Below are 67,099 nucleotides of genomic sequence, written 5' to 3' on the forward strand. Positions count from 1 at the left end.
GGAGTACTACCGCGCAGCAGCACCGCAGAGCGACACGGGCAGGCACGCACACACACACGTGCGCGCAGCAACAGGAGCCATATGTAGTGAGCATGAAGGGGCAACAACGTGGATGCCTGTTCTACCCAGCAGCAGTGCGACTTTGAGAGAGACACGTTGGCACACTACTGTATTCTTTTCGCTATTATGTACACACATCTATGTACTTGCTTCGCCTTGTTCCGTGTAATCGCCGTCGACGGCGTCATGGACAACTGCGGTGTCCCGCACGCACACGCACACGCACACACGCAGCGGCTGCGTCACTTCGTTTTCCTGAGCATTTCCATCTCATCTTCGTCGCTGTCGTCCTCGTCGTCGTGGCCGCCGTTCTGGAGTGCGCTGGCAGCTGCGCTCTTCACCAGCCCCTGCGACGGCAGCGGCTTCTTGCGCAGCGCCATCATCTCGTCATCGTCATCGCTGCTGCCGCTGTCGGTTTCTTCGTTGTCGTTTGTGAGCCGGCTGGCATACGAAGTCAGCACAGAAAACCGCATGTCTTCAGCGGAGCCGTGGGCGGAGACGACGATGTCGTTCTCCGTCACCGTGATGCCTGAGCCGCCCGCAACGACCACCTCGTCCGCCGTATCGACGTCGTAGAGCAGCCAGTTCTTGCTGTGCCCAACCACCATAATCGCCGTGGACGAAGCGAAGCGGGAGGAGACTGGCGGGAGCTGCGGTCGACACTGCGCGTAGAGAGGCATGCCAGCATCTAGGGTGCGCACGCACAGTCCCGTGTCCGCATCCCAGATGCGGACGGTGTGATCCAGCGACGTCGTCACCAAGCCGATCGGCAGCACCTGGCTCAGGGCGCCACGGCCACCGGAGCTGAGGGGGTTCGCATAAAAGCTCAGCGACGTGACAGCGTCGTCGTGGCCGAGTAACTGGAACGGGGCAGCGCCGCCACCGGCGTCGTTGTGCGGCCCCAGCCCCGCCTTGCTCAGCTTACGGGCATCGTAGAGATGCACGACACCATCGCCGCCGCCCGACGCAACGCGCACGCCGCAAGGAGACCACGCCACGCACAGCGCGGCTCGCAGGTGCCCGCCAACCCGGCCGCCGGTGTGGAAGGCAAGCTGGCCGCTGCGTGTGTCCCAGGCAACAATGCGACCGCCAGCATCGCTTGTCGTGAGCAGCGAGCCGTCCGGATGAAAAGCGATGCCGAGGGTGGCCCCCGCCGTCTCGTAGCCGTCCTGCGCGTAGAGATGTGTGAGTGGAGACGTGTCCGCGACGGGGCTCGCTGCTGCGGACGACGACGTGCCCTCGAGCACAGCCCGCGCATCCCACACATGCACGATCCCGGTGGCGTGCGTTGCGGCGAGGAGGGCGCCTGTAGGGTCCAGGGCAAGCTGCTGTAGGCCCCCAACGCCGCCGCCAGAGCTGCTGTCCACCGTCTCGGCAGACGTGGTGGACGCTGTTGTCAGGGGCTGTAGCAGTGCACCAGAGTCTTTGTCCGGCGCGTCACTGTCACCGCAACTCAACGTCACCCGCCACACACGCACGACACGTTGAAACATGCTCGCCGTGAACGCAAACGACGTGGCCGAGGCCGCGCTTGCTCCGCCCTGCTGCCGCGGGTGAACTACAATCGACTTGACACGGCCCCATCCGTGCGAGTCCGCGTACGTGGACTGGCTGCGCAGCGGGGTGCAGTGCTTTGCATCCCACAGCGTAAGGAGACCATCTGCAGATCCGGTCAGCACACGCGCAGACGAAGTACTCGAAGACCCGCTGTCGCCGCTGACCACCGCCGGCACGGCGGGCAGCGCTGCACAGGAGTGGAACGGCAAGCAGAGCGCGCCGGCGACAGCGTTGCTACTGCCGCCGGCACCTAGAACTTTAATGTTGCGCACCGCCTTGACAAGGCGCAGGCGGTGGAGGGTCTCTGCCATAGCCGTCGCGTGCTCGCGCAGCAGGAGCGCGTGCGGCACCGCATAGAGTCTCTTCAGGTTCCCCACCCGCTCCTTCGCGCGCTGCGTCGTCTGCGGCAGCATGTGCTGCACCCGCATCTGGATGAGCTCACTCGACGCCGGTGTCTGCGAGTCCTTGAAGCGCGGCGACGGCGCCACGCGCACGTACGTGCTTTGGTGATAGGCCATTGAGTCTAACGGTGTGTATGGAGAGCGAACGGCAGCAGAGCGGACAGAAAGGCGCGAGAGGGGCACAAAAAAGAAGATGGGCGATGAAGAGAGCGCCGACAGGTCGTCGAAGGACTCACGAATCGGCTACATGTGCCACCGTGCGAGCGCCAACGCATCGGCGCGTACGTACTCCGGTACCTCTCCTAGCCATCGGCAGTACGGCACATGCCTGCTGCTGCTGCTGCCATCGCCGCCAGCCGGCCATGGCAAATCGTTGCTGTCCAGACATCGTCGCGTTGCTTGTAGCGACTGGCACATGCGCATTCGTGCCCATGTGTGTGTGTGCGTGGGTGTGCGCTTGGTACCGTTGACGCGTGCTACGAGCAGCGCACCCGCGTCGTTTCTTTCCCCCTTGCGCATACACACACACACACACACAGGGATGTAGTTGTGCACAGCCTTCTTCACCGCCGCCTCACCACTCGCCTGCGTATGTGCGGTTTCCAGCGGCTGAGATACGGACAGACACGTTGAAACGTTGGGTGAGGCTGAGGGATGGTTGGCTGGTTGGCGGTGACCATCATGATGGTGGGGGATGGAACACCTCTTTCGATACTCCTCCGAAGCGTCGGTAACAGAGCGACCACAAGCGGAGGCAGCCACACAACTAAAGAGCAAGCAGAAAACAAACGTGCCGCCCTACAGGGGCTCTGAAACCTTCGCCGGCTCCCGCACATGCGCGCTTTCCTCCAGGGCGAGGGTGCCAATGATCATCAAGACGACCCAAACCTGCAGGAGGCCGATGTAGCACATCAGCGCCACACGCCACACCCAACGCGCCTGCGTGAGGACGCGGCCCACCTGCATGGCGAAGCTGTCAATGGAGGAGACGACTGCGACAACTGCGCGGCCGGCGATACCGTACTGACGTGCCAGACGCACCATAGCCGGGTTGCGGCGCCGGGCGTCGCCGCTGCTCTCCGGTGTGGTGGCTGCAGTTCCAGCATAATGTGCCCAAGGAGCGCCAGCCGCCGCACTGTGCCCGCCAAGCCCGTTCCCATCGGCGCTGGAGCCTCGGTGGCCGCGCATGGAGGAAGCCGTCGGAGGCGCCGGGAAGACAGAGCTGCGACCGTTGCCGTCCCCATACATGGCAGACGCGCGGAAGCCAGCTGCCATCTCCACCTCCGCATCATTCACGTGCTTCGCGAGCTCGTTGTACCGTGCTTTCATGTCTGTTGCCTCACGCGCCGCGGCGTCGAGGGCAGCCTGTAGGTTGCTTGCCTGAAGAGTGAGAAGTTGGTGGCGTTGCTTCAGCTCATTCAGCTCTCTCTGGAGCGGTCCCACATCGACAGCGGGGCACGCATCGCCGGTGCCCTGTGCCACTGCTGCGGACGAGGAAGGGCTGCTGCCCCTTCTCACTAGCTCATCTTTCTGCGTCTGTAGACGACGTAGGGCACTTCGCGTGTCCGCGTGTGCCGCGACTTCGCCCTCGAGCGACTCGCGCGTGGCGCCCACCTCGAGCTGCAACATGTCAACGCGCATCTGTGCCTGTCGGTGCTTCTCCTGCATGTGCTGCAGTTCCGCTGTTGCCTTTGCCGCTTCCTGGCGATAGCGCTCTACCTCGGTGCTCAGCGATGCGTGATCCGCCTGAAGCAGCTCCAGCCGCTGATGCAGCTCCCGTGCGTCGTGCGACGCGTCAGTCTGCTGTTGTGGTTCTGTCGCTGACGACCGCCCCGCTGCGGCGTCGCGCGCCTGCTTCAACTCGTGCTGCGCCTCGTCCAACAGCCGCTGCGAGGTTTCCTTGTAGACCGCGAGTGCCTGCTCAGCCGCACGCTGAGCTGCGCGACTCGCGCGTGTATCCTGCTCCGCCTTCCACAAGGCGTCCCGTGCTGCCCTGCACTGAGCGCGATGGGTGGCGGCCTCTTGCTGCCAGCGCGTCTTGTCAGCTTCGAGGGCTTTGCACCGCGCCTCGAGTCGCTCCACCGCGGCTTCCGCAATGCTGGCGTTATGGATAGGTGTCTCGCCACCGCCGAGCGCAGCGGACGAGACGACGGCTGCATCACCCTGGCTTGAGACGAGAGAGTTTCCGGCAAACGGGTTCGCCGCAGCGGACGCAGTCAGGTGCTGCTTCCATCCAGCGGCAGCACCTCCTTTGCCGCCATCCATCGCCGGGTCTTGCGAGGATGGCCGGAACGAGGGTAACTTTGTGGGCAGCGACAGTGGCACGTGGCCTGCCGCGTACGCTTCGTCAGATGCAAGATGTGCCGACGAGATCATGGCCGAGGGCGGGGTCGCCGCGGTCTGGAAGTCATCACTGCTACTACCGGCGGCATTGCCACGGCCGCGCGGGAGCCCGCCGAGGCGGCTCTCATGACAAGCACCGCTGTCGTGGCCCCTTGCAGGGTGCAGCGGTGGCTGAGGATGCTGCTGCAAAGACGTGGTTCTGCTCACACCGCTACTGCTGTGCTGCCGCTGCTGCTGCTGATGCTGTTCCGCCGCCCGCGCGAGGTCCTCCTCATCGGCGGCATTGGCCAGCTCCTCCGTCTTCTTGTCGATGGCCTCCAGAAAGGCGCCGACGCGGGTGAACATGACGTCGGAGTCGGCTAGCGAGAGCGCGCGCGCTTCAAAACATTCGCAGACAGACGGAGAGTAGCGGCGCGTGCGCGGGGCGGGGGGATGCTACACGAAGAAAGAGGTATGGAGGGGGAGAAGACGACACGAGCACACGCACACAGCCCTCGAGATCAGCGAAGTGGTCGCTCTTCTGTTTTCTTTTTCGCTTGCGGTGGATGACGTCCATCACGCACGCACAGAGAGCGGAGGGAGGAGGAAGGACGAGGGAGAGAGGGAGACACGACTAAAAGGGGAGGCGTACACACATACACCCCACACATGCACACCCAAGCGAGTTGGCGGTGGTGTAGGGGAACATGAGGAGGATGGAGACGCCTTGATGAGTGCGGCACCAAGGCACACCAATGAAGTTCCCACCCGTGCGGCCGCGCTTGTGGCGGTGCATGGGCGTAACACGCTGATCCGTGTCTTCCTTGTTGTTTTCCCCTCTCGTCGCTGCCCTCTCCCTTCGGCGGGGAGCCCCCCAACGGTGGCCGTATCTTTGCCCACTTCTCTTAGAGCAATGCCAGCCGCACCTTTCCCAATCCCGCAACCCCCACTCCCTGCTTTCATGCTCTCTTTCTCACCATGCCGGACTCTGGTCACCGGCTCATCGACGGATGGACGACACTTAGCGAGGGGGCGGGCGACATACAGTGGGAGGGCGCATCGACTGGGCTTCACAGCGGGGAATAGCCGAGCTCCATGTACCGTGCGCGCAGCTCTTCTTCGCTCTCCCTATCTTCTGCTTGCTGCTGCCGCTGCTGTTCCTCCGCGTCCTCGTCACCTCCGGCCAACAAGCCAAAGCAAAGTCCAGCATCTGCGTCGGCGTCGTGAGGGGGCCGCTTACCATATCTTCTTGCGTGAATCATCGCCGTCGTCTCCGCGTGCTCATCTGCCAACATGCCTGTCTCGTGCGAGGCAAGTCGCTGAGGGGAGGCGCCATCCTGCAAGGCTGCGGCCTCGGCGACAACGCCAGAACGGTGATCGGCTACCATGTCGGCTACAAGTTGACGGGCGGCAGCGAGGCGCTTGACAGCGTCTGCTTGCGCATCGAAGCCACTTGGCTGCTGAGACTGTGGCGTGGACGTGACAGCCACATCCGCCGCTCCTGATGGCGCTCTCGCGGTGTCCGTGCTCAGCAGCTCGTGCAGGAGTTGTGCGTGCATCAGGAGACCTTCGTAAGCCTTCTGAATAGACTCGATGCAGCGGCCCAAGTCCTCCAGGTTCACACTCGCCTCGCAGTAGCGATCACGACAGCCATTTTCCATGTCACGACTATGCGACGACGCTGTGGCTTCTTCTTCCTGCGGCTGCATCTGCGCATCCCTCTGCCTCGCCTTCTGCGCAGCAGCCGCTCTGCCACCTTCCCGCCCGCCGCTGGAGCTCAGGTGCACCTCGATACCGTCAAAGTAACCAAGCCGCTCGCTCACGGCAATACGCACTGCCTCCTTAATAATCTCTTGCTCCACCATCGGGTCCCCCAAGTCTGCAAGCAGGCTCAGGTTGAGCGGAATGTCCAGCGAGCCCTTCACCTGTACATGCACGCATGCCGTGGCAGCGATACGGCCGCCTCCGTGGATGGCTTTCATCGTCTGCCACAAGTGCGCAAAGAAGAACAGCGCACACCGAGGCCTGCGCTGGGCGCGCGTGTGCGTCGCCGGTGATGCACAAGTGCGAGTGGGCTCCCGAGAAGGAGAACGTAATCAAGGAAAGGCGGTGGAGATGTGAGAGAGGGAGGGAGAGAGAGAGCAACAAAGAACTGCGCAGCACAACGAGCACGCCGATTTCTGATGTAGAGTTAGTGTAGATGGCCACGTTGCGGTTGCCAAGTGAGGAGCGGTTGTAGGCCACACGAGGGCGTGGCGCTAAACTGAAGAGAGAGAGGGTGGAGAGAGAAGGCACCGTCGGTGCTTGAGCGTGCGTGAGGGTGCCCGATCCGGAGCAGGGATGCGTGTATGCATGCACTTGTACGTGTGCGTGCGTCTACCCGTGCTCAAGTGCCTGCTCGTCGATGTTTGCTCGTGCCGGTGGTGGTGGTGATGTATGTGCTCGTGCAATCATCGCCCAGCAGGTGCTGCGGGAAAACAATAGTGGGAGGAAGGAGGGGGTGCGTCGACGGTAAAGAAGGGAAAGATGCACACCGCCACAACGACGGGGGACAAGTGGGTGGGGGCGCACATCATCGTGCCATATCCCGCTACTCCATACCCATGCGTCCGCGGTGTCATGGAAAGCGCGCCCTCCCAGTAGGCAAACGGAAGATGCCGCAGAACCGTCCGTGCCGTCCGCAGCCTCGGCAAAGACGAGCGAGGGCATCCGACTGATGACGCGGAGGAAGGCGGAAGACGAGAGGAGAACATTCCGCTGCAGCGGCTTGGTCTTTCTGCGCTGCTCTCTCTCTTTCCGTGTGAACGTGCATGCGTATCCTGAGGAGGGGGAGGAAGTCCGTCTATGGTTACGTGCGCGCATGCCGAGAGATGCATGCGGCAGTTCCCCGCCGCTTCTGTACGGAGCGGGAGAAGCGTGTGTGTATGCGGGCTCTTTCTGATGGCACATGCGGCTGAATGAGCGCGTTGTGTTGCGTGCGCGCTTGCAATGCCTGGGTGCAGCGTTGCAGTTGGAACTCCCCTTTGCCCCCTCTCCCCCCCCGCACAGGCGTGGGAGGGTCACAGCGTGTCCATCACGCGCGTGCCGTGGACGCAGAAGAGCTGCCCGTACTCTTTCTCGTGCTGCGTGATGTCGCGGCGGAGCTGCTCTGTCAGCCGCTGCAACTCCAGCTGCAGCGGCTCGAGTTGCTTGCCCTCCGCCTTGCCTCGCGTCTTGGCCGGCGGCGAAACGGCCGCCGATGTAGTAGCACTCTTCTTACCATCGGTAAGCACGCCAGTGAACGATGGTGAAGTGGCGGAGACGGAGACGTGGACGGCGTCATCGGTATCGTAATCGCTGTCCTCGGCGCTCCAGCGCTTCAGTTTAGCATCAGACTTGCTGTTAATGGAGAGTGATGCCAAGGGTCGGACATTGGCGAGGGCGCGCAACTGCCGCTGCACGTACTCGCGACGTGTCAGGGCCTCTAAGAGAGGCAGCTGCGCCTCCAACCGTCGCTGCTCCCTCAGCAGCGCGTCTTGCAACACCGCCGCTGGTGCCTCTTGCTCAAGCGAGTCTGCGTAGTTGAGAAAGGTGCGTTGGTCTTCAGAGGGAACCTCCAGCACGTCCCACAGCTGCCGAAGACGCTGCTTTGACCTTTGCACCAAATCTGCACGCGGCTCCTGCTCGTGGTTGTGGTGATGGCTGTGATGGTGATGCGCTGCCGGAAGTTCAACGGGAGCAGCTGGAGAGATGAGCAGAGGGCTTCCCTGCGCGGTCGCCGAGCACGGAGCAGCGGGAGTCGAGAGGGTCACGGTTGCAGCACGACTACTGCGCCTCCTGTCGAGAGGCGTTCGGGACTCCGGTGCCGTGACAAGAATGGGAGTGTCCGGTGCGGGGAAGGCATGTGTGGAGACGCTCGCCTTCTGCTGCGGCTGAGCCTCAGGCGGTCGACGGTGAGCGTGCTGACGCTGCAGCATCTTGGCTGCAAAGCGCCGTTCCTCCTCCTCAAGACAACGACGCGCAAGCTCTTCGCGCTCCACTTGCATATCGTGCTGCATCTGCTCCAGTAACCCGCGGTACTGCTCGTCCAGTGCGCGATAGGCCGCTGCTTGCTGCTGCTCCCACGAAACACGGAGCTCGGCCGCGTCGGCCGCGGCTGCAGTTGCGCGTTCGTCTGCGGCGCGTCGGTCGCGGCGCTCATCCTCGAGGAGTTGCTGCCAGCTTTCCTGCTGGGCCTCCCACGTGGACTGCAGAGCAGCTTCGGTGGCCTCGTGCTCTTCGCGGAGTTTGCACGCCTGCGCCTTGAGATCCACCTCATGGCGAACCTGCAGTCGCGCCAGCTCCTCCTGCTGGCGCTGCTGCTGCTCCCCAAGGGCTCGCTCGTGGGCGAGGAGCAGCTCGGCAAGTTGCTTCTGCTGCTGCTCCATGAAGCAGGCTACCCTCTCGTCCGCACCAGCTTGAATGCGGTCCGCCTCCGCTTGCACGCGCGTGTACAGGGAGGCTTGTAGCTCGGCGTAGCCCCGATTTCGCTCCTCGATAGCGTTGCGAAGGCCCGCGATGCTCTCCTCGTACTCGGCGCGCAGCGTCGCCTCCTGCTCGTCTCGAACGCGCTGCTCCAGCAGGTACGACCCCGCTTCTATGCTGCTTAGCTGTCTTGCCTGCGCGTCGCAACGCTGCTGCAGCTCTGCAATCTGCTGCTCGTACAGGCGACGCATATCCTGCATCCGCGCAGATGCGGCGTTCTCATACGCCTCGCGCGCCGCGTCCGCTTGCTGCTGGAGGCGCGTGATGCCATCCTGCGCCACCGAGCGTTCTGCTGCAAGCGCCGCTGCGTGCTGGGAGCGCTGGGCAGCCAACTGCCGCTCGAGGGCCTCCCTTACCTCTCGCACATGAGCCTCATGCTCCCGTTCGCGTGCCTCGCGGTCCTTCTCAAACTGCGCGGCCTGCTGCTGCTGAGCGGTGTGCCACTGGGCTTTCTCCACCGCCAGCACTTCCTGCAACTTGGCAGCGGCCGCCTCACTGTAGGCGTCGAGCGAAGCAGTGCGTGCGGCCGCCCAGGCTGCCTCGCGCGCGCGCATGGCCTCTGCCTCCTGAGAGAGATGGCGTTGCTGCGCATCTTGCAACGCGGCCATCTGGACTGCGTGGCGCTCGTCATGCAGACGCATCTCCTCGCTGTGGAGCTGCTGCACACACGCCAGCTCTTGCATCCGCAACTCCTGCCACGTGGTGAAGCGCTGCAGCAGCTCAGTTTCCAGCAGTCGCATCCAGTCCTTTTCGGCGGCGGCCAGCTGCTCCGCCAGCCGCATCTCCATCTCACCTCGAACGACCCTCCGTATGTCTTGCTCCATCACGGCCTGCTGCCGCGCGAGCTGGGCGTGCTTACTGCGCAAGATGGCCTCTTGTTCTTCCAACTCTGCGAGCTGCTTCGCGTGCTGAGCAGCGACGTGTGCCGTCAGTTGCTGCAGTGAGGCTTCCTTGTCCTCCGCGCGGCGACGTCGCCACTCTGCTTCGGCAATTTCGAGCTGCTTCTCGCGCACCGCCAGTGCATCCTCGCCGGCACGCACGCGCCTCTCCGCTTCTGCTTCCACCTGGCGTTGCGCCGCAGCGTGCTGCCGCTCGAGACGCTCCAGTGCACGCTGCGAGGCCTCTTTCTCCCTCATGATGACGTCTTGCAGCTCTTCTTGGTGGGCCCTGCGCTCGGCTACACAGTTTTCCTCCAGTGCTTGCTCGCGCCGCTGCACCTCCTCGAGGAGTGCCGCCCGCAGCGCACGGTGCTGCTGCTCCATCGCTTTACAGTGGGCTCGCTGTTGCTGACGGCACTCCTCGAGCCGAGCTGACCATAGCGCTGCCGCTTCCTCTACGGCCTGCTGCACTCGAGTCGCGTGCTCCGCCCGAGCCTCGTGCAGCTCCTTCTCAAGCTCCATCACTCGTTTCACCGCGGTCGTCGCGGTTGTGAAGCCGGCACCAGAACCGTCATTGCCATTGCAGACCGTCTTAAGTTTCTCCTTGTACTGTTGCAGTACCGCATCGTAGGCCGCCTCGAGGCTGTTCAGTTGCGAGGTGTAGCGTGCTTCTTCGGCCTGACGCGCGTCCTGCACCGCTGCCTCGTGCGCAAGCTCCTCGCGCCGCAGCTGATCCTTCAGCTGCTGAACTTGCACCGAGAGACCCTCCTTTTCCCTTTCCAATCTCCGCACCGTCGCCTGGGCACTCCGGAGCGCATCGTCAACGGCGGCAGTCTGTTGCTCCTGCTGGCGCGTCAGATGCTCCTCCCATGCTGCGTGTTCTCTTTCATGCTCCTCCTTTAGCTTGGCCTCCTTGGCGGCACTGGTGCTGCGCACCTTCTCTAGGGCCTCCTCGTGCAGACGCATCAGCCGCAGCACGGCGGCGCGGTGCGCCTCCTGCTCCGCCGTCCACCGAGCCTGCCACCGCGAATCCACTGATTCCTCGGCGAAGTGCAGCTGCTGCGCGACGGCTTCCGCCACTTGCAAAGTGCATTGCTCCGACTGACGCACCGCCTCCTGCTTCTCTGCTGACACGCGGCTCACCTCCTTGTGCAAGGCGTGTATGATGCTTGCGTAGTCATGCTGCAGGCGCTGCACGTACTCCGCCGTCTCTTCCGTAGACGCAACGTACTCGCTGGCCAGGCTTTCGTACGCCACAAGGTACTCCTGACCCACCTGTGCTTGCCGGCGTGTATGCTCGTGGAGCAGCTGCTCCCGCAGCGCCGTGATGTCGCGCATCGCAATGTGCAGCGTCTCCAGCTGGCGACGACTCGCTTCACGGGCAGCCACCTCGCCGGTTTCGACCATGCGGGCGTGCTCGTCCTTCAAGAAGCTGCGCCACTGCGCCTCTCGGTGTGCCGCTTGCTCATCCATCAGCCGCTGCCGCTCCGCCATGTCTTGCTCGAGTACACGGCGGTACTCCTCCTTGAAGGACTCGACTTGCTCCTGGACGGCAGCCGCGATGGCCGCATGCTGCGCACGCTCCGTCTCCACTGTGGACTTGGCCACCGACAAGAGGTGCTGCTGGAGGCGCTTTGCCAGTGCATCCTGCTGCTCTGCAAGCGTCGCGCGCAGGCGGGAAAGGAGCGCATCCTCACACGCAGCGCGAGTCTGCTCGAGACTCTCGGCACTTCGCTTCCACTCGGCCGTGACGCGCTGCAGAACGCCTTCCAGGCGCTCTCGGCTGGCGGTGTCGCGGAATTGAATGAGTGACTCGTAGTCGATCAAGAGCTGCGCCGTCCGCTCCGTGATGTCGTCGTCCGATTGCCGCCTCTGCGCTTCTTCGCGCAGCTGCCGGGTGCGCTGCTGCAGGTGCGCCCGCTTCTCAAAACTGTAGAGGCGTTGCATCTCCGCCAGCTTCTGCCGGGTGCGCTGAAGCTCGTCGGCCAGCTCGCCAGACGACGTGGGATGACGCTCGTTGTCCGCCGCAGCTTCTGGCGACGGCGAGGGTCTTTTATGGAGCACAGCATTCGCACCTGCTCGCGTGCCAGACGGCGGCAGAGCCACGGATGCGACACCCGGGTCCGGATGCCGCCCGGCTGCTGCGCGGTCGTGTGAATCCACCCGTGCTTCTGCATTTCGACGCCGTCGATCTTGCAACAGCGCCGACGGCTGCGCGGGATCGACGTCTAAGGTAGCCGTTACGGGGACCTCTGGGCATAGTGGTGGCGCAGCCGTGGCGATGCTGTCCGGCGGCGAAGCGGAGCGCATCTGAGAAGCGCTGCTTTCCCGCTCGCCTTCACTAGAGAAAGCAACAGTGCTGCGGATCTTGCCGGGGTACGGCCGCGCCGCTTGGCCTTGGCGGCTGTGTGGGCCCTTCTTGCCATCACGGTGAGTTTCGACAGGCGCCTCCGACACGCTGCGATCGCAGCTGTGCGACCGCGCCACGGAGGCAGAGAGGCGCTCCTTGGCCAGCATGATGTTTGCCAGCACGTTCGGCGGCTGTTGCTGCTGCTGGTGCTGGTGCGGTTCCAGCTGTGTGTGCGCCCTGTAAAACTCATGGAGTGTCTCCGATAGCGTTGATGGCATGCTTGTCAGCTGCTGCTGCGACGACGACTTCACGGGCACCGCTGCATTATCTACCGAGTTTTGTTGCTGCTGCAGAGGCTGCAGTGCCGTGGTGCCTTGGCGCCACATTTCGTACGCCGGCTACGGCTCCTTTTTCTTTTAAAAGCGTTTTCTATGATGGGGATGTGCGTGTGTGTGGGTGTGGGCGTAAGCGAATGTGTGTGCATCTGTGGATGCCAGACAATGATGGAAGAGCGCAGGGCAACGCGTACCCCCTCCATGCGACCTGTCATGGGCGCACAATACGATGAGGAGGGGAGGGGCGACGCTAGCGGGCAACAACGTGACCGCACAAAGAGAGGAGACAAGAAGAAAAGCGGCTCGAGTAGGCAATGCATCTACCACGCCCACATCGCACACCGAGGCACAGCGTGACGGAACCTTCTGGGCGTGAGCCGGTGCCGGTTCTCCCGTACCCCGCTGCGACTCTTTGTCCCTTTTTTTTTCTTTCGTTTTCCTCCACTGCTCCCACCCCCGCCCTTCCCCCAGTATCGCCTCCCTGCTAGCAGCACTCATCTGTGCTGATGGTGGCGGTGGCGGCAGCGAGAGCGAACAAAGGTGGTGGGGCGGGGGGTGGGGTGGGTCAAACTCCACCCGCGTCGGAGTGCACTTGTCCGCTGCTTGCTCTCATGTTATGTCGCCCCTGCTTTGGATCGCCGTCGCGAGGGGCGCCTTCTTTGCCTGTTCCTGTTGCGAGAAGGGGATAAGGGTATAAAGCCTGAACACGTACGCGCATCTGCATTGCGTGGTTGCGCTTCCAACCGTGCGTGTATGAGCTGACTGGGGGAAGGAAGAGAGATGCCCGGCCACCGGCTGTGCCGCGATGAACATGGACACGTCCCACCCCTTTATGCTTGCTCGCACGTACCTGTACACGCACAGCGCGCGCGATGGCATGCACCAACACCCACACACACAGCCACACACAAACTACCGATAAAAGAAAAAGAGCAGAGAGAGAGATGTGGTGGATGCACTTGTGCGTACACGCGCACCCGTGCACGCACAAGGCGCTCACGCACACATAAGGGGAGACGCGCCTCGAAGGGAGGGGGAGGGGCTTTGCCGAGAGTGTATCATTTTATGGAGTGGACTTCGATGAGTGGACAGCAATGTCGAAAGGGAAGGGACGCATCCGCGGGCGTGCATGCATGCGGACATGTGGATACATGCGGGATTCGTTCATGTAGAGACGCGTTGGTCACATCCACGAGAGGGAGAGAGAGTGACAGAGGAAGGGGAGTATGGGGAAGGAGGGAGGGAGGATGGTGGGTGTGACAAGAGGTCATATTACACGCCGTATGCTGTGTGCTCCCTCTGACGCGCAGACACAGACAGTGGAAAGAGGAGAGGAGGGTGCTGGTGGGGATGGCGTTGTGCGTTGTGGGGTCATCGGCAGTAGCACAGGCGCAGAGCTACGTGCAGGGAGAATGAGATGAGGGCGACTGCTAACTACTGAGGAAAGTAAGGGGAAAAAGCGTCCCCTTCCCGTCCTGCTGAGCGCATTGAATCGGCCAGGATGGCATCCATTCCTGTAGTGCAGCTCACTCTTTCTCTCTCAACCTCTCTGTTTTGCCTTACCCCTCGCCCATGCGTCTGCAGCAGCCTTACCGGCCCTTGTTACCTGAACTCTGCTCGACCAGAGCGAACAACAAAGTCACAAAACCGCGACACACACACACATGTTGCTGTTGTGCTCAACGTGATGTTTGATTCCGCTGTGGTAACGGAAAGAGCGGGCCAGTACGTTGTTGGCCCCTCCCCTCCCTCTCTGTATGTATGTGTGTGTGTGTGTGCTTGTGCTTATACACGTGGGTGACACAGCGCACTCACGCTACGGAGACTCTGCATCGAGGGACACACACACATACACACATAGATGCGCATGTGTGAGCACCGCATTCGTTTCTTTCTTTTTGGCTTGCAACGTGCCCATTCTACGACACACGAATAAGTCAACACGTATACACACGTACACAACACCACAGCCCACCTGGCCCTCCTACTGCGCCGCGGCTACATCCTCGTGGCCGTCTAGGACGAACCGTCCAGCCAGTCGAATCAGCGCCCTGCGCCTGACGGGCTCTACTGGTCTTTCCCTGTCCCTCCTTCGCATACATGCGACGCGATTGGCGCCAGACACACTCGGATGGAGTGAATGCCTTAATCTAAGTCGGGCAACCTTTAGGGCCCTCTGTTCGAGGGTGCGGGTGGTGGCGTCTAGCGTGCGGATAGTACAGGGGTGGTCCTGGCACATGCCGGATGAGCTTAGGGAAGAAGTCGGCCAGCCACAGACCAGAGCTTTCAGAGACCCTGTGCTCTGCCGGCATAGACCATGCCTTGCCCTCAGTCGCTTCAAGCCGCAGCATCCCATGATAAGGTGTGGAAACTCCTCACATGGAATTTTCACTGGCTCGATGGCACAATTCGCGGTGCTCACATCAGGCTTCCGACATCTGCACCCCGCCATCCCACACGGTCCGATCTGGGAGACGCTGCATGCTCTTCGCACGCATGCACTGTGGGGTCGATTCGTGTGGGTCTCTTCGCGTCTCTTCCGTCTCTCGCCCCTGCTCTGCTCACCTCTGCATGTCTTGCGTGGGTGTGATGCACCAAGCCAGCTGTGGTTGACAGCGCACACATTTTCTGCATCCTGTGGCCTGCGCCACGACGGCGTTCTTACCTGGTGGGCTCGCCGTCCTCGCCTTCCATCTCTGTCGACGTCATGAAGGGGGCCGTGCCTGAACGGCGTGCCCGCGTGTGCCACCGACAGGAGGAACGCTGCCAAGATACTGCGGCAGCATGGTTACTCCACCCTCTCGTGAATCCGCACGCCTCTGACAGGAGTGGGCGTGCCAAGCGGAAGGAACCCGTGAAGAAGCATGTGGCTGCGCACACAGAGAGCTCACAGTCCGCCGTCCTCAAGGGGGACTGTTCGCAGCGTTACACTCGCCACGGGGGAAGCCCGCGCAGCTCGGGTGAGACGTGCGTAACCAGGTCACTGCGTGCAGCGGAGAGCTGCTGCTGGTCGCGGTGCCGCGCACCGGCGCGTGTGCGCCTTGTGTTGGGGGATGCTCATCCAGCTGCCTGGCGTGCTCCAGTGCCCAGCGCGCCACCTTGCAGAGGACGAATCGTAGTGTGGCCTGCGTGACATCCTTGCCCGCGGAGGATGTGGGGATTGCGGTGTGATGAACACAGATGGCGCGCTGCCGTGCCGGCGTCCGGTTGCGCTGCACACTCGAGGGGTCCACTACCATCATGAGGTGAAGAGGGCCCAGGAGGGATGGTTGTGCGACTGGGCATGCACGCCTGGCCATCTTGGACTTGTTCTTGTGGGCGGCGCGAACACAGAGGGGGGGGCGGGGGCGATGGTGTGGGAGAGCCATGACGCGACGAGTGTGGTGCGGGCCGCGGTTGGGCCTCCGAGGCGCGGTGATGTAGGGAGCCCAGCGTGCCGGCGTAGGGCCGACAAATGCCGCGGCTGTCTCGGTGTACCTTGGTAGTGCGACTCTGGCTTGTTGGGGGAGCAGCCCCAGGGGGGGGGTCTACAGCGGAGCGAGGTGAAGATGGAGGCCGTACGGGTGCGGCTGGAGCCTGTCTCGCAGAACGGTCGCGCAGTCGTCGCGAGGCGATTCGCTGGAGGGGCTTTTGCGCCGGGTGCAGGTCGGCATGACAGGGTGGGGCGGAGTGAGGGCGCAGCAGAACTGCATCCATCCCTGGAGGCTGACTCTTTGATAAGCATGCCCGAGAGAGGGCGGTGCGCAGGGCAGCATCGCAAGAGCCGCGCCCAATCGCGTCAGTTTTGGCGTCCAGAACGGTCTGGAGGGGCTCTTGCCAGATGGGAACAGCGTTCCTCGTGGTCGTCGGCGAAGCGAAAAGAGTGTACACAACAACGAGAGTTTTCACAGGCGGAGAAATACAACGGAGATGAGGACAAAGAGACCGAGGTCGAGCGAGCGCGCAGACCTGTACCGCTGCTGTTGCCTGCTTGCTACACACGGGGCCACAAGACATGGGAAAACCAATACGACACAACGCAGAACGAGCGATGACCGCAGCGGTGTATAGCACCCTTCCCCACTCCACCGGCAGAAACAGCGTCAAAGGGAGGATGGGGTGAGGAAAGAACGGAGCGGTGGAGAAGCAAGCACGTGAGGAACACACACACACAAATACACACAAAGCAATCATACAGACAAGCGGGCAAAACACGTGAGCGACGATAAAACAAAACCGAAAAGGAAAAGGACGAGCAGGCGACAACTGCGATGAGACAAGAACGACAGACACGAACGCCGAGGGAGGGGAGAGTGGTGGTGGTGGTGGTGATGGTGTGTTTGGGGGGGGAGGGGGGCACACTCATGCACATCAAGAGGCGATGCACGCAATGGCCAACTGCATCATTTTTCTTTTTTTTCTTCTCGCACGCAGAAAACGCACATGCCGCTTATGCGCGTTGCAGTCTGCGTGTGTGAGTGCGGACGTGAACGGGAGGGGGGGTGGGGGAGTGGAGGATGCAGCGAGCCTCCACACACGCGTGTGGCGGAGAGCTCGGCGCCCTTTTTTTTTGTTTCATACGTTGTATTCCCCCTTCTCTCTACCTCGACAAAGAGCGGTGGGGGGTGGGGGTGGGGTGCAGGCGGCAAACTACGGGGCGCCAAGCAAGCAGACACATACGCACACATACGCACAAGAAGGAGAACAGACGATGGGGAGTGATGATACAAAACAAAAAGAAAACGGAAGCGGAAGCACAACTCTGAGAGGGAAAGATAAAGAGAGGGGGAAAGGGGTGGAGTAGGGATCAAAAATGCAAACACACGCCGTAGTTGTACTCCTGCTGGCCAATCAGAATGCGGGGCGAGGGGAAGGAAGGAGGGAAGGAAGAGAGAGAGGGAGCGAAAACCCTGAGAGGAGAGACTAGGGAGGAGGAGGAGAGAGAGACGGCAGCCGCCATACACACAGCCATAAACACACACACGCACACACACATACCCACATTCACGCACAGCCAGTCTCATATATACATAGGTATAGAATGCGTCGACAACAAAAGAGGCAATCCATGGGCGACACCAAAAGCGAAGAGGGAAGGAACACAAAGCAAAGGCGGCAGATGAGGGACAGCAACAACAATAACAACAACCTAATACAGAGGCACCATGACACAAGCGAGGGATGGGGGATGGGGGATGAGGGAGGGAGAAGAGAGCGCAGGAGGAACCCCCTCCCGAATAAAACACGGAAAACACAAACAAACGAAAGGCCATAACTTGAACACGGAGAGCACGCGGTAAGTGTCGGGGGAGGAAGAGGAGGGGTGGTAGTCGTGGTGATGGTGATGAAGGGAGGGGGGAGTGATGGCTCTCAATGAGGAGGGAAGAAGATTGCAGGGGAGCTGTAAGGACTGCTGCTTGCTCTCTTTCGTCCTCCTTTTCCTCTTCCTAGCCTTTCCCCCCTCGCACGTCTTCAGCGCTACTGCCGGTTCAACCACCACCTGCACATCCCGCTCGCATTTTTTGTTGCGCTCGAAAAGGTGTCAGATGCATGGAGAGAAAGAGATGGGAGCACTAAGCGCACTGCGCTTCACGCTGATTTCTCTCGATGTTGTCGGCTCTCAGCCTTACAAGCTGTCCGTATCGAGAGAGAGGGATCAGCACAATAACACGTATCTGTCTGTGGGCATGCCCGGTGTATGTGAGCTCACTCAGCAGCGCCGACAAACGGTGACTCTGCGCACAACAAGCGAGACACGAGAGAGGCAGACACAAACACACGCGTACGCGCAGGGGAGGGAGTACACGGACGACAAGAGGGAGGAGCAGACACGGGGTAGAGGGATGGTTGGGGCGAAAAAAAGTGCGCGAACACAAACCAATCACGACATACATATTTCGAGAGCATACATTACAACTGGTACACGCGCACCGCCACACCCGCAAGGCTCACATCAGCATAGACGTACGCGTGCCGTCACCTCAAGCGCATGTAGGTGGAGGGAACAGCGACGGAGGGTTTTGGGAGAGGGGAGAGCGGGAGAGAGGCAAGTCAAAAGGGGCACGCACACGCACACGCACACGCACACGCACACGCACAACAGGTAGGTGGCAACGAAGCGAAAAGGTGAAGAGTGAAACGAGTCGACCGACCACGGTAACAAAGAGGAGAGGAAGTAACCATTACTCATTCCATAGAAAAACGAAAACAAAGAAATAAAGGGAGAAAAATGAGGTCGCCCCCCTCCCCCCCACACACGTACATATATACATATGCATATGTGTATATATATGTACATACCCATAGACATATGTAAACATACATACATCGAAGCGTATCACTTGTGTGTACGTGTGTACTGGATAATGCGGCCGCGCCCATGGACATGATATATATATATATACATGTATACGTGTGTGCATATGAGGTCAAATGGAGTATAGAGGGAGGTGGGGGGAGGGGAGGGGAAGACAGAGGCACAAAGCAACGGAAAACGCACGCACATACGCAAGTAAGGAGAGCGCCCCCCCTCCACACCCACACACATGCACACACACAGAGAAAAAAAGCAAACACACAAGCGAACAGGGACAGCGTAAAGAGGACATCAAGCAAACACAACGCTCTGCTGTGTGACACACGTGTGGATGGTGGAGGAGGGCAAGAAAGAACTATAAGAGGAAGGAGCAAGAGGGTCGGAGTGCGACTGGAGAGAGGTGCATGTGTGTGTGTTTTTTTTTGTTTTGGGGAGGGGGTGGCGGTGGTGGACGAGGGATACGGTTGAGCAGACCGCTGATTTCTTCATATATATATATATATTTTAATTTTATATATATATTTTTTTTTTTGCTATTGGAACTGATTCTGTGTGCACACAACACTGCTGTGCTTTGTGTTTCTGTGTTTGCGCCCCACCTCCTTCGCCCCCTCAGAAAAAAATAGGTGGAGGAGGGGTGGGGTGGGGGCAGCAGGAAGCATAAATACAGCGGAGAAGGACGAAAAAAAAAGCGGTGAAGACTGTATGGTCGTTCGTACGTAAATGAGAGGTGTGCGTATATATATATATATGTATATATTTTATATGCACCTGTGCGTGTGCGGTCCCCCCCTCCCCAACTGGGGCCGTACGCGTTTCATCGTGCTGAGCAAAGCTTACCCAGACACACACCTGCTTATATGCATGTGTACACGTATACGTGTATACATGCATATACTTACAAAATAAAACATACAGCTTGAGAGAGTAGACGCACACACACACACACACACAGACACAAGCGGCGCATCCCTTCGATCTTCCTTACCTCTTCTCTCACTGCTCCTCCTGTACGCGTCTCAACGAGCCCTGTGCGTCAGAAAAAAAAAGCGAGATCACCAACCGTGAAGTCCGTGCTAACGGAGCGCGCTGCATATGGCGGCGTTCGGGCTCAGTCGGCAGCTGTTGCGGCACCCAACGACGATGACTGCTACTCCTTCCATGGAGCTGGTGCGGCGGGAACGGTGCCGCCGCTGCTGTTGTTGCATACTGCGAAGTTGTTGCTGCTGCCGCGCTGCACATAGCTCTCGCGCAGACTCGTGAGACTGGGGTTCGCCGGGCTCGCGCTGCACCCACGCTCGGAGACGGCCGTGATGGCGCGGACCAGTCGCGCGAAGTCCTCCAGGTGGCACTCGTACACACGCTGTTCGTCCTGGCCTATTGGAAGCCCGACACTGCGGAGGCCACGCTGCACCTCGCCTGCCGTCACATCGACCATGCCTAGTCGCGCAAACAGCCCTTCCGTGATGCAGCGCGAGAGAGGGACAGTGCAACTTGGCAGAGTGCCGTAGCCCGTCGTCGCCATTCCAGCACTGCTGCTGCCCATCACAGTCGTCTCTGATGGCGTGAGGGAGTCTGTTGAGACGACGCCGTGCAAACCTCGTCCGTTGGCCACAAGCGCTGCGCAGTCGACGCCAAGTCCAGCACTGCGCCCACTGCTCTCCAAGGCAGTCGCTGCCGACTCTTCATCCACCACCATACCGTAGAAGGCGATGCGAATCGCCTCGGACGGGTACCGACCCTGGATCTTGTAGGCCATGCGCGCAAGAAGGGTGTCAAAGGGGACCGTCGGCACCTCCTCACCGTCCGCGCCGTCCGAGTAGGGGTGCTGCGACACACCCTGCTGTCGCTGGAGAGTTGAGGCACCGGTGAAGGCGTCAGAGGTGCAGCGGCTGTAGGGGTTATAGCTGCCACCTTCGCTGGACGACTCAAAAGGGGCCCCGTCTGCAATACGACTGCCGATCACCAGGACCTTGCCATCCTTGGTGTCTGCGCGCCCACTGATTGTAACACAGCCCTTGCACTGCGCCTCATCGGCAAAGCGTTCGTGGCTGTGGCTCATGCCTTTCGCCGCGACACTGGTGGGTGGGTGTGCAGCGGCCACACACGACTCGGCACCTTGCACCCGCCCCGGAGGCCACGCTGGCCCAGTCGCGTTGCCGTTGTTGCCCATTGCCGCAACGGCAGAGCTGTTAGTGGCGCCAACTCCGCGCACTTTGCCGGTGGCAGCGCTTTCCGCTGCCGCTGTGGCAGCCACAGTTCCGTTGAAGAGGGAGACAGGGCTCATACTTCTGGGGCCCAGGCCTCTGTGCAGCAGCTGGGGTGAGCTGTTCCGCTTCAGAGTGGCTGACACCGCTGGCGGGGAGCGAGTGGGGTTCTGCACACCCGCGAGGTACCGGGCGCACGGCTGCAGCTCATCAAACAAGTCCAGCAGCACCTCCGCGTCGGCGCAAGGGAAGCTGTTACACTCAATGATGCAGGCGAGCTCGTCCAGCGTGATGGCGGGATGGTCGACGCTGCCGCCGTAGCGCTCTTCCTTGGCGAGGCGAAACTCCGCAATGAACTCCTGCAGATCCACCGAGTTCGTGCTGAACAGGGAGCTGAGGTCGCTCGGGGTGGCCTCGCCGCGCTCGATGCCCGACACGCTGCCAGCGAAAGAGGGTACCAAGTGCGGTGCCGCGATGCCGCTGGAGCGGAAGGCGCTGACACTACCACTGGCGTGCTGCAGCAGCGCACCGCTGCTTCCGGCCTGATGACCAGCGCTGCCGACGGCGACACCAGAGAGAAAGCCACTGTTCGCCAGGCTGTTCGTAACGAGCCCGGAACGCTGCAGGAGTTGCGGGGACCCGTGCTTGCTCGACGCGCTACCGCTGAGGATGGCGTTGCTGCTTGCATTTGTGTGCATTACAGTGCCGGCGATCGACGGCGGCATTACACGACCGCCAGCATTCACGCCACTGCTTCCACCGCGCGATTGCAGCGACGTCGTCGGTGCTGATGGCGGAGTGCGAAGAGGGCGGACAGCAGCAGCTACATCACTACGCGCTGTCAGCGAGGCTGGCCGGTTGGCAACGCCGCTGCTGACGGCGCCGCTGTCAAAGCTGTCGGTGAGGTCAACGTCACCTCCGTGAGAGGCGGCACTCTCGGGCTGCTGGGGCGTTGGCTGCAACGGCCCTGCCCATGTGTGGCCGCCATCGTTATCGCACGTGCTACCACTGTCTCGAAGCAGCTCTGACGAAACCGACGCGCTCGAGGTGCTAGCCCCCTCCGCTGTGTGTGAGTATGGTGGGTGGGCGCTGCCGTGTGCTCTGCTAGAAAGCTGCCGTGGCTGCGGCACGGTGCGGGCTTGCTGCCCTGGCGTACGCCTCGCTTCGCCTCGCTGCGTGGCCGGCGGCGCGAGGTGTGTGGATGGCACCTGCGGCACTGTGCCGGCACGGAGGTGCGCGAGGTACCGAAGTGGCTCCTCGGGCTGTGTCGTCATGACATGCTGGTACATATTGTTCACGAGCGCCCTCACCCGCGGATTATCGCGCAGGTACGCTTCCTTGCTGGTGCTGCCGTCTCCAGCAGTGGCGCGAGCCTCTGCTTCACGCTGGTGGGCCGTGCCGCGAGTGACGCTGTTGCTCGCGGACGTCGCACTCACCGTGGACGACGGACGCTGCGCTGGTGCAGGCGCCTGCGGCAGAGACCGAGGTGGCAAGGGTATCTGCACTGTTGACACGGGCGTGGTCTCAGCACTGCGGTCACTGCTATCCGCCACCAGGCAGCACCTGCGCGCTGGCGAGGTGACCGTGAGAAGGGATACGTCTGGTTGCGACGCCAGTCGGGATGATGATGTTGGCACCGTCGGCATGGTCGCTGTGGAGGCCGGCTGCTGCTGAGCCGGTGGATTGGTGGTGGACACGTTGGAGCTGGCTGTTGTGGAGGTCGAAAGCTTGCTTGGCTGCATCATCGCCGGCAGTCGGCTCGACATGGAGGGCATAGATGGCGCCGGCTCATTGGTGCGGAGGCCCAGGGCGTTGCTGCTTCTCTCATGACGACTGCTGCTGCTGCTGCCGCTGTTCATGCTGCTTCGAGCGTTGTGGTGTCCACGACGGCCGCTGCCATCACCGTTTTCGTCCACAGGGGCGGAGCCTGCCTGGGTCGGGGTGCTTGGGGGTGGCAGCGACATCTTACCGCCACCTTTGTCGCCGCTTCCGGGATGGACCCGGCGCTGATACGCCTCCCTTTGGTGAGGCGGCGGGCTGCGGCCCTGCACGGTCAACGGTGATGCGGCCGGCGAAAGGGTCGGCATACGCAGAGCGTCCGGCGCAAGTCTGCCGGCGCGGTTCACAGGGCACGACGAGGCGCCGTCGAGCCGCTGTGAAACAGGGAGGGAGCTGGAAAGCGCCTCCGGCGCGAGCGGAGCCGGCAGGTTCGACCGGCGCAGCCCATGCGAGGGCGAGTTGGAGTCGGAGGAGCCCCCGGTACGGATGGAGTCTGTCTCTGACGCAGCTGACGTGGCCGTCGGAAGCGGGCGAGTGCCACCGGAGCGAGCACGTGTCTGCATCACACAAGCTCACTAGAAAAACGCAGGAACGAAAGGAAGTCAAAGACTCAACGCAGACACATGCGCGACACACCACGGCAGGGCGAATGGAGGGCCGGTGACGGGACGCCAAGGAAAAAAAAAGGGAGAGAATGACCGGCGCTCAAACAGAAAAGGAGGCAAAAACAAGAAAAGAAGTGACAACGAGGCGGCGGGTGGCCAAATAGGAAGACGACACGCAATACTCAAAAAGGATGCGCTCACATATGCAGGCACACGTGACGGAGAAGCAGGGGTGAGGTGGGAGAGGAGGGTAGGAGGAGGAGGGAAGTGATGGTGATGAAAACACACAAACCGAAGAAGGTAACAGCAGAATGTGAGAACAAGAGGGGAGAAGAGGAGGAGGGGGAGGGGGGGTGAAGAGGAAGTACGCGGCTTTCTTGCGATGGAAGCAAGAAGAAAGCAACACACACACACAAGTAAGAAACAAAAAAGGTGGAAAATGAGAGAAGACAGGATGGGGCTCCGAAATGCTGCACAATAGGAGAGATGGAGAGGACAATGAGATAGTACGCGGGAGCGGTGGTCGATCGCACGCCTATGTCTCAACTGGCCTGAGGGATGAGGAGAAGAGAGGGGGTGGGGCTGGATTCCTTGCTTCTTTCCGTTCTACTTTGTTTTAGGTGCCTTGGGGCGTCACTCCGACAGACACAGAGGCCTGCTAGACGACTTATTTCGCAAGGCAGCAACGCAAAGGAAAGCAGCACGCGACATGCAATGCACGGTGGCAGCGCCGCTCGAACTCACGGACTTGTGGCCCCCCTCTTTCTCACTCTCACTCTCTCACTTACTCACTCTCCCTCGTCTCTTTGCTGTTTCTTGTGCGGCGTGCGCAACCACGTTTTTTTATTGTTGGCCGCGTTTTCCGTAACAAAGGAAGAGACACCGAAGGAGGGAAGGGAGGAGGGAGGAAGGTGCGTGTGTGTGCGCTTCTTCAAATTCTGTGATAGTGATGCGCTCCGCTTCAGGGGGTGGGGCGGCGGTGATGCCCCGCTCTCAAGTGTTGGAATGCGCGGGGTAGATAAATACACAAACACACACACACACACACATACGCACACGTAGACGAGAGAGAGAAAGCAATCCGACGCAAGAGAAAAAAGAAGGTACCAATCACAATCAATCAAAATCAACAGGCAAGCGACAATGACCAAAGTCCGCCTCCCCCATACCAGCGATGGCGGAAAAACAACAAAAAACGAGACACGAGCGGGTACCCACGTACGCGCTACCCCCGATCAATACATGCAGGTATGTATATGTATATATACGTATATACATACACGGAAGAACCATGCACGCGCACGTACAGACGACAGAGAAGACAGAGTGGAACCGAGGCACAGCGCGCACGCGAGTATCACTGGCGTAGGAAGAAGACACACACACACACACACACACAGAGAAGCAAACAACTCCCAGAATAGTATCGAAGATTTGCAAAAAAAAAAACGAAGGTGGCGGAGAGCGCGAGAGAGAAAGGGGAACGAGGGAAAGTTTGCCGCTGCTCCTGCTGCTTGTCGTGATGCTACCAGTTGCTAACCAGCTACAGATCGCCCACAAACTCGTGGTGAGCACAAGCACAGCGATAGTTAGTGTGTGTGCGAGCGGGACAGAGAAACAATAAAAAAAGAGAAATCGGGAAGGGCCTTTGCTTGCAGACGTTTCTTTCTTCTTTTATGCGGTTCTTGCACGCGTGCGCGTGCGTGTTTGAAGAAGGGAAGGAGGGAAAATGGGGACAAGAGAGAGGGAGGGGAAGAGCGGTGAAGTTTGGTGCGAGTTCGTGAGATGGTCGACTTGAAGACCACACACACACACACAAATGCACGCACCTACACGCGGATGGACAGTACCAAAAGGAAATGAGGGGGTGATGGTAACAAGAAAGAAACGAAGGAGTGAAGGGGGTGGGTCGGGTCGGGTTGGGAGGTTTGAGGGAGGGTGGCTCGGGGGGGGGAGGGGGACCACAGATACACCGCTGCTTGTGTTTGTGAGTATTTGTTGCGTGTGTGGCTCCCCTTTTTCTTTGGTTGACCATTACGTGGGGGGGGGGAACAGGCAAGGAGACACGGGGTGCACCGTCGAGATGTATCGTTGCGCAGGGGGCAGACCACACACGGGGTACAGCGACGACAAAGCATGGAGAGGGGAATGGGTGAGGAGAGAAAAGGGGAAGGGGGAATGAACACAGATGCATGCGTGTGTGCTTTTGTGAGAGGGATTGTACGACTTGCAGGGCCTGAGTCCGGGTCGATTGAGCGACCCGAGTGCGTTGCTTGGTGCAACGTCCGCGGCGCAGCAGAGAAGGGGGAGGAGGGAGGTGGGAGGGTGACATTGCCCCGCCTTCCGCCTTTCTCGGCTTCCTCGAAGACTGCATAATGCACATGGCGTCGTGGTACGGCGGTCATGCACACCCGAAACTGCTCACGTGTCTCTCGCCTCTCTTGCGAAGGTGTGGTCTTTGCTTTATATATATATATATATATATACATATGTACACGTGGGTTCCTCATGCCAGACGCGCATTCACAGAAGCACTCATAACCGCACGACGTACGCATACACATATCTCGGAAACATATAGATCGATGACGCGTGGCTGATGAAGTCTTCATAGAGAACGAGAAGGGCACTGCTGTGGCGATGCACACACGCACGCACACAGCAATGCACACATCGCCGGGAAGGCAACAACAACAAAAAATAAAATAATCAACGAAAAAAAAAAGTTAGTATATGAAGCGAAAAAGAGAGAGGGCAAGCGTATGGGAGAGACGCACGCGGGTGCGTCGGTGAGGGGGGGAGCAAGCGTCTATCCAAGCCGTGTAGCCTGAACACAGAATGAGAGGAGAAGAGGGTTATAGATGCTGGGAAGATCTAAACACGCAAGGGTTTGACCAAACGAGCCAGCACCGACGAGGAAAGCGAGCAACAATACGAAAAAAAAATGATAAGCAGGGGGAGGGGTATGTGTGTGGGTGTGTGTGACCCAAGGAAATGGCGCGGAGGAACGGGGGACTCATTCGTGAGGAATGGCAACAACTGCGACACCGCTAAAAGGAGGATGGGGACGAAGAGGACAACCACACACCAGCACACAGGCACGCACGCACAGACACGAAAGGGAAGGGGCACGCAAAGACACGGTGAGGGAGGACCTGAAACCGAATGAAAGCGTCTCCTCTGCCGTGCAGTGACACGCACGGAGAGAAGAGGCTGCGTATGCGTGCGTGCCTGTGTGCCGGTGTGTGGAGAAGGAAAGTGAAAGAAAAACAAGAGGAGAAGCGTTCAAGATGGCAAGCACTACGAAGCGAAAACACATACGAGAGAGAACAATGCAGGAGAGGGAGGGTCGAGCGCAAATAAAAAAGCATAACTGTAAGCGAAGAGGAACAAAGAAAAGCAGATGAGGACATACCTACCCACCCACACCCACACCCACACCAAAAAGATAGGGAGCGCAGGGAAGAGGGAGAGAAAGAACGAACACGAGCAAGGGAGTCTACGATCAACGATGTGGACACACAGATAAAAGCATAGAGAGGCGAAAACAAAAGAAAGGGGGGGGAGAGACTACCCAGATTTGTACATACAGGGAAAAGACAAAAGGCGAAGGGGTTGGGGTGGGGTGGGGGCGGTGACCGGTGAGCGTGTATGTGTGGCAGGCCGTTTGCCATGGTGAAGAGTCTTCTCCGAGCTGACCGAGCAAAAAACAAACAGAAATGCTGGAGAGGATGCAGAAGAGTACGAGGGATACGCACGTACACATGCTCTCTGAAGCACATAGGCCAATGCATACATTTACACAGCGGATGCAGAGGGAGGGGGGGGAGATTGGGAGGGAAAGAGAGAGAGGAATGAAGAGCTCATGGAGAGCGGCAGGCGTTGAACGCGGCACCTGCGCACTAATTTATACACACACACCGTGGTGAAGAGCGAGCAACGCCTCTCTGCCACCCGCTGTTACACTAAGCAACACGGAGAGGGGGGGGGAGAGAAAAAAAATGGAAACGACATAATCATAATAAATAAGAGCACACAAGTCGTTCGGGTTGTACCATATTTCGAAAAGGACGCTGGCACTAGCCGACGACGCCACTCCCGGCACATCCGCGCTTGTGTAGCGGTGCGACTACCAAACCTTTTCCCCCACCCCGTGTGTGTGCGCGCTCTCTCAACATAAGCGCAGCCTTGGGCTCGACGATTGATGGGTGTAGCCAGCTGCGAGGGCAGAGCGGTCATCGCACTGCGTGCACAACGTCGGATCGCCGCGGCAGCGTCGCTGGCAGTGGTGCAGGTCGCATGTATTCAATCAAGAGGAGGCGCCGCCGGTGCTGTGGCTCAAGGGGTCATTAGAGGCGGAAGACGCCGACGCATCCCACGAGCTGAAGGTAGCATCGCTACCGTCGACGGCCCCGTTTGGGCCCGTCGAGGAACTGCAACTGCTGGAGATCTTGTCGCTGATAGAGTCGATATTTACGTCGTTACACGCGTTCTCTATGGCACAGTTGACACTCATGACCGCCTCGTCGACTGTGACGGCGACGTAACGGCTTGTCCAGTTAAGCGGAAGGCAGCCGCAGAGAGCGTTGCCCTCCAGGTGGAGATACATAATATTCGGCAGTGTCCTCCACTCAATCGGGAGAGAGCCACTTAGCTGGTTGCCGCGGATGCTCAGCGTGTCGAGAGACTGCATCGAGCTCCACAACACCGGTAGCGTGCCGCTCAGTGTGTTCTCGGAGATGTCCAGCACTTGCATGAACTCCATGGCACTCCACGACGCAGGCAGGGTGCCGACGAGTACGTTGTCCTGCATACGTAGTTCCTCCAGGAATTCCAGGCGCGCCCATTCCGCAGGCAGAGTACCGGTGAAGCTGTTGTCGAAAAGCAGCAGGGTATTCAGGAAGGTCATCGTCGCCCAAGCCGCAGGCAACCAGCCGGTGAGGCGGTTCGAGTGCACGTCCATCCACTCCATCATTGACATCTCCGCCCATTCGTGTGGGAGGGTGCCGCTGAGGTCGTTCCTGCCTATCATCAGCGTCGAGGCAGCTCGCATAAATCGCCAATCCGCAGGCAGTGTGCCACTGAGCCGGTTGCTTTCCAACACCAAGGTCTGCATCGACCTCATGCGTCCCCACTCCGGCGGCAGCGTACCAGCCAGGGCGTTGCGATTGAGGTTCAAGATGGCGAGGCTCTTCATGCTCTCTCCCCACGACGCCGGAAGGGTGCCGGTGAGATTGTTGTTGCTTAGGTAGAGCTCCCTCAAACTGCGCAGGCCGCTCCACTCAGGCGGGAGGCTGCCGCTGAGGTTGTTACTCTCCAATCGCACCTTGCGCAGATTTCGCAGCAAGCCCCAGCTGGCTGGCAGCGTCCCTGACAAGTTCCGCCCGTTTGCGCGCACACTGATGGAGGTGACAAACACCTGCGACACATCAAAGTCGGCGCTCGACACCTCCGGCAGACGGCCGGGGGAGACAGCCAGCTGGACCCAGTTGGTGGCGCTGATGGACACCCCGTCGCGGAGACACGTCACTCCTTTCCAGGCGCAGAAGTTGTCACCGGCCCAGATGCTGTGGAGATTTGGCATCGACTGCAGAAACCCATCCAGAAACTTGCGCGTATGGAGTTGCTGCGCTTCCGTGTACGCTGACATCGATCTCATCCCCACGGGGCGCGCCCTGCTGACCGGTAGCACCAACACCAGCGCTACAGCAGCCACAAGCGCCATGCTTGCGTGGGTACACATAGGTGTATACAGGTTCAGGTGGTTGGGGTTTCCGCGTCTCGCGAGGCGTTTGCTTCGACGGGGACGCGCCTGCACCCTCTTGCGTGCTTGCGTCGTTGTAGCGCCGCCGCTGCGCTGTACAGAGCACGTACGTAAAGCAAAGCAGGAGAGGACACCGAAGGAGGCGTCAAGAGAGATCGACGATGAGGTGGGAGAGCGGGGAGAGGGGAGAGGGAGGGAAAACAGAACACGGCGCACCAAAGCGAAAGCCTCAACGAGCTGCGGTGCACGTGGCGACAGCACTTACTCTGCGTGTGCGTGTGTGTGTGTGTCAGGGAGAGAGGGGTGGAGGGCCGAGAGTGTCACAGAGCGGTAGGCTAGCCATGTCGTGAGAGGAGGAAGAGGGAAGAGAGCAACGTGGTGGATCCGAGACACATCCCATGCTGAGGCAACATCATGCATCGTTTTCGAACCCGACGGAGGACGACCGACTTCACCACCTAAAAGGGTGAGGGGAGGTGAGCGGCGGAAGGAAAGCAGAGCCGTGCAGCGACATCACAGAAGGCCACTGAAGGGAAAGCGGCAGTCTTAGGTCGTTCGTTAGTGACGTCATTACGACTCCCGAAGTCACCCACCCGAAAATAAAAAAGACGCTCGAGAAAACAACAGAGCGATCATCCAACGGACGCTCACGAACAAGCACACACACACACACACACACACACGCAACGGACATGACGTACTCCCTGGGCGTCTACACCGAGAAATACGGGCGAGGGGTGAGGGCTGATGGTGAGGGGGGCGGCCAAAGGCTGCTTAGAACGTCCTGCTTGTTCCTGGCAGCGGAGGGGTCAGCCTAGTGGCGAACAAGAGAAGTGACCGAGAGTAGGACAAAGCAGAGGTGATACCATGCCATGTGTTGCCTCTCAATTCAGTAGCCTCATCAACGCGACATCTCGTCCCCTGCCCCCTCACGCAGTGTACCGATGCGGCGCGTCCGCTGCGAAATGGGTCCGCCTTATCGACCCGCTCCCACCGGGATTGCCTTGGCGTGAGAGGGACACAAGATGGATATGTGCGGTTGAGGTGGGTGGGAGTAGGGTGGGCAGCAAGGAGGTCCAAGAGCGCATCGCAAGTAAAACTGCATCCGACTCTACGCCACCCCTTTTCCTCCGCGTACCCGCCAAAGCTGGATCCTCCCCGATCCCTGTCCTCCACGGAGCTGCCCTTGTCGCCTCCTCTCACTTGGCTATGTGCACCTCCATGAAGCGGATACGCTCTGTCCGGTTGGACACCAGCGAGAACTCCTGAATATACCTCCACACCATCGGAAACTCCTTCTTGAGTGAGACGACGAACGTCTTCGCGTTCTCGCACACTGCACCGGCCGTCATGCCGCCATGGCCGACGCGGAAGAGCAGCTGACCCTGCTTATGCAACTCCACCAGCCCTGCGGTGGTGCCTTGTGAGAGACGGAAGCCAAGCGTCTCGCGCTCGCCGAGGCCGTCTAGCGGCGTGATCATCTTGCGTGGGCAGCGCACTGCCGAGCTCGGCGCCGCATTGGCAGCCGCAGCCGATGACGGCAAACTAGCCTTCACCGCGTCCGTGATGGCGTGCGGCAGCTTCGACTGTATGCGGGCATCCACCACAAAATGGCTGAACGTGGCCGCGACGCGGAGTGCCCTCTTTGTTGCCTCGGCGTCGCCGCGCTTGCAGATTGCTTCGGCCGTCACCACCGCGTCGTAGTAGCCGTGCCGCTTGTTGATCTTGCCGCAGTCGTGCGAGATGACCTTGGGAACGATCAGGCACGTGGTCCGCCCATTGGCGGCGTACACGCGATGCGGCAAGTGGAAACGGTGTTCACACACCAGCCGCGGGCACTGCGCGGTGATGACGGGGGGCAGGATGAACTCGAGATAGATGCCTTCTTCGTCCGCGCCACCGCTGCTGCTGCTGCCACCGTTCCCGTCCTTTGCACAGATGCGCTGCAGTTTATACAGAACCGCCTTGGTGACAATCAGGCGCTTGTCCTGCGGCATGACTCAGCACACGACACTAGCACGAGGACGGAGCGGCAGAGGCAGGGGAACAGAGGACGCCGAGAGGCACTTGTAGACGAGCGCGCGCACACACACACCTCGAGTTGAGGAGGGGGGGGCGTCAAAGAAAGGGCGGAAGAAGAAAGTGCACAAAAAAGCGCTGCGCTACAGAGTCCAGTGAATATGATGTGCCGCGACGCGGAAATCACGTGCGTGCGTGTGTGTGGTGGTGGTGGTGGGTCGATGTGCACGGGGCGGGGGTGGCAGCGGAGCGTACGGAGAAGGAAATGACATACATACATACCAGTCACTATACGGGGGCGATACAGATGCGTACTCCGCTACGTGACCCGTCGCAGTTCACATGATGCGGGCGTGGGCAGCTTTGTATCGTGTCTCCGGCTCCTCACCCCTCTCCTCTCCAGCAACGTGTGCAGCCGCGTCATCCGACAGCATGCGCGCACAACCCATCACAGAGCGAGAGAGAGAGAAGGGGGGGGGCACATTCCTCTCTCATGTGCTCTCGTGTTTTTTCTTTTGGCGGATGCTTTCTTCCTTTGTCGGCGTCTGCGCATGGGCTCGAGTACGGCCGCACGCGTGTGCATGCGCTTGAGGAGACCCGCTGTGCCTTCCCTCTCTCTGCTACGGCTTGGAAAGGGCTCGTATCCATAACATGGGCAGCCTGCACGTCTCTCTTTCTATGCTAGCATCTGCATATGCGTATATGGCTAGGCATTCACTCTTGCTCCGCCACATTGCCGAGCCGCCGCTGCGGGGCGATGGCATACGCGTGTGCGTGCACCTCTCTCCGAACCCCCTCCCCCTCTCCCCACTCACAGCCACGTGTACCACGCGCTTGACGTGAGGAGAGACTACCCCTCCTCCGTTTTGGCCCGCTTCCGGGTGGCAGTAACACGGCTGCCACCACCCTCGATATCCGCCAGGCTAAAAGGCACACCGCTGCCAAAGACGCCGTCGGTGAGTAGTGACCCCTTCGCGCACGCGGTATCTCTTTCCCGCGACAGCGCCGACTCGAGAGGAGGGGAGCTGCCAGTCCTGGTTGTGACAGGCTGCGAGGACGGCGCCGACGTGACCGTGCCCAGACCGTAGAAGTCTCGCGCCTCCGCCGACACGCACGCGGCGACGACGTCCAGGTCCAGCGCTGTCAAGCTCAAGTCCTCTGCTTTGCGCACTCGCGACAGCGCCACGTACGCCTGCCCCGCCTCGAAGAATGACTTGTCCAGTGCCAGGCGGACCATGGGCAGCGTCATGCCCTGAACTCGGTGCACCGTCAGCGCCCAGGCCAGCTGCAGCGGCACTTGACGCCTGGATAGGCTGAGGCGGCCGTCTCGCCCATGCACCTCCATCGTGATGGCGGGCACGACAGCTTCTACGCCGGTGGAGAAACGGACGAGCGGCAACGCGGGACCATGCGCCTGTGCGACGAAGCCCCCAACGAGACCAAGGTCGCCGTTGGCCAGGCTCGGCTCGTTCGGCAGGGATGCGAGAAGCACCACCTGCGCACCCACCTTCAAGGTTAGCACAGAGGGCAGCGAAACCTCGGCATCGATGTCGGTGCCAGGGACGGCGGCATAGTCCTCGGAGGCGTAGCGCTGGAACTGCATCGACTCCAGTTGCTGCAGCCGCTGTGCGTTGTAGCGGTCCACGTCGTTGCGGCGCGCGAGCAAAGTGGTGGCCTCGACGCCGAAGCGTTCCTCCAGTTTGCGTCCCAAACACGCCTCGAGCACCTGCCGCACCAGCAGCGTGCATTCGCCTCGCCGCACCGCCGCGCAGCACTCGGCGAAGCGTGGGTCCTCGGCATGACGGTAGTCCTTCGTGAAGACAAGTTGCTGAAAAGCACAGGCACGCCACACAGCAGCCATGAAGGCGGGCTGCACCTCCTCGCCAGCGCCACGCGACACCGGCGGCAGTTGCAGAAAGTCGCCAACCACCAGCAGCTGAATACCACCAAATGGCAGTGCCGCGTTGCTCGTTCTCTGTCGCCGCTGCGAGGAGGAGGCGGGGGGCGCCAGCGGAGCTCGCAGCACGCGTGCGACGCGGTCGAGCAGGGCGAATGTGTGCGAGGAGAGCATGCTGATCTCGTCAATGACGAGCACCTCGCACCGCTGCCACGCCCGCACGACGTCTGGCTTGCTCTGCACGCGCTGCAGGATCGCGTCTGGGTCGCCCTCGCCGCGGCCGATGCCAGAGAAGGCGTGCACCGTTTTGCCGCCGATGAGTCGAGCGGCGATGCCGGTGGCGGCAGTCACTGCAACTCGCCCAGTCTCCACCGCGTGTTCCTGCTCCTCGTCTTCAGCCCCCAGATCGGCCTTACCCTTCGCACCACGGAGCTGCCGCGTGCGAGGTAGGACGTGCTGCAAGACGTGCAGCAGCCATTCCGTCTTGCCCGTCCCAGCAGCACCGCTCACAAAGACGTTGTGGCCGGCGCGCACAAGCTGGACCGCGCGTTGCTGCTCACTCGTCCAGTTCAACCGCTGCTGCTGGGCCGCCGTCAGTGACGTGGTAGGGCCGCTGCTACGGCTGCTGCTGCCGCCAGCTACCATCGTGCTCCTCTGTGGCACGGAAGACTGCGACGACGTCATGGGCGTAGGCGATTCCACCATTGAGTGCGCAGCGAATGGGTCCTCCTGTGCTGCGCTGACGGCGGCGGTGCCGTTGTCGTGATGAGACTTGCTCGTCTCCTCGCCGGAAGTGTCGTAGTCATCATCGTTGTCCACGCAGCTGCCCGACAGCTGCGCAAGACCGGGGTCCCGCAACCCGCGGCTGCCTCGATCACCACCGCCCCCTTTTCCGCCACGCTGCAGATCCTTGCGGCTTCTGCTCGCCACGTTGCGCTCCATGTCCTTCCACCGCGCCTTGTCCTGCAGCACTCCGGCCATCATGCGCAGCTCATCCAAGTCCTCGGTCGTGTCGATGAACACGCTGCACTGCCGCTTCTCATGCGGCACCATCACCGTCAGTCGTCCTTGTGCCACGCCCGTCGACACGACCCGCTGCAACCGCACTAGCTGGAAGAAGGTGCCCTCGTGCTTCTTGTGCCGGCTGGAGCGAACGACGAGGCAGGGCCCGAGACCGCTTTGGCGAGAGAGGAAGCACTCGGTGCCGCCCCACTGACCAATCCGCTCGCCATCCTCGGCATAGACGGAGATCCTGCCCTGGACGGCGCTCATCGTCATCTTCGGCTTTGGCGCGCGCATCGCAACAGCCGCCATGGTGGCAGAGGGGTGGGGGTGGGGCTGAGGGTGGTGCTCTTGCTGAGGCAGGGGTGAGCCGCGAAGAGGAACAGAACGGAAAGACGCGAGGTTTGACTGTGAACCAGAGCTGGTGCTGCGCCGGCACTGATGAAGAGGGGGGGGCGCGCGCACGTGTGTGTGCGTGTGTGTGGGGGCGCAGAAGGCACAGGGAAGAGGGACCTGAACGACGGCAGGTAGTCTATGGTCGTGTATCTAATATCGTTGTCTATGCGTGTGGGGGTGGCGATGGGATAGGCGAGCGCTAGCTGCGTTGCACTCCGTCCCTGGCGAAGGAGGACAGGAACGCGAAGAGAGGCGGGCCAGGGACGAGGAGGAAGGTGCTGTGGGGTCGACAAAGGAGTGGAACGCCCTTGTACACACACACACACACACACAAGCATACCCAGGTGCGGCGTGTGTGCAGAGCCACGTTCGTGGCGGGTATTGCCGCACACGAATATGCAGACACGCGCCTTCAAAGGGTTCTCCACCACTCCCGAGGGCGTTGGGGAGGTACCGCCCTCCTCCAACAGCAGTGTGCGTGTGCGTGGGCGTGGGCGTCTCCGAAACACAAGTAAACAACCAGCGCCTCAACCGCAATCATGCCCCTCTCTTGTTCGATGCACTTGGCGTTTCGCCTTGTTTTTGCCCTTTGATACGGCGCTCATCATGGGGCGTGGGGAGAGGGACAGCCGAAGGTGATGCCTGCCTGCGCATACTCGAGCGTGAGCCAAACCGTGCCGGAGGAAGCCGTCCGCTGCTTTCTGTGTGTTTTTTTTTAAGCTCTCTGAATGGCTTCGGTGTGTCTCACCGAGTGACCGCCGTTCACCACCTCTTGGACCTCCCCTCGTCTTCTTGTTTCTTCCTGTGCTTGCTCGAGCGTTTACACGCATGCTTCGGCACAAAGACGCGAATCAGGCCACCGCGCGCTTGTGTGTGCGTGTGTGTGTGTGCACGTGCCATCATCAACCCAGAGAGACACGGACAACGAACCGAAAGAGAAAGGGCGAAGAGGCGAGGGAGGGGGGAGGGAGCCTGCACCCACAGCGCTCTCCTCCTCCCTCAAGCTATTCACACGGTTGCAAGCATCGTTCTTTTTTTTTTAAACGTGCTTCCCTTTCTGTGCTGGACTTCCGCGTACATGTCCACCACACCTGCATGCGCGCACACACACACATGCATACCCTCACTCAACGGCGAAATACCAGAGAAAGCGAAAGAAATGCGAGCGCTCCGCGACGCAGCAGTGCTTGCCACCACCTCCGCCGGGACTTCCGGTATGAGGACGACGACGAAAAGAGGAAGACCCCAGTGAGCTCTCGGGCCGCCGCCGGATCGCTGCTGTCCGTGCTCACTGCGGTAGCTTTCCGAAATTACTCATCGCCGCTCTGTGCTCGTTCTTCTCCATCACCCTTGCCATATCCGGAACGGCCGGCGGCTCCGCCGCAACGTGCTCGGTGTGGTAGCCGATGTTCTGCCGCACGTATTGTCGCGCACCCGCCTCGATGGCTGCTGCGTCCACCTCCTCCGCCGTCAGACCTATCGTGAGAAGACGCCGTAGCTCCACCTCTAGGTTGTCGTGCGCGGCTCGCAGCGCCATGCCTGTGTAGCGGAGACTTGACGCGGTGAGGTGGGCCGCTCGGTCTGTCTCGGCAAGTCGTGCGAGCACGCCCTCGTAGAGCCCCGAGTAGGTCTCCTCTGCCTTGGCCAGCTGCAGTCGCGTTTCAAGCAGCTCGCGCCGTAGGGAGGCAAGCTGTTCGCTGATGGCCGCACTCGTCGGGGCGTAGGAACGGCGCGGCCGTTCTGCGTCGTGAGCAGCAGCAGGTGGAGACGGTGCTGGCACTGGCGCTAGGGCGGCTATGTTGGCGTCCGGTAACGACGAGGCTGTCGAAGCTGTTGTGGAGGAGGACGCAGCTGCCGGTGGTGCCGCGCCTTCTTCTTTTGAGGTGGTGGCGGCGACGGGCCGCACCGAGTGGGACTTGTAGAACGGCAGGGCTGCCGAAGTAGCCTTGGTAGGTTTCTGCTTCGTCGCCCTCGACACACGCTTTTTTTTGGTTTCCAGCAGACATGCGGTCGTGGGTACCGACCGAAACGCGCGATGCTGCCAATGATGAGGTGCGAAGATGCAAGAGGTGACACAGGCCGACACCCCTGAAGGTGCGCGGCAGACGTTCACTAGCAGAGGACGCACGGCGGTGAGCCGCGCGTGGTTGGCACCGCCGATGAGCGACATGCAGAGGAAAGCCAGGGGTCGAGGTGGCTGAGGGGTTGTCGCGGCGACTCACAGTTGTCTCGCGACACACAGGCGAAGACGAGCCCGCATTCTTTGTTGTTCGGTGGTGGGTGGCGGGGAGCAGCGGAGGTAAAAAAAGAATCGACGGCGGGGGGAGGGAGGGGGTGACCACAGGGTCACAGGGAGAGATGGAGGGCGCTGGTTGCGTCTGAAGATGCTGGCGTACGGCGATACGCAGACTGCAGCCGTGGTCTCTGAGCTAACGTGGGGGAACACTCATCCTCATCATTTATGAGCTTTATGAGCGCCTCATCTCGCATGTGCGCAAACGCCCACTCGAGGCTTGCACTGCACTAGCGTGAAGAGATAGAGAGTGAGAGAGGGACGAAGAGGCACCAGCGCTCAGCGCTCAGCGCCCGGAGCCCTGCCCTCCCCCCTCTCCCCCTACGACACGCATGCCCACAGCGGTGGGCCATTCGCAAGAAACCAAAATGGTTTGCCTTCCCTGGCCCATATACGGCTTTCTAAACATAGAGACGCCCGTGATCAAGGCATCACATACGAGGGAGCTACCGCCTTTCTCGTCCCGCGGTGTCTTCATTGCCTTTTACTTGCGCTGTGGTGCCGACGCTCTGCAGCTGCCCTTGACGTCAGAGAGTGGATTGAGCAACGCGAGGTGCCGAGAACGACGTCCTCCTCCTTCGCACAGACTGCGCCAGCACATCATTTGCCCGTGAGCGAAGAGATGAGGCATGCGCGAACACCAACGTACAGACGCGTGCGCAGGCGTCGCCTTGCAGCCCTTCTCTTCTTTTCGAGGTGCGCAGCGCGGCGTCATCGCACTGCAAGAGACCGAGACACAAGAGAAGCCGCTGCCACATCTGCTGCTGCTGCAGCCACAGATCGCTCCCTACCTTCCCCTTCCCCCCCTGTTGTCGCACGCCATCCACATCTCCCATTCGATCGCTCGCCCGCCTGTTAGGTTGTCGTGCGCGCGAGAGGACCGATAGCGAACAGAGCAAGCGCACCGTCTCTGTGACAGCCGAAGCGGAGGAGAGTGTTTCCCGGGTGCGCGCGCGTGCATGTGCGTGAGGGAGAACGAGACATGAAGGGAGGGTTCCGTGTCGGCAGCGCGGCAACAGGAGGCGACCTTTTCTGTTGGTTCCAAAAAAAAAAAACCATCACACCCACGCAAAAAAAGCACAGTGCAGAGATCGCCGATGGAAACGAGGCAGTTGTCTCAACAAGATTGAACCTTCCGCACAGGAGAGGGGGCAGTGCACAGACAAAGACCCACATTCCAGTCACGTGCGCCCCTCCTCCTCGCCCTTTCCTCAACGAGGTGTATCTCGCTACTCTCCTGTACTTCTCAACAGCACTATCGTACGAGGACGGCGGTAAAAACCACAACGACGAACAAAACGACGACGAGGGTGGCAGAAAAAGTGCAGCCTAGCCCTGTCCATTGGCTCGACGCTGCCGCAACACCTTGTCGCTCTCCCTGGGTTCTACTTTCGCATCCCACTCTTCCTCCCCCTTCCTCGGCTACGCATCTCGGCGTGTCCACGTCTCGTCGCAGCTGCAGAGTTGTCGTCTGACATGACGTGGACAAGGGAGGAGGGTTCAGGCAGAAGCAGCGGCCGCTCGACCAGTAGTTTCGCTTTCCTTCTCAGTGACACCCCAGACGGGTGCGGCCCCTCATCACCGAGTGGGCCAGTTTTCAATTTCGATGCTTTTCGCGCAAGAGGCTTGCGTCTCTAGGTCACTCTGAGGATGCAGCCGAGGCCGTGCACGCGGGTTCCACACGCTGGTACTTGGGCGCCTCGGTGGTGAAGGTCTGCACCTCGCATAGGTCTCGGCCCGACTTCATACCGGCCGACGCCCCAGACGAGGCCGCTCCCTCGGTTGCCATCGTGGGGAGCGTTGCGACCCCGGTCTTAGTGCCCCAGCCACCAGCCGGTTTCTCGGGTGTCTGGGGACCGGCGGTTGCCCTCTTGTCTGACATGCCGAGGTAGCGCTTCTCCACCTCCTTGATTGCCATCTGCTGCGTCCGCATTTCCTCGATCGAGGGCAGCTGCTGCTTCGAGTAGCACTCGCGGCAGGTCGCAATGTACATGTCTGCGCCACCAATGAGCTCCTGCTGCTCCACGTTCACGGTGCGCCGAGTAAAGCAGGCCGGCTGCTCGTGGCACATCATGCACACCGCCGTCAGCTTATCCACCGCCTCGCAGTACGGGACGAGCTCGCAGATCTGCCCAAACGGCTTACGCCGGTAATCGCCGTCGAGGGCCGACACCATGACTACCTTGCCCGCGTCGGCGGCGGTGTTGCAAAAATTCACCAGGTCAGAAAAGAACTGACCCTCGTCAATCGCCAGCACGTCGAACCGCTTCCACGTGTCCCGCACCTCCGTCAGCTGCGAGACGGCCGCCTGCGCCCGCAGCATCAGCTGGTCGTGTGAGGCAACGTTGTGCTCATCGTAGCGGGTGTCCTTGGAGTACTTGATGACGAAGCAGCTGCGACGGGCGTGGATCTCGCGTTTGACGCGGCGCATTAGCTCCGTTGTCTTGCCGGCGAACATCGGGCCGATAATGAGCTCTATACGACCGCGGAACATCATCGCAACAGTTTCGTGTGCGTGCGTGTAACCTTGTATCGAGTGATGGCGACGTGTGGACAAGGAAAAGAAGGGGAGGGGTGGGCTCGCGTATGTATGGGTGGATGCACGCGTGTGCGACGGTAACGGGGGAGGGGCGAATAACCAAGGGTGGCTGAGAGGCTGATCGGGGCTGTGGGCAGATGAACAGATGGTGGGAGCCACACACGCACACACACAGAGGAAGAGAACGGGCGGGTGAGCGGAGATGACCGATTATGTCTATGGAGGTAGGCGTGCGTACTTGCTCGCACACCAGTAGAAAGGTTGGTGGTGGTGGTGAAGGTTGTATACGGAGTCGAAAAAAGTAGAAGGAAGATAATGCGGCGTGGGAAAGCGGCGACTTCTGTGGTGCTGTGGTGATGGCGGTCTATACGATGTATACGTGGCTGTTTGCGTGCGCCTCGTTTGTACAAGAAGTGGGATCGGAGGGGAGAAGGAGGGTACGCGTATTCTGACGATGAGGCAGTTGAGTGGGTAGGGGGGGGGGAGGAAGAGAGGCGGAAAATCAAGAAGCAGCAGCGGCAAAGAGAAAGTAGATGGGCGGCACAGATAAAGACACCTCATGCCGATGGGAGCGTTGAGGTGGCCCAGTTTCGTGACAGGCGCGTGTGTGTGTGTGTGGAGGCGGAACGAGAAGGACGGAGATAGAGATGAGGGTGGGCGGGTGGGGGGAGCGGGGGCACACTCATAGTGGAGGGTGCCGATCCTTTCCTGTAAGGGTGACAGCTGCACCGAACCACGCTGATGAGGATCTGAAGGGTTCGCTGTCGCAGGAACGTCTGCAACACGCAAGACACCCCTCTTCACCTCGAAACACGCAGGCGGCGACGCCGCGTGCGTGTGTCGGTGCTGTTTGCATGAGCGGTGCTTCGGTTTCCATTTTCATGGGAGCACACGAAGACGAGCGCACGAGTACAAAGAGAGTGGGGGACATGCACACAAGGTTAAGAAAAAGGCAACGCGTCGCCGCGGCCGCGTGCGCGGCCAGCCTCCTCCCCTCTTGCCCTTTTCTCCGCTCTCTACACCGCCTTGTCTCCCCAGGCCGTTGCACGCGGCAACACACACACACACACACACATGCAGAAGGAAAAGGAAGGGAGGGCGGCGAGGACGTCGATGCGAGATCTACGAAGAAAGTATCCACGTCAGACGACAAAAGAAGAGAGCAGGGGAGACCGGCGAGTCGGCACAGGCTGAGCACAGACAGAGAGGCAGACACACACAATCTTACCCACATGCAAGATCCCCTGAGGGGTGAGACGATGGTGGTGGTGAAGAGTAGGGTGGGGGGGGGGGCTGGAGAGAGAGAGGTAGAGGATGCTCACAGAATCTAACCACGGCGTTTCGCTCTCTGCTTCAAAACGACTTTGAACACGCTGCGCATTCGTGTCACATGTGCGTGGGACGGGCTCGCCTCGTCAGAGACGCGGAGGATCCACTCGAGTCTGTCACCGTCGGCACACGGCGATAGCCACATGCTGTGCGCCCAAGGCTGGTCCCCATAGCTGAGCCACTGCCCCGCCCACCGCTGGTAGTGGTAGTGGCAGTAGTGTTCATGCGGCGCAGCAGGTTCGCCTTAGCGATGGCCGTCGGTGCCGCATTGCGGCACGTACTGACCTGCGCGCTCGCCAGCGATGCGTTGTCGGAGGCGCCACCCGCAGCTGCTGCTCCCCCGCCGCCGCTCGCACCGCGTGGCAGGCGTTCCTTGCCCTTCTCCTCTTTTCGCTCATCTCCGCTGACTCGAGTGGCGGCTCCGCTGCTGTTGACGCCAGCGCCGGACGATGCAGAGCTGTCGGTCGTAGCAGCGGCAGCGGCAGCTGCAGAAGCTGGCGGCAATGCAGTACCACCGGCGTTCATGGGCGCTGAGGTGGCCGTGTTGCTACGGATGTAGGTGCGCAGGCTCGCCTGTCGGTGGAAGTCCAGGCGCGGCGCCTCGTCTACCATGGACGCCTTTCCACCTGATCCGGTGACCGCCGCGCTCACTGCCGCATCGCTTGCCGTGCCTCGCTTCGGTGTGTTGCCGTTCGAGGCGATGGCGGCGTCCCGCACAATGGTGAAGCTACCATTGAAGGGATGGCCAATGTTTTCAGCTCCGATCGCCGCCGGGGTGGACGCCGTGCGAAATAACGGTGCACTGCTCGGTGAATGCTTCACAATTCGCCTCTGCGTGGCTACTGCCAAGTGCGTCGTTGCTGCGTCAGCTGGCGCCGTCGCCGCTGCAGCGGCGGCCCCGCGAGGGCGACAGCCGCCGCTCGCGGTCCTCGACGACGCGGAGATCTTCAGCACCTCTAGCACCGGCAGCAGCAAGTCTGCTACTTGCGCCGACAACTTCTGGTGATCGATGGCGGCGCGTGAGACTGTGGCTCCGAGGGCGCTCTTGCGATGCCCGCTGCGTCGCACTCCAGTGATCTCATCACCGACTGTGCCGCTGTCCTTTTCGCCGCCACGTCCGTGTGCCGCCCCCGCCACGGTACCCGCGCTATCAGCGGCGTTGCTCGACGCGAGGCTCACCTCCATTCCCATGGAGGTGAGGGCGGAGTGCAGGCGGTGCAGGCACTGCTGGAGGGTCGCGTTGCTGTTTGTCAAGACGACGAGGGACTCCCGGGCCACGTCGTCAAGCTCGGCGTCTTCGTCTTGCTTCTTCGGTGAGGCGGAATGTTCGGAGGCCCACTTCTTCTCCCTTTCCTCCATCCGGATCAGCTGCTTCACCAGAAGATCGAAGTCGTGTTTCTTGGCTCGCAGCTCCTGCTGCGCCACTTCAAGCTCGCGCTGCATGGAGGCTTGGATGTTCGACAAGTCGTTCATGTCCGTGTCCATCTCCCTCACCTGGCGCGCCAGAGCTGCGCGCTCTTGCTTTGCGAGCCGCAGCGCCTCACGCAGAGCGGCCTCCTCGGTGGACGCACTGGCTGCGGCACCGGAGCCAGGAGACGCGGTCTTCGACTGCAGCTGCGCTAGTGCCGCCTCCTTGATGGCCAGCGCCTCCTCAACCTCCGCCAGCTGACCCTCCGCCAGTGTCGCCGCCGCCCTGTGCTCCTCCAACATGCGATCTTTCTCGGAGTCTGCGGCTGCTGTCTTTGCGCGCAGGGCCTCCTCGAGGAGCTTCACCTTTTTGACTAGAACGCCTTCCGACTCCCCTGCGCTCAGCTGCTGATTGCGAAGCTGGCTTTCTGCTCTGGCCGCACGTACGGCGAGCTGCTCCTTGGCGACTTGCATCTCAGTGCAGCGTGCCGTCAGGTCACTCAGCGTCTGCTGCAACTGTTCGCGCTCCTGCTGCGCCTCCGCCAAGCGCTGTGTTGCACGGCGGCTCTCCTCCTCGAGGCAGCGCGCCGTCGACTCAGCCTCGGTCAGGCGCGACACGAGCTGCTCAATGCGTTCTAAGACGCTTTTTGCTTCCGCAGAGCCGCCCGGCAGCACGCTGCTCAATCGCGCGTGAATCTCCTGCAGCTGCCTTGCCGTTACAGCACGCTGCGTGTTCTGCGCCTGCTGCGTCTCGCCTTGCATGGCGGCGATGGCGGCTGCAGCGCGCTGCTCTGCCTCGCTGACGGCTCGCTGCGCGTCCGCCAAGATCGCGGCCTCCCGCTTGCATGAATCGCTGCACATTCGCAAATATTCGAGAACCGCGCTGCCGGAGTCTTCGCTAAGCTTCTTGGCGATCTCCGCCTCGACAGCTTCGGCGTTCTTTTTGCTCGCGTAGAAGGCCAGCGCCACGGCGGCCGCCATCGTCGTCGCGCCGTCGCCTAACGAGCACTTCTTGACCGCCACCGGCACGGCCCCGGCAGTCCGTGCGGCATGGCAGAGAAGTAGCGCTTGCAGCACGCGAGCCTGCTGCGCTTCTTCCAGCAAGCGATTCGCAGTGCGCTGTGCCAAGGCAGTGGGCAGCGCCACGTCGAGGCGGAAAGTACTCATCAGCAGCTCCGCCTTCTCATCCGTGTGGCGCTGCAGTGCCTTCTGCACTGCTTCTTCCCGCGCCTGCTCGACGGATGCTTGCGCTGTGGCGAGCTGTTCCTGAAGGGTCGCCAGCTCCGTCTTGAGCTTCTCCGCTGCGGCCGTCGCGGCCGCCTTCGCCCGCTCCGACAGGCGCAGCTGCGCGGACTGCGTGGTGAGCGCCTTCTGCAACCCCTGCGCCTCCTGCTGCGTCGCCTGCAGCGCCTCGTACACCTCCTTCACAGTCATTTCGGTCTCGCGCAGTGCGGCGTCCACATCTGTGTCCAGCACCGCGCGGTCGGAGTCGCGGCGGTCGAGCGAGGCTTCGAGAGAGCGGATGGTGCGGCGCAGGTGGTCCACCTCGTCCGCCCTCTCCGCCAGTGCCGCCTCCAGCTCCTTCACACGCACGGCGTTGCGGTCGAGTGGCTTTCGAGTCGCCAGCTCGGCCTTCGCCTTGTCCAGAAACCTAGTCAGCTCCGGGTAGTCGTGGCTGAGCAGGAAGAAGTCGATCTCGTCTTCTTTGATGCGCGCTGAGTGGCGGACGTCGAACTCCACGCTGACCGCCTCAGAGTGGGTGCGCACCTCGACACTCGTGAGGTAGCCATATGGAACTTGCAGCAGCGTGGAGACGGAGCGCAGGAAGGCGTCCTTGAAGGTTTTCGGCGAGAAGCTGTTGCCGTCCACGAAGGTCTGCCCGCCGAACAGGCGGTAGTGGTGAGTCACGATAAGGCGGTCACTGCTCGCCTCGTCACCGCTGCGGTTGTGGTGAGTTGCGGCGGGCGCGGAGTTGGTGCGAGCGTAGGGGGCGCCGGGCTGCGATGTGCGCTGCTGTTGCTTCTGCTGCGCCTCTGCGGCACTACGTTGCTTGCGAACCTCTTCTTCGAGCGCCGTGATCAGCTGTTCCTTGGAGTCCAGAACGCTCCGCATTGCGGTAAGTTCGCCGTCGCGGCACTGCAGCGACTGCAGGTGAACCGTGCACTGCTGCTGCAGGCTTGCCACGGCAGCCGCAGCATCCTTGGCATCACACATGGCGCTGCTTAGCTGACGCTCCAGCCCGCGAATCCTGCGCTGCGCATCACGCAGCTCCTTCGCCGTGCCAGGCAGACAGCAGTCCTCGTCGGCGGTGACGTCATCCGGTTTCGTCGACCCGCGCTTCTGCGCCAGCGAGCGCGCCGAGGTGGACCTGCCCTTGAGCTTCAACGACGCAACTTCTTCCTCTAATGCCCGGATCACCAGCGTCTGCTTCTCTTCGTTCCGCCGCGCCGCCTCGAGAGCGTGCCGCTGCCTCTGCACAGCGTCGCGCACCTCATCCATCGTGACGACAGGCGCTGACGTCAGCGCAGCTGACGACTTTGCCGCAGAACATTTCACACTATTCGCGTCCCTGCGGACGCGTAAGCCGCGGCCAGTGCCGGTGAGGTCTATGAGTTCCTTCAAGAAGGCGTCCGTCGAAGCCGTCTTTGCTTCCATGGCTGCGAAGACGATGTCCTTGTACTTGCGCTCCTGCGTCAAGACCCGTAGCGCCGCAATGTCGGAGGTGTGCGCCTCGTAGAACTTCATGAGGGTCTGATTGTCCTCTTCCATACACTTGTAGTAGTGCTCGAGTTGCTTCTCGTACGACGCGGACCGCTCTGGCGCAGACGCAGCGGCATGGCTTGGCTGTGGTGCACTGGGTGGTGTACACGGGGATCCGAGCTGCGCCGCGTGAGGACGAGGAATATTCGAAGCTTGCGCCGCTGCCGCCTTGGCCGCCGAGGAGGAGCCACTTGGCAGCGGGGCTGAATCATAGCGCTTCAGCTTGCGGTTTTCCATCAACGCGGTCACGCAGTAAGCCGCGTGCAGTGCCGTAGGTGTGAGTGTTTGTGGGAGAGGGGGGGGCTCTAGTTTACAGAAGAGGTCTCTGCTGGTAATGGGGGTCGGGCGGGAGGGGATGGGACGGGATGGCGGCGAAACGAGACTCTCCCGTCAACAACGGCAAAAACTCTGAAGGAGGGGAGGGGAAGGGCGGATGAGCGTGATGACGTATGAGTGCGCGCAGACGTACAAACACCACCAGAGACAGAGAGTAAAACAAAGAAGAAAGCAGCTCTAAGAGGCAGAGAGGTACAGGTGTATATGAATGTGTGGAAGGCACACCGCACAGTTGAGTCTAAGGGATGGAAACGTAAGCAAAAAAGTGGAAAGAACCGCCGACGCGATGATCCAGAGGGAGCAACGACCTCCTCGCCACACAAAAGGAACAAGACACGTAAACAAGCGGCACTGGAGAACGAGGGAACGAGAAGAACCATCTCACGCCCGAGGAGCGGACACACCTTTTCAAGGCAGTGAAGCGGCCACCCAGTCCGCCTTCTCGCAGCAGCGAGCGCTTTAGCGCGCACGTGGATGCGGGCGAATGGCTCTTGAATACCGGTGCAGAACAGACCGTGCGGGGAGCAGGGGGATGCGCGCTCGTGCAGGTCCTCCCCTTCCTGATATCAGGAGGCACACAGAAAACGGAGAGAGAAAGCGGCGATTCCGAGCAGGGCGATGATGTTTTCGTGCGCCCAGGCGACAACGATCCCCTCCGTCCAAAAAATAGAAAAAAAAAAAGATGAGCCGTTGAGGGAGAGACGATGGGTTGATGTGAAGAGAAAGGTTCAAGGCGGAAACATGCATCACCCTGAGCCTGGCCACACTGGCCACCGCTACGCGCATGCGTGTGGGCGCTCGCTGTGCATAGGAGTTCGCTTGCGCGCCTCGCTGAAGCGGCTCACATGGGGACGCCGTGGCCCCGGGAGTTCAGGACTTGTGTGCCGTGACGCTTGGCATCACACACACACAGGGACAGCCGTGATGCGTATATGCCTTTTTGTTTTGTGTGCCAGTATGACCCAGACGTGCACAAACATCCAGGGAGGTTCCTCCCGCCCCTCTCGCCAGGGGCCAACTGCCGCTGTTGTCGTCTTGCTGTTCACGACAGAAGCTTCCGACCATCCGACCAACCGATCACCACCACTACCATCGCTGCCTGCCATCTTTCTCGCGCTGTGTTCCTTCTTTTTTTTTTCGAGCGGTTCAAGCCCGCTGGGGAGCAAAAGAAACGGGTGGGGGCGTATGGAAGGCGGCGCGCTGTGCGCCAGTGCAGCGCACCTGATAGGCGCGACGTGAGAGAGCGTGATACGAGAAAGGGCAGCGCGAATAGTAAAGGTAAGCGAAGAAATCGAGATTGAGAGATGGAAGGTAATGGCGAAGAAAATGATGGCACGCTGCACGTCCTTGGACGCACATGGCCGATACGCAGCCGATGGACAGAAGGAGCACATGATGGTCAGGGCGGCACCACCGTAGAGGACGAGAAAGACAACGAGAAAGGGGAAGAGGGTCGCGCGAACTCGAGCACTGCAGAAGAAGAGGGAGAAGAAACAGACAGGCACAAACAGAGCCCATCTACATAAGCCAAATATATCAAATATCCACACACACACACACACACGCACACACAAGAAGGACGCATACAAAAGCCACAACTCAGCCATCCGAGATGGCTCTCTCGCGTGGGCGCGCGTAAGCACTTCGCCTGTCGTTTGAGGCGGACGGGGAGGGGAGGGGAGATGAGTTACCCGTATAGAACCTAAAACAGAAAAATGCATACGTGCACGCACCCACACAGACAGACACGCACGCTGACACGCGAAAAAGAGAGGAGGGAGGGTGGGAGGGAGACGCTGCGGAAGAGCTGCGCCGTAAGACTCCGACACGCAGACAGAGAGAAGGAAACAATGTAGCGAAACAACAAGCAAAGGAGGCGAAGAGCAGGGGGGGGGATGGAATGGGGAGGTAAGGAGAGGGTGGAAGACGGTATCTGTGCGTGTGCGTCACTGGAAGGGAGGGTGTGATGGTGGTGGTGACATAAGAAGAGTGTGTTGTTCATTGTTATCTCCTCTCTCTGTACTTGCCGGTGGTGCTTTCTTAACCTTCCGCCGCGGGCTGCACAGCCGCCCGCCTGCGCCCCTAAGCACGCAAGCGGTTCGAAAAAAAAAATTATCACACACCCAGCGGCAGCGGCGGCAGCAGCGACAAGCACGCACCGACAGACAGGAGAGAAACACGACTATTAGATATCCACACACACACACACACACACATACACGAGAACGCGAGGGATATGGAGAAGAGCCACAGACAAGAGTGTGGCTGTTATTCAAATAAAAGGCGAATGCAACGGTATCAGACGAAAAATGGGAAAAGGAAGTGGAGGAGGGGAGGGAGAGTCAGAGCTTGTGCGCGCGCAAGGGGTGTAGACGCACCCGGAGACACGCACGCTCATACACACAGATAGAAAGAGAGATGCAGCAGAGAGGAACGTGTCATAACGGCCCTCCCTCATGTACTCGCTTACGGGGAGGGGGCGCGTCGTGAGGACGCATCTATCTACCTCGATCTGTGCGCGTGTATGTATGTGTGCGCACGAAAGAAATGAGGGAAGAGAGTAAAGCCCACGACATCAATGATGGGGGCAATATGCGCCACCACGTGACTTCCCTCCTCCTCCTCGTATGGTTGGTGTCGTTGCTGCCTCGAGGAGAAGCGATGCCGACGCACATCGGCACTGGATGGGTATCCCCTCGATACCTCCACCTGTGCAAGCGATGGGGAGCAGCGAGAAGAGGACAGATGAATACCCCCCTTCCCCTCCCCCAACACACACGCAGCAGAGCAGGTGTCAAGACGAGAAGACAACAAGAACGAGCGTGCGAGCAGGCAATGATTCAAACGACCGACGAGGACCCATCTTCTCCCGGGCCTCTTCCTCATGCCTTTGGCGCCGCGTGCACGCGAGGCAGCACACTCGTTAAACGAAACTCACACAGATGCGCACAAAGACGCGCGCGTGCGCGCCGAGCAGTCGATGACGGAGAGAAACATGGCGAGCGAAGGAGGAGGAGACGTAAGCGATAAGGCAGGAAACGCAAGAAGACAACGAAAAAGAATAAGAAAAAGCAAAAAATGCTATGCGAGGAGCGGCACGAGAAGGGGTGGAGGGAGTGGTGGAGTGTGCGTGTGCGGAACCACCGAAGAACAGCAGTAATGTACCGCCCCTTCCCTCTCCTTTTTTTTCCTTCTCGCCACTGTCTTAGCCATCTTTGTGACAATGAACCATACACATGCCCACGTGTGCGTGTGTTTAGTGGGGTGGTGCAAGGGTGGGGTGGCAAGGTGGCGCCGCTAGCTTCTGGCTGGGCGACGGAACTCGCGCACACAATTTGCACACCAACGCGCGGGGTGAGGGGGCGCAAATCCCTTTTCACGCCCTTCTCGCCGTCACCTAGACAGGCGCCTTCTTGAACTCGGTCATAGCCGCCGCCATGGCCTCGTTCTGCGCTTTCACTAGCTCTAGTTGCGAGGACACCCAGACCAACTTCTCCGTCGTCGGACTGCCCAGCATGCCGCTCTGGCGCTCCATCGCGATCGTCTCGGCTTGCGCGTCGGCGATGACGAGCGAATCCGTCCGTCTGAAAACCTTCTCTGCACCCTCCTCGGCGATGGCCACCGGGTCCTTGCACATCATCTCCAGCGCCGCGCGCAGCTCGGCGCTCTTCCTCCTTTCCTTTGCAAGCGCTGCCTGCTTGAGCTGAACTTCTCTCTTCGTCTCGGCCGTGTGATCGTTTCGGATAGACTCAGCCACGATATCGAGAGGAGTATCGTCGTCGTCCACGATGCCCACGCTAACAGCCTCGCTTCGGTGCGCGAAGCCGTTGCCGTTGTGCGCGCCAAGGCCGTGGTGCACCTTTGAACCTGCCAGCAGAACTGCCACCGTGCGCCGTGTCTGCGCGACGCTCGCACGCAGCTTCTCGTCGCTGCTGTGCGCCCGCGCACTCGCGGAGTCCGAGCCGTTTTCACTGTACGCGCTGACAGAGCCGCTGCGTACGTTGCGGCTGCGGCACTGGTTCACGCGCGACAGGCGCTGCGGCCGGCTGTGCGAGGGGCAGCGCCCACCTTTCAAGACGTCCGCTTCTTCGATGCACGACTTCACGCCTTCAGGCACCGTAAAGTTCCAGCACTGCCACGACCCATCCACCGCCGTGACCCACACCTCGTACACAACGGTGCGAGTGACGGGCAGGATCGACACGCTCGATCTCTTTCCCCCGGCGGCGGCACTGCGTCTCGCAGGCGGCTGCGAGGCCTGGTGGACAATATCCTTGGAGAAGCGATTCGTGATGGTGATGGCGCCGTCCTTGCTACCAGACCACACGGTATCCCCCACCTTAAGCAGAGTCACGACCGGCGCTCGATGGCCGGTGATAACGGTGGTGACGGTCATTGAGGAAAGGTCCCACACGCGGATCGCTGAGTCCTCGCTACCGGCCCACAGCTCCGCCGTGTCCTCCAACACCAGAATGCTCAACACACAGCGGCCCTGCCCATCTAGCGTGGAGACGCAGCCGCCATCCTTCCTTGGGGTGCCGCTCGTTTTCGCCACCGTCGCCTCCCACACCTTGACTGTTCCATCGTCGCTGCCAGACACAACGTAGCGGCAGCGGCTTTTCTGATCCGTGTACGTCGTCAAGCTGCGCACCGCGTTGCGGTGGCCGTAGTACATGTGGCTGTAGTGCAGATCTTCCGCCATCCACTGGTACACCTTCCCGTCCGCGCCACCAGTGAACACATAGCCGTCCGCGGCGCACATCGCGTACACAGCAGCCGTGTGCTGCGTTGACTGACGCAGTACTTTCTGGGTCACGTGGTCGAAGACGCGGATGGCGCCATCGGAGTAGCCGGCCCACATGTTGCCGCTGACGTTCTGCATGACGAGCACCGCGGCGCGGCCGATGGGCGCAATGCGGCGCACCTCCATCCCGCTGGGTACAAGGCGAATCGCGATGGTGCCGTCCGTCTCTCCTGTCCATGCCGTGCCATCTACGGCCACCGCCGAGCAGCGCGACTGGCCCCCGAAGCGTCTCGAGACGCTGACGGAATCGCAGATGGTTAGCGCGCTGCGGTGCGAGAGGGTGCACATGTTGGCTGGAGCGTCGTCGACGCCGTTGGCGTTGCTGTGCCGCACGGATGACGCGCTCTTCCGCTTACCGCCGCACGACTTGCGAGGCACCGGCTGTCCTGGGGTCCTCATCTGCGCCGACGGCCGTACCAACGGCTGATTGGTCTTCTTGGGAAACAACGGAATACTTGAATGCCCTCTCAAAGGCAGGCATGTACGTATCAGCGGGCGCGTGCCTTGACCTGCACGTGCGTTTCTTCAAGCGAACAAGAACGCACGAAAAAGCGAACCGCTACCCTACGCCTCCCCAAATAAGCAACAACGCAGTTCGCCGCGAAGGGCAACACAGGGAGCGGGTTCGCGGTGGCCGTGGTTCGTGGTCGGCAAAGGGCGGAGACGGAGAGGAGGGAGGCCTCAAGAGAATTCGAGAGCTGCAAACGCGAGGGCTCAGAGGATGCAGAAGACAGGGGAGGTGTGTGTGTGTGTGGGGGGGGGCGGTTTCTTGTCCAGAATACTAAGAACGATGCTGATGGGGGTAGATGTGCTTGGGATTGTGCCTGCGTGTGCGTTGTAGGTCCGGTGGTGAACGGAGAGCTTCGACGCTCCTCAAGAAGAGTGCGTGCGCATCAGGGTAAGAGAGAAAGGTGGAAGCCGGAGGGGGAGGGGGAGGCAGCGCGGATGGGTTGGACATGAGAAGTTCGCGGAAGAGCGATGAACAACACACACACCGTGCGAAGTGTGCACGTACAGCATCACTACCAGTAAAAAGGTGCCGTCGAGCAACAGTGCCGCCCGCTGAGAAAGATGTGGGCGGAGAACAGGAGAGATGCGAGGGAATATAGAAGATGGCTGATAACGACACTGATGTTCCACTCTCCGCGTACGGCCGCTTCTACAGTACACCTCACCTCCACCACTACCACCAGCCTACCCATATGCCATGACCTCGGCCCTCTTTGCGTCCTGTGTAGGCGCCGTGGTACGATCCACACCCGTCTTTCTGCCCCGCCGCTTGACTTGGCTTGCGTTGTTGCACATGTTGTTCGTACTTGCCGATGGTGGCGCAGGCGTGTGTTACACGTCTCTACAAGGAAACGACCACAAAAAAAAAGACAGAAGAGGAACATGCAGAATACACACACACACACACACACACACACACAAACGTGCCAGCGGTCGAGTTGCGCCGCCGACACCGCCGCAGTTGTACAGATCCGCACAGAACCTTCCTCTCCCTCCCGGCCTTTCGCTTTCGTCTGCGGCGGGGCGTTTGCGTTGTCGCTCGTGCTCTTTCCGTCGTCGAAGTTTTCCTCAAACGCAGCCGTGCTCGGTACCGCTACCATCCGCGCGGACGGCATCCGGCACACCCCACACGTGTGGTCACCGGAGACACAAGACACTCTTGACGACCCTGAAGGCGGAAGAGCGGGGACGAGAGAAGGCCAGGAGCGCGGAGGATAGCCACACAGTACGGGAGCGAGAGGGCGGGGCAGGGGAGCAGAAGGGCGGGAAGGGGGTGGACGCAACGAAAAAAAAAGCAAAACAAAAAAAAAGCAACGCGGTCTATGATGATGACAAGTGCAGCTGGAGTGGTGGTGGCGAACACAGAGAAACGGTGAGGGAAGAAGGAAGAAGCAGACGAAGATGAGGTTCCTGCAGATGTGTGTCGGGTGGTGAGGGTGGGTGGGTGTTGGTGATTTGTATGCAGATACATACGCACGTACACGTACGCAAGAAAACAGAAAGGACGCAGGTGGCGGATCAGTGACCGAGAAGATGGAGGAGGGGGAATAGGCAACATCAACGGTAACTCGCAGAACAGCAGAAGCACACCGAAGGCCATACACGCCAACGGGGGAAGCCGACAACCGGTGGATACCTGACGGAGACGTATGCGAGTTACAGGTGCACATGACGGCAGTTCACGAGGAAGAGGAGATACCGCGCCAGCGCGCACCCTAAAGAAGATGCAAAAAGACACAAGAAAAGCCGCCGCGCCCGACACACACACACACCCACCCACAGACGAGGAGGAGAGAGGATTCCGGCACCGCACAGAGGCTCCAGGGCAAGGGGTTCCCGCGAACACCCACACAACCGCTGTCGTCACTGGCGGTTCTGCGACGGCGATTTGGAGGGTGACGCGCTGCTCACAACGTTATCGATACTGGAGCACCGACCCGCCCCGCTCGAGTTGGGTGACCGCGTCCCGCTCTGCTGATATTGCTGGATCTTGCTCAGCAGCCGCCGCGTCTCATCGCGCTGCTCAGCCATCTGGCTGGAGGAGCAGGCCAGCGAGTTTTGCAGCTGCGCAATGACCGTCTCCGCATCTGCCAGACGGACAGAGAGGTCTAGGTTAAGCGCCACGAGCTTATCGAGAGGGTCCTTCTCGGCGTCCTCTTTGCGCGGCTCAGCGGAGCCGCCACAGCTGCGCAGCTGCGTCGGCTGCGTAGGCCGCCCGGTAAGTATCTCAAAGCCCTGACAGGTTGCAGAGCTCGCGGCGTGGCTGTCGTTCGAGGCAGCCGCGGCTGCGGCCTCTTCCCTCGACGTCTGGTTCTTCAACTGCTCCGCTTCCAAAGCTTTCCGCAGCGCCTCCATCGCCTCGCCCATCTTCTCCTCTCGCACGTGCTCCTCCTCCAGCGCGGCGGCGGCCCCGTCGTACATGTCGCACGCCCTCTGCAAGTCCTCCCGGGAGCGCGACAGGTCTAGCTGCAGTTCACCCTTCTCGCGCTTCAGACGCGAGATCGTCGGCTTCAGCTGCTCATGCAGATAGTTGTTCAGCGCTTCGTGATCCTCGCGGAGTTTCTGCACCTCCTCGTCTGAGGCTTCGCTGGCAACCACCGGTGACACGGGCGCCTTCTTCTGACGCTCGGACTCCAGCTGCTTCTGCTGCTGCTGCACCTGCGCAGTCAGCTCCTCAATCCTTTTCTTCATATTTCCGTTGTCCAGCTGCAGTTCACCCTGCTCGCGCTTCAGGCGCGATACCATCGGCTTGAGCTGCTCATGCAGGTACCTCTTGAGAGCCTCATGATCGTCGTCATCGCCGGCGCCGACCGCTGTTGGGGGCAATCGTGCCCGCCCCGCGGCGGCAACCATCTCCTGCGCCAGAGGCACCGCAACCAGCTCTCCCATCCGCTCAAACTCTGAGGCCTCCTTGCGAGCCGTTCCATCGACGTGCGGTGGATCGCGGCCGTAATTCTCTGTGTAGGCCCCGGTCGAGTTGAGAGCACGCTGCCGTGACGCTCTTGGTGTTCTGTCCTGCTGCTGTTCCTGGGCCTCCTGCAGTCTCTTCTCCGCGTCTTGCAGATGCGCACGCGCATCGGCCAGCTTAACATCCTTCTCCGCAGACTCGTTCTTGAGGTCGTTGATGAGCTTAATCTGACGCTGCAGGGTGTCACGGAGGGTGTTGTTCTGGTCCTTCAGCCGCTGCCACTCCGAGGCGCTGATCCTACCTTCGCTGTGGCAACTGTTGTCGTTGCTGCTGGGCTGCTGCGGCTCCGGCGATGGCTGTACACGGCGCTGCTCCTGCGCCATCGCTAGTTGCCGCTGAAGGTCGTTGATTGTGGCAACTGCGGTGTCCGCGGGCGTCTTGGCTGCCGTGAAGGCGTCTGTGTGGAGACGCATGAGGGCAGGGAAGCGGTAGGTCTGCATGCGCCGCTCTAGTTCCGCCGATGGCACGTTCGCTGGATGCACCACCTCGACCTCAGCGACAAGGCTGCCGAGGCTCAGGTCCACCCGCTCCAGCTGCGTCGGTGCTACACCGACGCCCGCACAGAAGTCTGCGATGAAGGTGCTGCGCAGCTCATGCGGCTTCTCCTCCATGATGTATGACCAGTTGCCGCCTTTGAAGCGGCGAGAGAGGCGGGTGTGCTCCACCGGCACGCCGGCGTGGCTTGCGCTCTCTCCGTCGTCTTGGCAGGACATGAAGAGAAACGCATTGAGCGGGTTCGTGCTGGTGTTCACTGGCCCGCTGGGTGAGACAGAGCTGAAGTGGCTGTCGCTGCACGCGTCGTCGACTGTGCTTGGCAGCTTGGCCATTCCGTCCTGGCGCATAAACTGCCGGTACGGGTCTGGCGCGGCGCTCTTCGGTGAGATGGCCATGCTCGACATGTGCAGAGACGACGACGCAGGCTTGTACCGGTCGAGCTCGGCCTCGAGCTCAAGCTGCCGCTCCAGAGCTTCGTCCAGCTGACGCTGCGTATCGATGAGCACGCTTTGGAGACGCGCCACCTCCTCCTCCATCATGTGATGGGAGGCAGCGCCCTGCGGCACCTGCACCGGCGCGTCCAACCCCTCTGGAGGCTCACCGGCACGCTTCTCGAGCTCTTGGACGAGGCCACGCAGGCGATCGTTCTCCTGCGCAAGCAGCTGCTGCGTCTCGATCTCGCACTGAGCTTCCATGCGGTATTTCTCGTAGTTGAGCTTCGCGTCTCGCTTCGTCGCCTCCAACTCGTCCTGCAGGCTGCGAATGTACTCCTGCACCTGCGTGGTGGGGGCCGATACGGGTAAGTTGTCCTTGCTGTGGCTGCTGCTGAGCGTGTCTCTGTAATTGTTTGAGGACGCCAAGGTCACAGCCGAACTGCACACAACGTCCGCAGAAGTACCGACGGCCGGTGTTGCTGATGCGCTGCGCCCGATGCCAGCGGTAATGACCTGCGGCGCTGCCGGCCCTGCGCTGGGGGCTTTGAAGACGCTACCGAAGACGGGCACGTCGTCGAAGATGATCGGCACCGTCTCGGCGTTCCAGCACTGCAAAACACCGTTGGAGGAGGCCGTCCACACCTTGTACGCCGTGGTTGGCTGCACTTTCTGCATGGCGAGCACCATACCCTTCTCGAGGCCGTAGTACGGCACGCGTTCCGAAAGGTCCTGCAGCAGCGACCGTGTTGCAATGTCCCAAATCAGAATGTGGCCGTGCTTGTCGGCCGACCAAACGCGCGACTCGACCACCATCAAGTTCGAGATCGGTGCGGTGTGGTTGCCTCGGCAGACCGCGAGACACGAAAGCGAGCGCATGTCCCACACTCGCAGCGTCAAGTCCTCGCCGGCGGACCACAGCTGGCTCGCGTGCGGCACGACCGCCAACGCCAGCACGGCGCGGCTGTGCCCGGTGAAGGTGTGGATGTTGGCCTCGGTGTTCTCCTGGCCAGGCAGCGACTCGTACGGGTCCCACGCTCGCACTGTGCCGTCGTCACTACCGGAGAAGATGACGGCACCTGTGGGTCCGTTGTACAGGACAAGGCAGCGAACGCCGCCGCTGTGGCCGTGCAGACTGCGCTGGAGCTGGGCGTTACAATCGGTCGGGTCCCACTGGCACAACTTCCAGTTTCCACCCCCTGTAAAGACGGATCCCTCGACCTCGATCATGCAGTTCAATCCGCCGCCGTGCGCCATCATCTCCTTGAGCAGGTCCGTGTTCTTGGCGCTGTACACGTGCAGGTAGCCGTCCTGGAACCCAGCCCACACCACATCCTCGCTCGGGAGGTACAGGAGGGAGATGCAGTAGGAGCCCTCGCGGCCCGGCAGCTCCTTCAGTGGGGTGCCCTTGGGTAAAGAACGAATGCAGAGCGTTCCGCTGTACTCGGCTGTCCACATGACGCGGTCGTTCACAGGGGCGATGCAGCGCACCGCTGCGGCCACAGAGTACGTGGGGTTCACATCTGCTACGTATACCGTGTCTTCCAAACGCCTGCTCTTCGAGCGCACGCCGTTTGCAGAGGTCGACATCAAACGGCTGCTGCTGTGCGGCGACTGCGCGCGTGGAATCATGGAGAGGGAAAAGCTGTTGCGCGTCGGGGTCACGGAGCTTGTGCAGCGCGGGGTGGACTCTGTGTGCGCCTTGTACAGCTGCTGGTGCGACGGCGACTCCGCCCGGGGAGTGGAGCGGTAGATCATGGTCGGCTAAAGGGTTTTGCGACTGAGTGCTGGTGCTGAAGCGGCTTCCTTCTTCTTGTATGCGCGTGCTCGAGACGGAAGAGAGAAATACAAGCGCGAAGACACGCTGGCAAGGCGCGCGCACACGCCCAGATCGAGGTGGAGGGTCTCACGTGGGAGAAGGAAAACGGACTGGACACCAGAAGAGGGGGGGGAGAAGCCGTGGAGAAGGGCCTTGCGGAATAATAGGAGGCGTTGAGGTTGTGGATGCGTGAAGAGATGGCTTCGACAGGCAACTGCGTTAGAAGGAATGGGAGGGCCTGCGTGTGTTTTTTTTTTGGGGGGGAGAGTCGGGAGAGGAGATGGGCGCTGCGGCTATGCATACACACATATACATATATACGACTCTATATGTGATGAGGGATATGGAAGGTCAACGGGAAAGGCCTCCCGGCAAACACACACACACACAGACGTTGCTCAGGCAGGGGATGTGCAGTCCTGCTTCGATGGGTAAGCAACGTCAGGCGCAGCGCGGGCGAGGGGCGCTGCTGTGGAAGAGGACGAGACTCCGCTGGAACAGTCTGTCCACCACACACACACAAGTACCGACGAGCGCACACGTGAGTGAGCTGATCTGCAAAGCCACGTAAGGAGACGCGTGAAGACGTCGAGGTGCCGGCGCCCAAAACGTGTGTTTGTGTGTGCGTGTGTGCGCGCAAGGATGCGATGCCTAAGAGGGGAGGGGGTGATGATACAAGCAGGAGACAACGGTATACACAGACGGATGCACACTGTGGAGAAGGAGGGAGAAACCAAACTCGGGAGAGGGTGAGGAAAGGGACGAACCGTTGTAGAGATAGCATCAACGACGGACTGCAGAGTAGGGAAGGGGAGGGGCGAAGGAGCAGTCGTACACCCACCCCCACACAGACGTATGGCCCTGTGTTGATTGCTTCTCACCCATCACACAAGCCCAACGCCGCATCATGCGCCCCTTCCATACTTGCCTGACTCGACCACGTTGTCTTCTTCTGCGCTATGCGGGGACTTCAAGGCAGAGCGGAGGGACTGCCCATTGACGAGCGTGGCGCGCGCGCTCAAGTGTTCCTCATCCTTTTTTGTTCACCATAGGGATAGTTTGCTCGACCTTGGCGTGCCCCCTTTTCTATTTTTCCTATCCGGCGTGTCAGCGCTTGCTTGCAGGAAGTGCTTGTTGCCCCGCATGTGCGGACATGTGTGTGTGTGTATGTGTGATGGCTGGTTCACTTGGTAGTGCGTGGAAGCAGGTGCGTGTGCCCTGAGGCACATGCTCGAGGCAACGCGCAAGCCCACAACAAGAAGAGCCCCACGGTTCGCTACATGAAACACATATACATCAGGAGAAGGACAGGCACAGATATGCGACACGCACTCCTCAGCACATCATCACACATACCCCCCCCCCCCCACGCACACACGCACGTGCAGACACAAGCGGGACGGCGTGGGTCCGGAAAAGGGGGCGGAGTGAGGGCGAAAAAGGAAAGCTACAATCAAAGACAAGCACAAAGAAAGAGGTGAAGGAAGCGAATACCTCACCCACTGTGCAGAGAGACACAGGCCGGCCGCGACAGAGTCGAGCAGACAGTGGGAGAGCGGCACGCAAGGGTGTATACACGTGTATATATACCTTACCTACCACGTGGGTACATGTTGCCGCCATATAACAGAACGTGAGCTTCACACCACTTGGCCCTGCCACACAGACCCCACCTCGCGTGGGGCCATGGCAGCCGTCGACACACGCCAGTCCAGCAAGGCGCCGACGCAGTCATCGGAGCACAGCCTCTGCCTCGACCTCTACCCATAGCCCCTCGCCATTTCTTAGGTTGCGTCACAGACGCTCCCCCACTATACCGGCGACCACCTGGGGCATACCCCTCGCAGCAGCACTCAGGCTTCCACAGCCAGTAGGCAGTGTGAGGGCCGGGCGAGATACGCTCGAATCAGGTTGACACTATGCCTATCACATGGACGGTACAAAACTGTTCACTGTCGCAGGTGGCTCCAGCGCAACGCCTTCCACGACCCTGCCACCAACACGAGTGGTTTGGCATTGGGAAGGCTTGGGGGGGGGGGGCTGCTGGTCTTCCTCCCTCACACACGCAGAGAGTCGGGAGTGGGGGAGGTGAGGGGGATGCGGTGGTACTGGACCCTGCGATATCACGCATTGAGGTGACTGGCATCATCAGGGTGGAGGGGGGGGGCGCGAAGCCAGCGGGAGAAGGAAGAAGGGTGAGAACAAAAAAATATAAAAAACATACAAGCACATGTACATCATCATTAGCACACACACACACAGAAGAGAGGCGACGCGCTTTGGGGTCCGTTTCAGGTGGGCGGCGGGGGATGCGTGGATGGATGAATGGATGGATGGCTGATGAAGGGATGGGAGGGAGGGAGGCCACACCGGTATGGTCTGCCTACAAAACGCTGCGAATAGCGTAGTTGGCAGCGCTATGAGGAAGGGGGAGATATGGTCGCTGGCGTAGCATGCGCGGTGCAATCAGTTCTCCTCTGCTTCTTCACTTCGTGTTCACTGCCGCCAATCGCCACGCTGGAGGCAGACCCCCCCCCCCCCAGCGCCATAGTTCTGTATCCCGCCGCCGCTGTCGCCGCCCTTCCCCACCTCCGCCCGCTATCCCTCGCTGAAGACACCTTTCTCTTTCGCTCGTACACCAGCCCGTGCGCTCGTCAGTCGGCACATGTGTGCACACTAAACCATGGAGAAGAGAGGAGAGAGAGGGGCACACACACGCACACAACGGTCCATACGGAGAAACACGTGCAGAAGGCACCACCAACACCACGGCCAAGACCATCAGCAGCGGCCCCCACAACGGGTAGATGGCGCACGGAGGCACACACACAGGCGCACAAAGGCATACGTATGGCCCTTGTGTGCGCGCGTGTGTGTAGGCGGGCCGCATTCTCTCTTTCTTTTCTACCATTTTTTGTTTTGTTGCTTTCCGTCGTCGTCTTCGGCTGAGCCGCTACATCAAGAGCATCCGGCCATGCAGTATTGTGCCACCTCGCTCGGCGGCGTCCGTCCTCCTCCGCCTTTCGCCCTCCGACACTTCTCTCGCATCCATGACTGCCTTCCTCCCTCTCGTTCTGTTTTTTACCTGCGCGTTTCGTTCTCTCTTGCCTACGCAACATCGTGGTTTTGGAGGTACTCGGTAATGTCCTTTGTGATGGCTGCCTCCGGTCGGTTCCCGTCGACGTGATACATGATGGATCCGTAGTAGTCCAGCAGACCCTCGACCATTGAGTGGTATGTCTCCAGACGAGGGCCAAGCACCTCGCGGGTGTCATCGTCGCGGTGCTGCAGCCGCTCGAGCAGCACCGTGTCGTTCTCCGGCGGCGGGTTATACGTGAGGTGGTAGATGATGCCGGTGACCGGGTCGGTGCGACGGCCTTCGACGCGGCCGAACAAAACATCATCTGGGGTGTCGAGGACCACAAAGATGCGGGGGCACAGGCCTGCGGCGTCCAGCGCAATCGCTTGAGAGCGGGTGCGCGGGAAGCCGTCCAGCAGCCACCCGTTCATCACCGCGTCCTCCTGCGTCAGTCGGTTGCGGATAATGCTGATGATGAGGCTATCCGGCACGAGCTCACCGCGCCGCATGAAGTTCTCGGCAATCTTGCCCAGGTGGGTGCCCTGAGCCACCTCGGCGCGAAGAAGATCGCCCGATGAGACATGCACTGGCTTCTTGCCAATCGTGCGCTTGTAATAGGAGCAGATATGGCGCGCCTGCGTGCCCTTGCCGCTTGCTGGCGGCCCAGCCAGGGCCACCCGCGGTGGCAGCGGCGAGGCCGTCAACTCATGCACATATTGGAGCGGCTTGGTTGGTTTGTCGGCGATGATGCAACGCAAGATGTACTCCATCAGCTGCCCAATGTTGTTGTCCTTGATGTACGTGACCGTGTCCTCGGAGAGGCCGTCGTTGGAGGACATGAAAGGGACGGGGAATTTCATGGCCGACGTCGGACTGGTGGTGTCCGCGAAGGGGGTATCGGCAGCGGCGACATCGCAATTGGTAGTAACCGACTCCGAGGGGGCCGCCGCGGTGGTTGCATCCGCCGCGACAGGGGAGTTCGGCTGCTGGAGCTTGGTCGCCATATTGGGATGACGGGAGACCGCGCTTACGCGTTGCCCTTCAACTCTGTGAGCAGGCAGAGAGAGAGTGAGAGCAGGCGAAGCACTGAGGGCGCGAGGCGTGTGCGTGTGCGTGTGTGTGTGTGAGGGTATGTGCGAGAGGGCGTGCGGTGGTGGTGGCGGTGCTGCTGCTGCTGAATGCCGAAGAAGTTTGTCCAAAATAAACAATGGTGATTGGCAGGGCTGTGCTAGCGTGAAAGCAGGTGCGCGTGAGCTTATCGTGTGCCTGTGTGAGGGACGCAAGGTGGGACCGGGAGAGGGAGGGAAAGAGGGAGGGGCGGTTGGGTGTAGCGATGCCCGCACGTATCAGCCTTCACGATAGCAGCAGACGAGCGCAGCAAAGAAAAAAATTGCGGAGAGGACACGAGAGAAACAGCACAGAGGAGAGAAGAACGCGAGAAGGGGGCGCGATCTGAGTCTGTCCACGTGAGCAAGGACGTATACATGTAGGCGTATGTGGGTACATATATGTATATACGTGTGTAAGTGCGTGCGCATGTGTAGGCGAGTGTGGAGAAGCGCGCGCGAAACGCGCAGGCGCAAAAAAGAGGATGGGGAACGGAGAGAATGAGTCAGTGCCAGAAAGGGAGGATGAGGAGCGGAGAGGGGCCCGCGCACGGGCTCGGAGGGGAGAGATGGACAATGACCGGTGCCCACCTCTAAGCCGAGCACCGCGACCATGAAAAACAAATGCGCGCCTAGCTGGGCCGTATGCGGCCGTTGAATCTTGTCTGCATCCCTTTCGGCGCGCTGTCGGTTCGCTCCTTCGGTGGTGCTGCTGATCAAAGCCGTTCAGAGCAGCCCCTGCCCGCCCGCGCACACACACACACATACACACGAAGAGCAGAAGCAAACACGAAAGGATGTGGCGGTGGTGCTGGCAACAGCATACATGGTCGTCACGAGAAAAAAGGACGAGGATGTGCGCGGGTGCGGGCGCTTTACATGCAGGGAGGGGAGGGGGGACAACGAGCACAACCGTTGCGTCAACAAAGCAGAAGAGGAGGAGATACACAAGGCAGCGAGATGGGCAGGGCAGGGCGGGGGGGGGATGGGTGGGTGGGCTGTGCAACACATGTACAGCGGCGGTGGTCATCGTCAGTGAGTACACGTGATCCGACACGGGGGCGGGTTGGGAGGGGTATGGAGCGAAAAAGGAAAGGCAGCTATTAAAGGCAGCCAAGACGGTAGTCGGCAGAGAAGGCACACCACCTTGCAGCACCTGAGACAAGCTCGACTCGAGTTGCACACAAGAGTCGCACACCAAAACATTTGATAGCACGCTACAGCTCCTCGAGCCACATAGGCACTGCATCGACATCCTCCTCCATACCACCACCACCGCCGCCGCCGCCAGCTGTTTCGGCGACAGCTTCAAGCCCCAACTCATCCAAGATGTTCGAGGCAGTCTTTAGCGGAGGAGGAGGGTAGCGCTCCACTTCCTCTTGCTGCTGCTGCTGCTGTGCTGCTGCTGCTGCTGAAGGCTCGGCGGCGTACAAAGCAAAGCCGTCCGCAGAAGTGGGGGACATGGGCGGCGACGCTGTCGAACGCAAACACGATACCGCGCACCGCGCATCAGCCCCGCTGCCCTCTTTCATGGGGTGGTCTGGAAAGGGCAACGTTTCTGCCACGGAGCCCGATCGCCAGTGCATTCCCATGGACCGCTGATCTGTATATGCGTTGACACTCAAGAGCGTGCCAGCGACCCCGGCAGCGGGGCTGTTGTCGCTGTGATAGCCGTTGCCGTCCCTGACGTCCTTCAACTCCTCCGCCCCACCTGAAACGCTGTCATCGGCGCTGGCGTAATCGTGGGCAGGTTTTTGAAGGACATCCACGCCGATATCATCTTGGAGAAAGCAAGGAACGTCTGTCTCACGAGCCTCTGTGACGGCGACTGCTTCGAAACCAACGGCGGCGTCGACCTTCATGCCGTCGCTGTGTTGCGGCTCGCCATTGTCGTCCATGAAAAAGTCGGCCGGGCTCCGTGCGAAGGGGTGCGCCGTACCCGTGATCGGGGGGCCATCAAGGACAGGCACCTTTACACTCTCGGCATCCGCCGAGAACTGTCGTGGAGAGTCGGCCGCGCCGGATGTGTCTGCCACGGGACCCGACTCGCGTGTCACTACGCAACTGAGACTGCGTCGCTGCGAGCTGTGACCCAGCCGACGCGCCTCACGACGCGCCATGGCGTCCGTGATTCGCTGAAGGAGAGCCCTCTGCAACATCTCCGGCATGGCGGTGTCTTCGATGCCGATGTGGTCGATGTGAACATCTGCCGCATCACACCAGTACTCAGGGCAGCAAAGAGGCGACGCTGGCGCGCCAGATGGCGCGGCGGACGCGAGGGAATCAGCGCTTCTGCCCTCCACCTCACCAACACCGGGTAGCCGCGTGCCGTGTGTTTGCCTCACTGTGCGCAGCCCCTCACACCAGTGGACAAGGCACTTGCCACCCTGATAGGTGAGCAGGTTGCCGCGCAGCTCCAGTCGGCGCAGTGCGGAAAAGCCGCCGTTTGAAAAGCACAGCACCAGCTGCCGAATGGTTGCGTTGCCGAGGCTGTTGTGGCTGAGGTCGAGAGTGTGCAAGGTGTGCCGACACTCGCGTAGCACAGGTAAGAGCGCTACTAGCCCACGCGGCCCGATAAGGTTCGTGCTGAGGGACAATACCCGCAGCGGCATAGCTTGCTCGGCGGCGGCGAAGCAACGGGCCAGCGCCGAGTTGGGCAGCACGGCGGCATCGCTACATGCCTGCTCGTACACGGCCACAAGAGTCGAGGACATGGATCAGGGGGAGTGCAAAACATGCGAGGAAGAGAGATCCACGCATATACACACACGCGCTCAAATTTGCACTGCCTCTTATCGACCCGCGCTTTCCGTTATTCCGAGGACGGCGCGTCGATGTGTTTTGCAGCAGTGGAGTAGGCGGTGGAGGGGATATTGCTGACCACTGAAGAGACTGCGTGCACGCGTGTACGCGTGTGTGCGTCAGCAGGAAAGAGGGAGGAGGGGGGAGGGCAGACGCCGCTATTCGTTTTTTTTTTGCGGATGTGCCTGTGTACTCTACTCTTGCGGCCGCCTTGGACGTAGGCGGAATCGGCAGCCAACAGCGACGCACAGACGCACAGACACACACGCACACACAGCTGCATGAACACAGAGGAGAGCGAGAGGGAGACGAGGAGGGTGGAGGGGAAGACAGGCACAAGTCGATAGTGATCACGACCACCGCACCAGTGAACAGGAAGGTAGAAGGGGGATGGGGAAGCGTGGTTGAGAGGGGCTGTCAGTGCCATATCCAGTCGCCGTGAGAAAACAGACCAACGCAGGGCCTCGAGTGCGTCTTCTCTCTTGCGTGTCCGAGCATTGAGTCCATCCAACACGCACACGCACACTTCCCTTGTATTCACCTCTCGACTCGAATACACCATATATAGCCACAGAAGCTCACACCCATGACGGGTGTGCAGGCATGCGTGGCGGTGTTGGGGAAGGTCTGTGAGAGCTAGACATGAGAGATGAGAGGGAGGGCCCTCTGCACGCATGAGCGATCATGCACGCCTCTCATCCCCGCTGTCGCACAGGCTGCATCTACGGCGCACCAATTTGACGTGTGTGTGTGTGTGTGTGTGGGCTCAAAAGAAGTGGCATCAACGCCGTGGTGCGGAAAAAATGGCGCTGTAGGAGGGAAAGTGAGGGAGAGACCAAGCGTGATCGGGGGGCGGGGGTGGAGGGGAGGGGGAGCACGTCGGAGGCCCGCAACTTCAACAGGCGCCGCAGTCGCAGCTGTCACACACACACACACACATATATATATAGACGTATATACGGGTAGCACCTTCGCGGTTACAGAGAGGTAAAGGCGCGCAAGAAGAGCGCAATGCGATGGCAGAGAGGAGAGGACGAGGGGAGGTGAACGGCGAAGGCGGCGGCGCACCGAAGTGAAACGCATAACCAAAGCCGCCTTCTTGGCCGTCCGAGAAGGCGAAAGAAAAAGTTTCCGTGGCACAGTCAAGCACCTGGCACGAACGGAAAAGGGGCAACGACTGCCCCTCCTCCGTGCATACGCCACACAAACCCGCTCAAGGCGACTTTCACGTAGCAGATCAACGCTGGTCGCAGGACAAGAAAGCCAGAGACGAGAGGAGACCCTTCCGTGAGGGAGACGCCGATCGGGGCCCGAAAAGGCGTGGACAACTACGCAGAGAAGAGGGAGGGAGGAGGAGGAGGGGGGGGCANCAACGAGTCGGCTGCCAGCGCTCTTGGGGAGGGAGCGGCAGCGGGGGGACGCAGAGTCGTCACGCGGAGCACCACCGAGGTTGGGCAAAATGACGCTCCACACAGATCGGTCGCGTCCTGTCTGTCCATGTTCTCAACAAGTCTTCGCAACAGCATCAGCGTGCGCCACGTACCTCGCCTCGCCCCTCTCCCCCATGCCCGCTGACGCTCTTCTTCTCTTTTCTCCTTTCTCCAGCCCGCTACCATCACCTGGTGCCATTGCCAGTGACGTAATGTGCGGCGCGCACGACAGAACCTCAGCGAGTCCTCTTCGATGCCAATGCCTCCTGCCGCGCGGCCTTGAGCTTGTCGCGCAGCCAGTCAGCCGTCTTCTTGTCAACGCCTAAGTCACGAAGCGCCACGTACATGTACGTGACGAGGCTAGGACGGGCTGACAGCAGATGCGAGTTGTTGTAGGAGCTCGGACCTTGGCCAGCCGACGTATAGATACTCTCTTTGCCGAGGTGCTCCTCTCCGGCCGCTACGGCAGACGAGGCCACCGCTCCTGCGGCACGGCTGCCGTTCGCGCCTCGGCCATGGTGGTGGTCACGTGAGCCAGCGCCGTTCGCCCCAGCGGAGCTCTCGTTGTTCCCTGCGCTCGCCCGTTCCTGCGGCTCTAGCATGAGGGCGTCACAGCAGAGGATTCGATGGTAATCCCACCCGCACTTCTCCAGCTCCGAGATGACTTCGATCACGTGCTCCGACGAGTCCCGCTTCGCCGTCAACTTCGTTGCTACTTTAGGGTTCACCGTCTTGTCAGAGAGAGCCAGGGACGCGGCGAAGAGGCCGATACCGAGGTCGAGTGGTCCGGTCTTGGTGCCTACAATGACGGCAAAGTAGGAGAACCACTTCTCCGTTCCGCCGAGGTCGGCGCGGAAGGTCACATGGTAAGCGTAGAACATCTCCAGCACGCGTCGCACCAGGAGATGCGCGCGGTCTCGCCATCGGTTGTCGATGTAGTAGTAGCCGAGCGCGTGGAGAAAGCGGCAGTCCACGGGGCTCATGGCGCCGTGAGAGGCCATGCAGCCCTCGAAGAAGGCGTCGGCGGCGCTGGCGACGATCTCCATGTGCGGCACCTGCCCTTCGTACTGTGCCGACAGCGCCTGCAGGACGCTGTTGTCTGGGTAGGAGCCGTAGGACTTGAGTACCTCGAGAATGTACGTGCCCTCCTCGGAGCTGTCCGCGAAGTACGGATCGCGCGGCCGCGGGCGTGGGCGACGGCCTTTCTCCGCCTCCGGCTCACCACCGCGGGAGCGCGTTGGCGCTCCTGACAGCCCCTCGAGCTCCTCGTTGACGGCACTCTTCCCCTCACCCTCCAACAGCTCTTCGTTGGCGGGGTCATGGCCGAAGTCAAACGCGTTTGCCGCGGGGTGCACCTTGGAGTTGCCACCAGCCTCCACATCCGATGCGGGGAGCGCGCCATCAGAGACAGGACCAGGCCGGTATGCTAGTGATTCGCTGAAGGGCAACACCAGGTAGTGGCGCGGGGTCGTGCTGCGGCAGTAGTGCCGCAGCAGGGCGGACATGATGTAAGTGTCCCCTTGCAGAGACGTCCCCTCCACCTCGGCGCGGTGCAGCACCTTCAGAGCCTCCAGGAGCGACGCCTTGGGCTTGCGCTCCGCCAGCTCCTCGATGCGCTGCGCAAAGTACGAACGCTCGTCACGTCGCCGCGATGCAGTAGAGGCAGTGGAGGCCGAGGCGGCGGCACTCGTGTGCGCAGCTGCCGCGCCAGCGCCCCCAGACGCCAGCGGCGAGCGAGGCGGCGGCGGCGACGGCGACTGCGACTGTGTCGCGCTGGTGGCGTTTGCCATGTTCTTGAGCACCGTCGTGAAGTGCAGCTTGGCGTACTCCATGCGAGACTGCTTGCACAGGATTCGCAGCGTGGACTCCTCGGGTGCGATGCTGTAGTCCAGCATCAGATCATACGCGTCCAGCACCGCGTTCGCGTCCGTGAGATTGTTGAACAGCATCGCAAACGGCCTCACAGACAGCGGGATGACGCCAGCGGCGGTGACGCTCTCAAACACGTCCGCGGCAGCCTTACCCTTCATGAAGCGCAGGTAGATGCGCTCCAGCTGCTCTGCGGCGGCCAGTGAGAGTGGAATGCTGCGCTGCTTCAGGTACTCAATGAATTTTACCAGTGCGGCGACGTCCGGTGGAGGGTGCTTCATCAGCGCCGCACAGACAACATACTGCGTTGACAGCTCCGAGGTGTCCATCACCGTGACGTCCAGCAGGTGCACCGCGCTCATGGTGTCTTGCAGCATCGCGCGCAAGTAGTCGGAGCAGCGCTCGAAAAACCGCTCAAAGTCGTTCACAATCTCTTCGTGATGCTCCTGCTCGTCAGGCATCTGGCGTATCGACGCCAGCAGCACCTGGCCCCAGGCATCCTCGATCCGCTGCTCGAGCAGGTACAGCTGATAGGTGTCGTCAGAGACTGTGGACGGCTTCGGAAGGCTGTAGTTGCCATTGACGCCGATCGCGCGCCCCTGCGGCGTTGTCAGCCGCCATGTTAAGAAGTCGGGGCCCAAGACGTTCAGCGAGCGCCCGAGCAAGTCCAGCTCGCGCATCTCTTCGCGGCACTCCACCGCCATGACGGCGACCTCTTCCACAGCGGAGGTGGCCATCAACATATCAAACTG

General features: G+C 60.8%; 16 protein-coding genes across 16 annotated transcripts in view; all 16 read right to left on the bottom strand.

Annotated features, from left to right (window-relative positions):
• Window positions 1-302: 302 nt before the first annotated feature.
• LINJ_21_1360 (putative U4/U6 small nuclear ribonuclear protein) lies at window positions 303-2,135 on the bottom strand (the record flags this gene model as incomplete). Its single annotated transcript, XM_003392433.1, has 1 exon — window positions 303-2,135. One exon carries the CDS (start codon window positions 2,133-2,135, stop codon window positions 303-305), a length of 1,833 nt encoding a protein of 610 aa, XP_003392481.1.
• Window positions 2,136-2,816: 681 nt separating this feature from the next.
• Window positions 2,817-4,706, bottom strand: LINJ_21_1370 (conserved hypothetical protein; the record flags this gene model as incomplete). Its single annotated transcript, XM_001465364.1, has 1 exon — window positions 2,817-4,706. One exon carries the CDS (start codon window positions 4,704-4,706, stop codon window positions 2,817-2,819), a length of 1,890 nt encoding a protein of 629 aa, XP_001465401.1.
• A 704-nt stretch (window positions 4,707-5,410) lies between these two features.
• Window positions 5,411-6,322, bottom strand: LINJ_21_1380 (conserved hypothetical protein; the record flags this gene model as incomplete). Its single annotated transcript, XM_001465365.1, has 1 exon — window positions 5,411-6,322. The coding sequence occupies one exon, from the start codon at window positions 6,320-6,322 to the stop codon at window positions 5,411-5,413; it is 912 nt and encodes a 303-aa protein (XP_001465402.1).
• A 1,077-nt stretch (window positions 6,323-7,399) lies between these two features.
• On the bottom strand, window positions 7,400-12,457 carry LINJ_21_1390 (conserved hypothetical protein; the record flags this gene model as incomplete). The annotated part of the gene is made up of 1 exon (XM_001465366.1): window positions 7,400-12,457. The coding sequence occupies one exon, from the start codon at window positions 12,455-12,457 to the stop codon at window positions 7,400-7,402; it is 5,058 nt and encodes a 1,685-aa protein (XP_001465403.1).
• Window positions 12,458-19,851: 7,394 nt separating this feature from the next.
• LINJ_21_1400 (conserved hypothetical protein) lies at window positions 19,852-23,250 on the bottom strand (the record flags this gene model as incomplete). The annotated part of the gene is made up of 1 exon (XM_001465367.2): window positions 19,852-23,250. One exon carries the CDS (start codon window positions 23,248-23,250, stop codon window positions 19,852-19,854), a length of 3,399 nt encoding a protein of 1,132 aa, XP_001465404.2.
• A 4,351-nt stretch (window positions 23,251-27,601) lies between these two features.
• On the bottom strand, window positions 27,602-29,035 carry LINJ_21_1410 (surface antigen-like protein; the record flags this gene model as incomplete). Its single annotated transcript, XM_001465368.1, has 1 exon — window positions 27,602-29,035. The coding sequence occupies one exon, from the start codon at window positions 29,033-29,035 to the stop codon at window positions 27,602-27,604; it is 1,434 nt and encodes a 477-aa protein (XP_001465405.1).
• A 1,220-nt stretch (window positions 29,036-30,255) lies between these two features.
• LINJ_21_1420 (conserved hypothetical protein) lies at window positions 30,256-31,053 on the bottom strand (the record flags this gene model as incomplete). Its single annotated transcript, XM_001465369.1, has 1 exon — window positions 30,256-31,053. One exon carries the CDS (start codon window positions 31,051-31,053, stop codon window positions 30,256-30,258), a length of 798 nt encoding a protein of 265 aa, XP_001465406.1.
• An 872-nt stretch (window positions 31,054-31,925) lies between these two features.
• Window positions 31,926-34,286, bottom strand: LINJ_21_1430 (putative DNA repair and recombination protein,mitochondrial precursor; the record flags this gene model as incomplete). Its single annotated transcript, XM_001465370.1, has 1 exon — window positions 31,926-34,286. The coding sequence occupies one exon, from the start codon at window positions 34,284-34,286 to the stop codon at window positions 31,926-31,928; it is 2,361 nt and encodes a 786-aa protein (XP_001465407.1).
• Window positions 34,287-35,658: 1,372 nt separating this feature from the next.
• Window positions 35,659-36,540, bottom strand: LINJ_21_1440 (conserved hypothetical protein; the record flags this gene model as incomplete). Its single annotated transcript, XM_001465371.1, has 1 exon — window positions 35,659-36,540. One exon carries the CDS (start codon window positions 36,538-36,540, stop codon window positions 35,659-35,661), a length of 882 nt encoding a protein of 293 aa, XP_001465408.1.
• A 1,762-nt stretch (window positions 36,541-38,302) lies between these two features.
• Window positions 38,303-39,157, bottom strand: LINJ_21_1450 (putative thymidine kinase; the record flags this gene model as incomplete). The annotated part of the gene is made up of 1 exon (XM_001465372.1): window positions 38,303-39,157. One exon carries the CDS (start codon window positions 39,155-39,157, stop codon window positions 38,303-38,305), a length of 855 nt encoding a protein of 284 aa, XP_001465409.1.
• Window positions 39,158-40,588: 1,431 nt separating this feature from the next.
• On the bottom strand, window positions 40,589-44,707 carry LINJ_21_1460 (conserved hypothetical protein; the record flags this gene model as incomplete). Its single annotated transcript, XM_001465373.1, has 1 exon — window positions 40,589-44,707. One exon carries the CDS (start codon window positions 44,705-44,707, stop codon window positions 40,589-40,591), a length of 4,119 nt encoding a protein of 1,372 aa, XP_001465410.1.
• Window positions 44,708-48,431: 3,724 nt separating this feature from the next.
• Window positions 48,432-50,237, bottom strand: LINJ_21_1470 (conserved hypothetical protein; the record flags this gene model as incomplete). The annotated part of the gene is made up of 1 exon (XM_001465374.1): window positions 48,432-50,237. The coding sequence occupies one exon, from the start codon at window positions 50,235-50,237 to the stop codon at window positions 48,432-48,434; it is 1,806 nt and encodes a 601-aa protein (XP_001465411.1).
• Window positions 50,238-52,211: 1,974 nt separating this feature from the next.
• On the bottom strand, window positions 52,212-56,000 carry LINJ_21_1480 (conserved hypothetical protein; the record flags this gene model as incomplete). The annotated part of the gene is made up of 1 exon (XM_001465375.1): window positions 52,212-56,000. One exon carries the CDS (start codon window positions 55,998-56,000, stop codon window positions 52,212-52,214), a length of 3,789 nt encoding a protein of 1,262 aa, XP_001465412.1.
• A 3,169-nt stretch (window positions 56,001-59,169) lies between these two features.
• On the bottom strand, window positions 59,170-59,979 carry LINJ_21_1490 (putative adenylate kinase; the record flags this gene model as incomplete). The annotated part of the gene is made up of 1 exon (XM_001465376.1): window positions 59,170-59,979. The coding sequence occupies one exon, from the start codon at window positions 59,977-59,979 to the stop codon at window positions 59,170-59,172; it is 810 nt and encodes a 269-aa protein (XP_001465413.1).
• Window positions 59,980-61,463: 1,484 nt separating this feature from the next.
• Window positions 61,464-62,960, bottom strand: LINJ_21_1500 (conserved hypothetical protein; the record flags this gene model as incomplete). The annotated part of the gene is made up of 1 exon (XM_001465377.1): window positions 61,464-62,960. One exon carries the CDS (start codon window positions 62,958-62,960, stop codon window positions 61,464-61,466), a length of 1,497 nt encoding a protein of 498 aa, XP_001465414.1.
• Window positions 62,961-64,714: 1,754 nt separating this feature from the next.
• The window catches only part of LINJ_21_1510 (conserved hypothetical protein), a gene marked incomplete at both ends in the record, with an annotated part of 2,508 nt that continues 123 nt past the window's right edge, over window positions 64,715-67,099 (bottom strand). The window contains one exon of the mRNA XM_001465378.1: window positions 64,715-67,099. This exon is cut by the window's right edge and continues 123 nt beyond it. Coding sequence (XP_001465415.1) covers window positions 64,715-67,099 — 2,385 coding nt within the window.

This window comes from Leishmania infantum, chromosome 21 (assembly GCF_000002875.2).
Source record: "Leishmania infantum JPCM5 genome chromosome 21".
Lineage (NCBI taxonomy): Eukaryota > Euglenozoa > Kinetoplastea > Trypanosomatida > Trypanosomatidae > Leishmania > Leishmania infantum.